General features: G+C 35.2%; 3 protein-coding genes across 6 annotated transcripts; 1 reads left to right on the forward strand and 2 right to left on the reverse strand.

The window, feature by feature from the left end:
- Positions 1 to 3544: 3544 nt before the first annotated feature.
- Positions 3545 to 10874, reverse strand: LOC127845898 (uncharacterized protein K02A2.6-like). Its single transcript, XM_052377074.1, has 4 exons — positions 8711 to 10874; positions 4381 to 4508; positions 3948 to 4064; positions 3545 to 3673 (listed from the first exon to the last, which is right to left on the reverse strand). The coding sequence occupies exons 1-4, from the start codon at positions 10872 to 10874 to the stop codon at positions 3545 to 3547; spliced, it is 2538 nt and encodes an 845-aa protein (XP_052233034.1).
- Positions 10875 to 26738: 15864 nt separating this feature from the next.
- On the forward strand, positions 26739 to 35892 carry LOC127844441 (uncharacterized). 2 transcript variants are annotated; one of them, XM_052374645.1, is made up of 11 exons: positions 26739 to 26789; positions 27072 to 27146; positions 28639 to 28811; positions 29099 to 29249; positions 29871 to 30037; positions 30377 to 30516; positions 31656 to 31945; positions 32336 to 32394; positions 33732 to 33966; positions 34360 to 34467; positions 35106 to 35892. In XM_052374645.1, exons 1-11 carry the CDS (start codon positions 26754 to 26756, stop codon positions 35370 to 35372), a joined length of 1701 nt encoding a protein of 566 aa, XP_052230605.1. In that variant the 5' UTR covers positions 26739 to 26753; the 3' UTR covers positions 35373 to 35892. The 2 variants fall into 2 exon arrangements, with proteins under 2 accessions (XP_052230605.1, XP_052230606.1); XM_052374646.1 differs by having other exon boundaries at positions 26780 to 26924.
- A 1556-nt stretch (positions 35893 to 37448) lies between these two features.
- LOC127844442 (coiled-coil domain-containing protein 18-like) lies at positions 37449 to 60744 on the reverse strand. Of its 3 annotated transcripts, XR_008032738.1 has the most exons (8): positions 60559 to 60744; positions 57083 to 57273; positions 56863 to 56898; positions 53864 to 53998; positions 51063 to 51125; positions 46892 to 46981; positions 44587 to 46247; positions 37449 to 44429 (listed from the first exon to the last, which is right to left on the reverse strand). XR_008032738.1 is itself a non-coding variant. In XM_052374647.1 (7 exons), exons 2-7 carry the CDS (start codon positions 57236 to 57238, stop codon positions 45528 to 45530), a joined length of 1200 nt encoding a protein of 399 aa, XP_052230607.1. In that variant the 5' UTR covers positions 57239 to 57273; positions 60559 to 60744; the 3' UTR covers positions 37449 to 45527. The 3 variants fall into 3 exon arrangements, 2 of the variants coding, with proteins under 2 accessions (XP_052230607.1, XP_052230608.1); XM_052374647.1 differs by having other exon boundaries at positions 37449 to 46247; XM_052374648.1 differs by lacking the exon at positions 56863 to 56898 and having other exon boundaries at positions 37449 to 46247.
- Between the last annotated feature and the right edge of the window lie 204 nt (positions 60745 to 60948).

Raw genomic sequence — 60948 nt, forward strand, 5'->3', positions numbered from 1 at the left:
GATCTCACCATTGTTGCAAACGTGTCATTGACTCAAACATGAAAATGGCGGATATACAGCAACAACAACAACAACATTTATTAGCTTTTAAGCAGTGCAATTGCTTCTTAGCCAAATGCAAAAATACACCAGTTTGGTGATATGGATGATAATAATTATGAAAACTAAGTAATGGTAGTACAAGCTAGTGTTCTGGTAGAAACAGCATGCTCACTATTTTAGTGACCCCACTCGCTAGATGCGGCAAATGGTAATTTAAAAACTCCGAGCGAGATTATATCGGATTGAAATGAGAATGTTATCGAGTAAAAAGAATCCGTACTGTAAACAATATAAAGATTCAAAACGTTAATTTATAAATATGCAAAAGCAAGCATGGAACCATCACAAGCCACCTTCACACCGGGAACCAACTATTGAGGATCCTCACTCATTTCACGCAGCGCTATATCATTACAGCGCCAAATAAATATCGTAAAGGGATATACTAAAACATGATGATATCGACATAAGTTAGAGAAATAAATTCACATCGCTTTTAAACAAAGAATGGTATTGCCTCAAACTACAATAAAAAAAATCTACGATAAAATACTACTCCCCATCGAATCAGCAAAACAAGTGGAAATAATGCTTCACAGATCGCTTAAGGCGTCACGCGCAGTTGAAAATCGAATACATAAGGGTCATTCATCGGTGTTTTCACTTATGAAAATTAAGGAAACCACCTTTATTCGTTGAAAACGGCGGATCTTGTGGAACAGATATCCATTCCCAAATCATTGCACGAAATAGAATTCTAGTCACCACTGACGAACTATGATGTCCTTACACTTGAAATATTTCTTAAAATTACAGCAAAAATGCTTCAAAAACTTCCAACTCGTACAAGAATTGATATTTCATTAAGCCTTATCTGTTCGCTAACACTAATTGCTAAAATCGACATAAGAAAAAAGAGGTTGTTTTTTTATAAAATTGCGGTGTGACCACCAAATATCTCACGGGGCAACTATTTGAGTTCAGACTCGCGTTTTTTTTTAAATATCACAGACAGGGTTTCTATCGAACATATTTGCACTAATTGAAAAGTATAGCATGTGAACTACAGTTTATTGTGAATCCACTGTGATTCCTCTTAATCTGACGTATATACGTGTAGCAAACAATGCGATCCGCCAATATCACACGGACAATGATCAGTACACGTAATATGGGATTCAGACTACCGGTGTATGCGCGACTTAGTGTCGTCAACCCTTACATGAAGGCTACTCGAATCTTGACGCGGCGTGGACACCTCGTTAAACAATGGAATACTCGGCAGCTGTACGTGTCCTAATGTTCACACGGGAACAAACTCTCGAACATTCTTGCAGACACTGTGGTGTCAATGTCCTGGACAGTGTCATTCATGTCGTCCCCTCCTGTCAAGCATACTGAAAGCATACAGCCTTGCGTTACTACAGGAGTGTGACATCCTTCTCGATACTCATCCATATGATATAGTAACATTACTGCCATCAGCGACCAACAGCCTCGATGATAAGGCAACCAGACGTATATTTACTTTCATTCCGGTGTGTATAACGTCAAAGTAATAATATTGTGTTTTAAACCAAACATTTGCTTAATAATCTCATTAAACATAGTATTCGTATGTAAACATGTTCATGCCTTTACGTTCATATGTGTGGAGGTATATTGAACAACATTTGAATTATACTTTATGTTTATTTAATCACTGAAGAGTGGAAATACAGAGTATTTATAACTAAAAGCTTCTAAAGTAATTCATCAATACCAAACAAACTGATATTATGACATTCTTGAAAAAAAGTAACGAATATATTTTATATCATGCTCTGATTCTTACGTGTAATTGTGCTTCGTTTATACGTACTGATCTTATAAATAAATTATATTAGAAATTGCTGGCTTGAAGTTCGGACCGCTCGCGACTTCGAACCACCTTGAGTCGACGGTGGTTATTTTTCTCGTTTTCTTAAATCGTAGTTTATTGATACAAATGTAAAAACACTTTATATGTCTGGGAACGGTTTTAATAATTAATGAATGTCATAAAAGTCATAAAAGTATAACTGACAGTTATGAGTAGATATACATTTACATGTACATGATTTAAAGAAATCCTTTAAAAATGTGTGTTTCGAAAGTTCGCGTACACACATGGTACGGAAAACGTTATTGTCACTCATTATATAAATACATAAAATGTATGCATTTAATGTTTTCGACTATATAAGATTAATTTACAGTCATACTTAATACAAGAATGGTTTTCAAAATGTTCTGACATTTTATAGATTATTCAAATTATACGTATATTCGGGTATATTCGGATACCGAATACGGATTTTGGATACAAGTCCTATTTCTTGTTATAACATAATTTCACGAGTGCAAAGGTTTTTTATTACCATTTCAGTCGTAATACATGTTCTTTTTAATCAATGTCTTTCCATAGGGAAAGGGTTGGGGCCACTGGTTGTTCTGTATTTTTGACCTCTGGACTACAAGGGCGAAAACGCGTAATGATGACACGATGCCGCGACACAAGAACGCAACGTAACGATGCAAGATCGCAAAATTTATATATTGATCACGTGCCTTCCCAATGCTTTCACCTTCTCGTCCTTCAACAACCAACTCAATTTTGATCAAGTCAATGCAAAATGCGATATTTATATAGTAATATCTCGTTATTTTATCGCAATCTTGAATTCTCTAATCGTATTCTCATACGTTAGCGCTTTGAATTACCGTGGGGGAACCGGAAAATTATGCGTGGACACAAGAAGATGCAATATCGTAATCTCGAGTCCACGCGTCATTATCTCGCATTTACAACTTTGCCATCTTTTACCAACGTTTCGCGTTATAGACCTAAAACTATACATGTCCGTTAATGCGAAATTTAAAAATTAATTTCAATAAATTCAGTCAAAACTGGTATAAAAATCCTTTAATTTAAGTTCATTATCAAAACAAACTAAAATCCAAACACGCATGATATGTCTTTTTTAGCCATTCAAAATCTCTTATAACGTTGTTTTATTATCAATTTAAACTCGCCATTTTCTGACCTCGATATTCGTTTTATCTCTGGTGGTCACCTTTAAGGTTTGTACACCATAATTCTCATATGCGAACGATTTCTGACCACAAAACTGCACACTTAACGATTCATTTATGATCAATTCAACTTGCGACAAAATAAAAGTTTTTTAATGGAAACATGTGTGTTTACCTTTTTTCACACTTAAGAAAATCGAAATAATTAAGCTATTCATCTTATTTGTGTTAGGGAAAAGTTGTCGCAAATTCAAATTTTTAATGATAAATTCTTCATGCTGAAATTATTTATGTTTAATAGGTAATGAACAGATACGATAATCTGAGAAAATTCAGCTGGATTCACTCATAGACATTTTTTCTTTGATTGCTGCTGATCTTCCATCTGCGCCAAATTCATGTCGAAGAAGCCATTCGTTAAAATTTCTGAATAATTTGCGCTAAATTGTCAGTTTTTTTGGGGTTTCCCATCAAGGCCGCTTTTTTGTAGCGCCTCGCAAGGGTGGGTCTCATTGAAAAAGAACTTGATCTTGAGGTAACAAGGCATCTTTGGCATCTGATGAAAGCAGTTGGCACCCTGTTTATGTGGCCCCGTTGTGCAGTGGATGACAATTCACCACTATATCGTATATGATCACCCTAAATAAACTCAATTCATATTGAAAATGTCAATGTCAATATGCTTACATGTTTCAATCAATTTCATTCTTAAGTAAGCCATTTCTTTAAAAACAACAACAACGTATTCGTCTAGTGCACATACTTTCTTTAAGTATAGGGCTCATTCTTCATATTACCAGCAGTCATTGTCTTTATTAGTCAAAAATATTGTTATAGTTATCAGTGCCTACGACATCCACATCCATATTTTCATTGCGAGGCTCGTCAAGCCAGGCCCCGGAAGAAGACATGAATGTGGATGAGGATAACCCAGTGAAGAGGGAGTTGATGAGTGAATGTAAGAGGCGCTGTTTGAGTTAGCGTGCATCTGGTTGTTAATAAACATGCTTGCGTAGCTATGTGCATTGTTAGAATGTTGGATAACGTGTGAAAATTTGTAAAATGAATGTTTGGCATGCTGAACATTTGGTGGAACTGCAAATGTTATTGTATCCAAGCTTTGGAAATGGTGCATATTTGTATTAACAGACATCATTACATAATGTTGGGTTAATATAGTGGATATATGGTATTCAATATGTGTATGGGGCAGTTTCTGTTCATTATATTGGAATTGTCTTAGATATGCCTGGTAGAATGTTTGGATTCAGTTAGAATATGAACCTGTGGATTGTAAATGGGTTTTATTGGTGGTGTTGTTTTAATTTTAATCTGGAAGTGGTACATGTCAATTGTGTCTAAGTCAGATGGGTTCTTGTTGTCAGGTCTTGTTGTCTTGTTGTTAATGAAATCTGAAATGGGAGTGTTAAATGGGAATATTGAAACCGATTAGTTTAAACCTATTTATTTTAGCTCGATTGCGTCGAAAGCCTTAGGTTTATATAAACGCTCTCGAGTCCGTTTCCTGGGCCTAGAACCAGTACTTGGTGTCTTTGGGGGAGATCTAAAGAACGCTCCCACGGTGGGGATCGAACCCGTGACCTCCCGGTCGCAAGGCGGACACCATATCCATTACACCACGGCGAACCGATTAATGTGGCATGTAATTTGAAAAACAGTTTGGCTGTATGCTTATGCGCTTCCATCTCCTTAGCGCTCCAGGTAGATGTTTTTTTCTCGTCCTCTTTAATTTCTGAAAAAAGAGAACCCTGGCATATCACCCTGACATAGAGTTCAGTCAATGTCATACTATATTAGATTTTTTTCTATCCTCTTAGTAAAAGCAAAATTTTGAACAAAAAATTAACATTAACGTTTCGGCATAATGCCTTTATCAAAACATTGGAAATTATATGTTAACTACATTTTTACGTCTTTTGACTGCACAATTTAAATAATTATTTAATTATTTAAATGTTATTTAAATTGTGCAGTCAAAAGACGTAAAAATGTAGTTAACATATAATTTCCAATGTTTTGATAAAGGCATTATGCCGAAACGTCAATTAAAGGAGTATAATCAGAGAGTTATAATTTTTTAATATCCCTTCGGATAATTCAACTGAGCTTATAAAAAATTAACAGTTAATATCTTGTTCTTTCATGACTTAACAACTAGGCACTATTTAAGTGTCAAAACAAATTGAAATCATAACAAATAATGAATGATATTAATTATACCTACCTCTCTTCCTTCAAGTTGTTTTTACTCAGTGTTCTGGTAGTTGAGTTTAGTCAGGGTTTTTAAGAGTTAATAAATAACAAACTTTAAATGTAAACATCTTAACTATGCAATTTACGGTAAAGATTATTTCTTAATAAACATTCGATACAAACATTAGGATGTCCAATCCTCATACGTCTTAAAGCTGTTAATACATTTCAAGTGAAGTAACGAGTGTATGTCAGTGTTAGTTACAACATGCGAAGTGTGTAACAAACAGATTTCAAGACATTTTGTTTTTCAAGTATGAACATTCTGGAATAAAAAGAGTTTGAATATTATACACAATAAAATGCTGATGAAAATGATTTATGAAGAAGTCCCCAGTCTAGCCTGGGATTTTAAGCGTTAGGGATTTCCTAAAACTTAACAAAATAAATTGAAATTTATGGAATTGATATAGTTAATAGAAAAATGCAAAGAAACATCAATTAATTTAAACTTAAGTGATCAATTAATTTAAACTTAAGTGACTTATAAAAAAGCTGGATACATGTTATTATCCATAAGTGTGCTGTTTTAACATCCTCTATTGACAATGTTGCGCCGTAGCGCTCTTGGTTCTGGACTGGCAGCAGGTCTTTGTTGCGCTAAACATCCAGTGCACCGTCCTTTGGAAAATCAACTCATTACATAGATGTATGCAATAGTATTGTTATAATATTTAATATATTTTCACCTATTCCCCACATCATATCATTCATTCATCATCAATCGTTAGTAATTCGGTCCGTTCGAGATAAGCATGTTCAAAATGTATTCTCTAATCGTTATATAAAAAACTATTTTAGATGATGACATTATAGGGGTTTTTTTATTAAAAAATAGTATTACCACCTGAATAATATTTTATCAGTTAAGATGTACAACACGTACTTTTTTATAATTGCGAAAAAAAATAAGTCAGTGTCCTTGAATGTATGTACATTTACATAACGTTCAACTGTACGAGTTGATATCAGGAATATATAAACTCCTATTGTAATATAAAATGCATTTTCTTCCGAACATGTTCTTATCAAAATAAGTGAAACAAAATCCACGACATGTTTGTGTTGTGTTTGGGTAAACAAACGAAGTGAAACGCATAATTATTTCAGTGGCTACTTTATTATCATTCAACGATAGAAGCGATCGATGCCTAACAACTAACTAACCAGATCAGAGGTTAACATGCAGTTATGAAGAACATGGGGCGGTGCGTTGCTACGCTTCATTTACAAGTAGGCGTGGCGAAGCGGCATTATCTAAATACACAACAATTCTCCCCTTTTAATTTCATTGATCATACATGTAAATAAAAATGAACATACAAACACATGCGTTTACATGTAAATATCAATGTACACAATTCTAACAATTATAATGAATAATCAATAAAACCTTGAACATTTCAAGTTCATGACCTCTTAAGTAAGCATGACCTTTTATTCATTATAGCATGCAATCAAAGAACATTAGTGAGCGTTCGAATTCGACACAGGTTGTAAAAACAACTGAGGATCTGTCTTTCTCTCCTGCCAACTAAAGTTAATGTCTGTATGCCACTATAAAACGTAATTGGCCTAACATTAAACCATCAGTGTCATTAGTACTGCAGGCGTTCGGGCGGTCTTCTATTGCGTAATGGATAGCGTCTTTCTGGCAATCGTAAATCCGTATCATTACAACGATTATCCCGGGACTCATTTATTTCCATCGAATTCGGTGCCGGCTGAAGTTCACTGACATTTGTGTTCGCGGCATTTAAAGTAGTTTCTAAGGGTGTGAAAACAGGTACATTTATACCAGAATATTTCTGCATTTCCGACGCGCGAAGCTGATCAACATGGCGTTTCCATGTCATATTATTCCCGATATCTACTTTGTATAATAGTGGACCATCTCGAGAAACTATTGACCCAGGGGTCCATTTTTCCCTTGAAGTAGGTCTGAAATCTCGCGCTAAGACACGTTGACCTAATTCGAATTCGCGAACTTTTCTATTGTCAGCCATTGACAATTGCATTTGACCATTAGTGACTCGTGTCTGTGTGTCGGGTATCATCAAATCAAGTTTACTGCGCAAATTCCGACCGAAAAACAGTTTTGCAGGAGTTTCCCCCGTCGTACAATGTGGCGTATTACGATATGCCAACAAGACAGAGTTGATCTTCAAATTGAAATCGGTGTTTTCATGCATTAAAGCGCGCATTGCAGATTTGAAAGAGCCATTGAACCTTTCCACAAGACCATTTGTGGACGGTTTTGCTACCGCAGTTCTTATATGATATATCCCGTTTCTCTTCATAAACAGAGAAAATTCTTCAGATGTAAATTGACAACCATTGTCTGATACTAATTGCTTGGGCAAGCCGTATCTTGCGAATATTGTACGCAATTCTTCAATTGTTCTTTCAGAAGTTATCGATTTCATTTCGATGTCTTCTGGCCATTTCGAATGAGCATCTACGATAACCAAAAACATGCGTCCAAGAAATGGACCTATGAAATCTACATGTATTCGCTCCCAACTTGACGTAGGCCATTCCCACGGGTGTAACTGAACTTTCGCGGGCGATTTCTGTTGCATCTGACACGGTTCGCATCTTTTAACCATGTGTTCGATGTCAGTGTCAATGCCAGGCCACCAGACGTAACTACGCGCTAGTGCCTTCATTTTAACGATACCTGGATGGCTGATGTGCAATAAATCAAGCACACGTTCGCGCATCTTAATGGGAATTATCACCCTAATGCCCCACATTAAGCATCCGTGGTGAATCGTCAATTCATTTCGTCGCGCGTAATAGCCTTTCAAAAGAGGGTCATTATCATTGGTATCCCAACCTTGTTGTACTTGCCTAAATACACGTGACATAACGCGCTCCCGCCTAGTTTCACGGCTGATTTCCGCGCTCGTGACAGGAATTTGTTCTAACTGAGAAGTATAGAACACATCTTCAACTGAAATTTCTTTACCCTTTTCCTTTGACGGCGCGGGTAAACGCGACAATCCGTCCACATTAGTATGCATTTTAGTACTTTTGTACTGTATATCGTAATCGAATCCAGAGAGAAATATAGCATATCTCTGAACGCGTGCGGCAGTCGTTGCCGGAATGCTTTTGCTCGGGCTGAATATTGAAGTGAGGGGTTGGCAATCAGAAACCAATGTGAACTTTCTACCATAGAGATATGGGTAATACTTTTGTACTGCCCAATAAATTGCCAATGCTTCCCTATCGATTTGAGCATATTTCATTTCAGTTTTGGTAAGTGACCTTGATGCGAACGCGATCGGCTTTTCTGAGCCATCTGGCATAACGTGTGACAATATACCGGAAATACCGAACGGTGAGGCATCCGACGCGAGCCTAACCGGAAGTTCCGGGTTGTAGTGTGTAAGAACAGGTTCCGTAATGAGAAGTGTTTTCGACTTTTCGAACGCGCTCTGGCATTCTTTTGACCAGACGAATTTTCGATTTTTCTCGAGCAACGCGTTCATGGGCTTTGTTACGGTCGCGAGATCTGGTAGAAAACGATGGTAATAATTGAGTACCCCGAGATATGCCCTAAGTGATGTAACATCACATGGAGGTGGTGTATTCAATACCGCCTCTACTTTATCCTGACACTTCCATAAACCTTGTTCGTCAATTTCATGACCACAGAATGTAATCCTTGGCACGAAAAACTCACACTTGTCCTTATTTACTTTAATTCCATATTGCTGTAACCTACACAACACCTTTTGTAAGTTATCCAAATGCACATTATCACTTTCACCAGTAATCACCATATCATCCAGCATGCACTGCACCCCAGGGATTCCTTGAAGAATTTGGTCCATTGTGCGTTGCCATATAGCTGGAGCAGAAGAAACCCCATATAGCATCCGGTTGTAACGGTACAATCCTCGGTGGGTGTTGATCGTTAGCAACTCCTTGGTTTCGTCCTCGCATTCTAGTTGTAGGTACGCTTGTCGTATATCAAGCTTGCTGTATTTTCGCCCATTTGACAGATTGGCGAAAATGTCCTCGATTCTTGGGAGAGGATATCTATCAACCTTGATTGATTGATTTACGGTAACCTTAAAATCACCGCATATTCTCACATCGCCGTTTCCTTTTACGACAGGAACGATCGGTGTCGCCCATTCACTGGTGTCCACTTTCGAGATGATTCCTTGACTCTCGAGACTGTCCAGTTCTTTCTCTATTTTTGGCTTAATAGAGTACGGTACCGGCCTAGCCTTTATGAATTTAGGCTGAGCATTTTCATTTAGGGTGAGCCTTGCCTTAATGCCCTTCACCTGTCCTATACCGTCACTAAACACGTCTTTATGTTTGTCAAGTATAGAATTTAGACGTACCTTCAGGCCTTCCGTTGTCACAGAGTTCACATTAAAAAGTGTGTCCCAGTCCAGTTTGATGTGACTCAGCCAGTCCCTTCCGAACAGTGCAGGCCCATCACCTTTTACGACGCAAAGTCGCATTGTTCGCGATTGTCCATTATAACTGACATGCACCATAACTGTCCCTTGTTGCTCTATGACATCGCCTGAATATGTCTTCAGTATGGAAAAAGCAGGATCGAGCTTCATATTTCCGAATCGTTTTCGGAAATCCTTGTTTGATATGAGGGTAACTGCTGATCCTGTATCAAGCTCCATGGGTACCTCGACATCGTTAATCTTCGGCTTAACGATGAATTTCCCGTTGTCTCCTTTGTTCACAGTGTTGATCACTGAAACGTTTTCCTCCATACACTGCACCGACTTAAGCTTCCTACATATAGCCTTTATATGTCCCTTTGCTTTACAGTGATGACAAACTGCATCTTTCAGTCTGCATTTATCGGAGGGGTGGTTAGTTTTCCCACAATGGATGCACTTGGTGCTCTCTTTGGCATGTTTGTGATGCTTCCATTTCTTGGGTTTTGTTGAATGTCCAACTCGATTGACAGGCACATCGGCGGCTGCCGATAACTGTAACTCGGCGGCGTCCTTATGTGCAGCTTCCATGGCAAGCGCTATTTCTATGGCATTTTGCAGTGTCAAATCAGCGATTGACAATAATCTTCGCTGTGTTCCTGCATCTTTAAGTCCACAAACGAACCTGTCCCTTAAAGAATCGTTCAAGTTCGATCCGAATTCACAGAATTCCGCCAACTTCCGAAGTGAAGTTACGTAACAACTCACACTTTCGCCCACTGCTTGTTTTCTCTTGTGAAACCGGAATCGTTCCGCGATTATTAACGGTTTCGGGCACAAATGAGTTTGTAAAAGCTGACAAAGTTCCTCATACGATTTCTCGGACGGCTTTGCTGGTACGGTAAGGTTCCTTAACAACCCGTACGTCTTTTCACCGAGGAGTGTTAAAAGTCTTGCCACTTTTCGTTCATTATCGATGTCATTGACCATAAAGTACTGTTCAAGTCGTTCCTGGTAGGAAGTCCATGTTTCGACATTGCTGTCATATGCGTTAATGTTCCCAATCAGGCCCGTTGCCATTTTGTGTTTATATCCAGAATTTCACGCACAATCTTATTAAACGGATAAAATTCTCGAAATATAATCCACAAAGTTTTATCCTCGTCGCCAGTTTGTTGTGTTTGGGTAAACAAACGAATTGAAACGCATAATTATTTCAGTGGCTACTTTATTATCATTCAACGATAGAAGCGATCGATGCCTAACAACTAACTAACCAGATCAGAGGTTAACATGCAGTTATGAAGAACATGGGGCGGTGCGTTGCTACGCTTCATTTACAAGTAGGCGTGGCGAAGCGGCATTATCTAAATACACAACAGTTTGGTATTACATAATTATATACATGGGTCCCGAAGTTACCCCAATTGTAAATTATAAACATGATTTAATACTGAATAGTAAACAATTGATTAACTATAATTAGATATATAACTTACAAGATTGATAACAGTGGTTACAGAACACTTATGTTCTAGTTATGTTCGTTTTCGTTTTATATTAGACTTTGCGTCTCGAACAATTTTTGGCCTGGGGCGTAGCCCCAAGGCAATAGTAATGATACCAATTTCCAAGCCTATCCGAAATGGCTGGCTGCCAAAAACCAAATTCTCAAAACTCCGATTTACCACTTAATTCATGCGCAATAAAAGTAGTTCTTCGCAGGTCTCAATAACCCGCCTTATAAATACAGAACATCACTACATAACATGACAATGTCATACAAAGTGTAAAAAATATTATTGAAGCAAAATTGCTAAGAATTGGCTTCGACATAGTTTTTATTGTTTACATATTTTTTCTGAGACATTTTTTGAAGACGTTATATTTGGTATTTATAAACATATTTTAAAATATTGTTATTTTATTTTGCGTTAACAAGACATTCCAGAAAAAAGAAAATGAAAAACTATTCACAATCATTTTCGGAAATAGACGAAGTAACCGGATATGGTATTTCACTGCGCAGATCGAGCGCGCAGATAGAGCGCGAAAAGTTCTACCTGAGACAAAGTACACAATCTGTTCATCGTTCTGTATCAGGGTAAGTGGATTTTCTTTGCATACAAATTACAAAGGAGGTTTGAGTGTTTTCCTGATCTGTTAAATATGTAATAAAAAGCTATTTTAGGCTATTAAAAGTGATTTATTTGACGCCAACAATAACAGTTTTTTGCGGCCATGTTGTTGTTGTATATCTTCACCGCCTATGTAGACGAACCTCTACCAGATCTGTAGAGTTGAACAAAAGGTTATCGTTCCCACCACCAGTATCGTGTAGTCCTCCGCCGTCTATGTGCACTGTAGTATATACACAAATATTGTCTTCTCTTACAGTGTCTGAGCTTCTGCACTGAACAGCTAGGGTCAATTCGTATAAATTCCGACAAAGGGGGAAATTCGGACATACTTCTTCCAAAGCACACTAAATCTAGACCCAGGCCTTCAGCGCCTACAGCGCTTTGATTCTTTCATTATAGCGAATACATAACAATAGACATAAATATTCCAAATACGAAGAAATGTCCTACTGTGTTTGAAAGATTCTCGCATAATGATCGATTCCTTGCAAATCATTAATTTTCATTTATTTGTATTGTATACGTTATTTCCGCAATTAGCAAAAATTACTGCATATGTGCCATACAATGTACAAGTCCGTGTTGGGCGGCTGTTAATCTGTTTAATTGCAGTTTTTTTTCCATATATTTACACACGATAATTGGATTAACATAATATCCTCGCTATTGAATGATCTTTTCGACAGGTTTTATAGTACCATCTTTAGCTAAACTGAAATGATATAATTGTTTTATTTCTGTTGTTGAATTTTAAATTATATGCAATAGCTTTAAAATAATGAAGCCAAACCACTATTAAATTTGTAATTAAGTGTTTAAACAGTTTTAGTTTTCGCTCAATGTAAGCTAAAAAAGCATGTTTTTAATGCAAAGTATCAATGTTTTTTAATTTATATTTAATAAACTGAGATACAATTACTTTAAAACTATGCCGCAAAGCAAACGATTTTTTATTACTAAATAGTAATAGGCTGGGGGATGGGATTTACGTTTGAAATACCATACCCTACTTGACTGATAATACTCCAGCAGTTTGTATGGTCGCCGTATGTAAATATTTAATAGGTTTATCGGTTAAACTGCGTTCTTTCGAATTTCAAATCGAAAATAGCAGGTCTATATAGTTAGCAAAAAGGAAGTAAATTGTATAATACTTTTGTTGTACTTTAAGGACAAGCTAACAACCAATTGACACACAAATTAGTTTACCTGTCTATTATTTGGGTCTTTATATTAGTGGTTGTATATTCTTTTGATAAAAAAAACACATAGTTATTTTCAGATTTTCAGAAAATCAGAACGGATTTTCAAGAATATTCGTATATCTGAATACTGGTTAAGTATCATGATAGTTCAAAATGGAATAAACACATTTTTTACACGTTGCATTGCGTACCGTTTTTATTTTCTTTTATTTCGATGTGAAATTGCATACTGCACATCGTTGAAAAAAATATATGGATAAGATAATTGGTTGTTTTAATCATTAGGAGCCGTTCCCTAGGCCGTTCACTATTATCGGTAATTGTAGCACCCACCTTGTAGAGTAGTTTTATTGGTGTTTCTTTCCGATAACTGACATTTTGGCCACATCGACTCAATAAATCGACACACAATTTTGTCCAATCAGATTGAAAGTATTAGCTATTGGGCAATAAACATTTATCAGTAATAATTCACAGAACAAATAATATGTGAATATTTTGAGCATCAGTGATTGGCGTGACAGTTAAAGAGAAGCTCAGCATAGTCGAGTTCAAACTGATACGTGCATGGCTGTTTGATTTGATCATTTTTCAACACTGATCTTAATTATGGGCTTTATTAATTTAAATATTGTCTACTAAATCGAAAATGCAGTTGTAAACCGTAAGAGTCATAGGCAAATACAAAATAAGTAATTCTAGCGATTGAAATACGGGCAATGCAGGTCACTCTGTCACAAGTAGTACCATAAAGTAAAGCGAATCATTAACCTTACCTAAATTACTGTTTCAGTTATTCGATATACTGTACCTAGTGTATATATTACTTCTAATCTGGATTTTGCAATAGCAAGGATGAAAGGCATGCATACGTCATGTTATTAGGACAATGGAATCCAGTATTTAGAACACGTAAAAGAGTGTATGTACCATTAGAAGTTAAAGCGTGTGTTCTAGTTTTTCATTAATAGTTCTGAATATTCGCGTGTTTAATTAAATAAACTAGTTTACGGAATAATGAGCACACGAATACCATTATTATTGACACGCAGGTTGAACGACCGCCAGCCCTGATACAATAGGGTTCTTTCGCAACACTTATATCTCTTAAATATAGCTGCAATACCCTCAAAATGCTCTGGTAATAACAATGTATGTGCAGACGACAAAGCGGTTATGAAGTACATTTTACGAATGCATACCTTAGATCATGTCTGATCAGCAAATACGATCGCTTCATTCAACGCATTTGGCAGTGTGTGTTTTTTTCGTACAAACTCAATATATTGTCAAAATGGCTCTGTTATTCTTCAACAAAAGATCCAACACTTAGTTCTGGTATGTTCAAAATAGTATATACATTACAGAATATTAGGCTTCGTCGAAGTGTTATTCTTAGCTTCATCTGAAATGTTACAAAACGATAGGGCAGAAACCTGTTATTCTCTTTATAATACAGTTCAACCAATGTATGCATTTGGCCAAAATACAACATGCATAATTATTCTTTTATAGGGATAGGTTCACGAATTTCGAGTTTGAATCCACGAATAGTTGTTCTTTCTCTCTTACGAGATCATTTAAGGCGACCACATGTATTAAAGTTTTGGAGGCAAATACATTTAAATACATTTTTCAAGGATACGAAATTATGTGAACTAATTCATGCAATAGCCTTGGTTGATGACTGTTAATATGAAATGTATTGGTTATTGTATATTGGCTAATTAAACACTATCATAGGAACTCACACACGTTAGCAAGTCATACCAAACGACTCAAGAATGTTATTCGCTCGATCACTAACGAATTTCATGGACTAGTTCTCAAAATTTGCTAAGGATCACTTTTTATTTTCACATTATCTTCAATTTTGTATTACGTTCATTTTAAATGTTTATTTTACAGGTTTTGATATTAGAATGTGTGTTTGTGATTTATTTTATATGTATTGATTTATCATTGATGCGTGACGCTTGCTGAATCTAGCTAGGGGTAAACTTCAAATTACACATTCTATAAAAAGTGATCCTTAGCAAATTTTTAATAGTATATGTGATAACGAAGTGTAAAATATTGACATACCATAGTTTTAAACGAAATTAGCCCTTCTCAGTATGTTTACTGATTGGACATCATTCATATTGACGGCGTAATTTTAATAAAATAATTCAACGCCGAAAAAACGTTGTACGGTTTGACAGCTATGATGAAACATTGAAACATCGGACAAAATTGGGATTTATTGTGAAAAACATTGTAATTCTAAAAGTTGTATAATAATGAATGCAATGTCCATAATGGATGTTTGCGAATATTGACAATTTGGCGGTTGTGGTGGCGCTAATCAAGAAGTGCTTAACCACAAGACATTATATGCAACTTGAATTTCAATGAATGTTAACTGGGTTTGCCGATTATACTATTATTGTATCATGCATGTCACGAAGTCAGGATTGTTATTCCACGAGGTCATAAATATTCATATGCCAGAGAACGCTGCTATAATTGGTTTTGTCTCATACATTTTGGAATCCAATATAGAAATGTGTAACATCGACAGAATAATTTCAAGGGCAATAAATGTACATTTTGCTCACAATAAACTTTATTGACAAAGAAATGCAGAATGGTAGTGAACATTATTTTAGTTCTATTTAATAAATTTAGGGACAATGTAAGGGTCGTACCGTACCAAGTGTAATACGCTGTAAATGTATATGTGCTTTAAAACGGTTATTCTTTTATAGGGATAGGTTCACGAATTTCGAGTTTGAATCCACGAATAGTTGTTCTTTCTCTCTTACGAGATCATTTAAGGCGACCACATGTATTAAAGTTTTGGAGGCAAATACATTTAAATACATTTTTCAAGGATACGAAATTATGTGAACTAATTCATGCAATAACCTTGGTTGATGACTGTTAATATGAAATGTATTGGTTTCCATAATATAGGACTTTTAACTATAGAAATTTACTGGTAAACGTTCCAGTGTTATTTCCGCGTTTTCAAACGTTAACATATATTTACGAGCAAATTTTCTTAATAAAAAAATTCCATGAATTACATCCTAGGCAAAGTTTGATATTAAAGAACGTTGTTTTACACTACCACACTTACGGTGGCATAGAGGTGACATTCACTTCTCTTTTTATTTAAATTGCTCTCCTCTTTTTTCTATCTATATAAAAGCGGCGTGCAATTAAAAAAAGAACGGTGCAATAAATAAAGGCAGAGTGCATTAAACAAAAGAGGAGAGAATTTTCGCTATCTCGAGATCCCGAGTTAGTCAGCCAATCAAATTTTGCGTAACATGTGTAAATATTCTGTACGCATATATATAGCTGGTCAAAGCAGGCAAGGCTCTGAAATAACATAACATACTACTATTAGTACTACTATTACTACTACTACTGCTGCTGTTGTTGTTGCTGCTGCTGTTACTACTACTACTACTATTATATTGCAAACACTTTTTCTTTTTAAGAAATAGCACTTTATTTTGTTTTGGAAAATGATTGTTTTGTAATGTTAGTTTATCTTTTTCTTCTCCAATAACTCTAAAAAGGATATGAACTGTAACTTCGTTCGTTAAGTTAAATGCATTAAACATTATGCAAATGTACAAAGCATGTTTCGTTTATTGAAAATAGAAATTCACTAAGAACCATGTGTTACTGATATAACTTCACATTCAGTACTAACGCACGCCATTTTGTAAATAGGCATTTAGGGTCAACTTCCTTGTTTAGAATTTGAAATCGAAATTTATGTGTCATCATATGAACAAACATATTTTCCTCCAGTATACTTTTTGTTGCCAACAATTCACAGAAGAGCTTGTTAGAATAATCACCTATATTAGTAACCAATACTGCATATTTATTTATGTTGAAGAGCAGAAACAACTTCCAGGTTCAATTGAGACATCAAACTATTGTGTGTTTCCCATGTAACTTAATTAAATTTTGTGATAACTTTTATCTGAGGTTGAAAGTTCTAAAGTTAAACGTTAATAGCTTCATTTTGTAATACGCTGACCTCCACAGCCTTTATATTTGTATGTCGGGTTTAAGTACAAATAATGATAACATTTTGCAATACGATTTCCCCAATAAATATCCAGACCAACCTTTATTTTTGGTGACATAATGAACATCCATATTTGACGATGAATAATATAGCGCAGTATGGACATTCCCATACATCCGTGTACGGATTGTGAAATACTTCTACATTTTGAAATAAGAGTACTTGCAGTCCTGTACACATTTAACCTATTAAGACATGACGTGCATGGATTTTAACCCGTGGCTTCCCTTAAAGAAAAATCAAATCAATTCAAAACAATTAACTTGAGACTTTCTTACTTAATGTATTTAAGAAGTAAGGTTAACTTCTATAAAGTCCAACACTTTAACCGGATAAGTCACCTTTGGGTTTTAAAATAGTCAACATAATGACCGGTGTAAACAATTAAAAATAACAGTTAATATTTAACACATAGACCCATGCCTAGGTAAGCTACACATATTTGATTCCAAGAGAAATCGTGACCTTTACATAGATCAGAATATTAGTCATAGTCGCAGGTGTGTTATTTATCTGCTTTATCATAATCTACCTTCAATATGATTGAACTTTGGGAAACTGTTCCATGTGTAATAAAAAGTTATTGACATTTGTATCACACACCCCGTTAGTAAAAATCTGTGCTCGACCGGAAAGATCTCAAAATTCGTTAGATTTACTCGATTATACGCGTATTGGTTTGATTTGTTTTGTACTTAATTTATACAACAATTTATTGTATGAGGATTGGAAGACTTTTGCAATCATATTACCTGGTAAAACTGGTTGACTAAGTGCATGTGCTGGTCTCAGGTAATCTATATACGTCCGACTCTATTGAAACAATGATAGTAACTATGAAGTATAAACAATGTAAATTATAAATATTATGTTCAAACACGTCACGCATCCGGTTTAAAATCTATAAAAGGCTGCATACCTGAAAAACAATGATAGTAACTATGAAGTATCAACAATGTAAATAATAAATATGATGTTTAAACACGTCACGCATCCGGTTTAACATCCATAAAAGGCTGCATAATTGAAAAACAAACAGTTATGAAAATTATTTTATCGTGGCAATACCAACGGTTTCGCGTTTCGCATACAATAATATTTTAATTACTATTAAACATAAGTATTATTTATTAACGATGGCATTATTCGGAAGAACTAACATCGGTTTAACACGTACAAGCATGCCAGCATCGTTGCAAATAATCCGACGGCAAAATTGATGTACTATCTTAATTGCGTGAAGTCGGTACTTCAGCTCGACAACAAAGACGCGCACTTTGACAGATTGACAAGATACGAGTTTTACCGTCTGAGCGAATCGGACACGGACTTGTTAATTCGGTTATGTCTTGCGTTCTCCCCGAACGTTTTGATTAACAAATGTATATTCAACAGCGACGCGTTGTGCGGTGACAGGGGCAATGTTTTCTACGATCTGGAGACTGTGAGGAACAACCTACTCGTCGCCGGCAGTGTTATGGTTGCCGGACGCACGCGACGCGTCACCAAGATCATGACATATAAGCGCTCTTGGATGGTCAACAACTATGTGACTCCGTTGCAAACTTTACTGACGCTTCAGCAGTTGAAGAGAACGACAAGGTCGCTGTATTGGCAATAATGTTGTTACCCCAGTGAATGTATTTTAAGGAATAGTGTAGTGCATATAATATTGTGTTAATAATGATAAATGGAACTATGAATCTACGCATTTAAGTATTGCTACGTAATATTATTCCCATTGCTTCTTTATAAAATAAAATGTATACTAGACATTAAATGACTATTTTGTACAAGATGTAATCATATTTTTTTTTATTTATTGTGAAACTCCTTTACAACATGTTACATTAAACAATAACAATCTCTTTACTAAGATTCTATTTTTTCTTTCATATTATTAAGTAAAAATAGTACAGTTATACTGATATGATTTATATTCAGCACTTAAATGGATTTATATGCTTTATTATAGGAAATGTTTTCCATACAGTGTAGTTTAAATAGTAAATTATACATTACGTAACCAAATATAATCAAACTTCTCTTTTAAGAATATTATGGTATAATACTAAATTATACAATAAAGAAAGCAAATCGGGTTTAACAAAGTTCTTTTCGTTTTATAAAAGCACGTAAAAGTGAATTCGATCCTTTCGACAATTTCAGAAATCGTGCAAAGCTGTTTGGGGTTTTGTATGCTATCGTTGGATTTGACAGTATACGCCGCAAAAATGCTTGTAAGCCATTTGTCTGAACTTTGAAAAGTAATCGTGTTCATTGGCGTCGCACTGAAGTGCGGCGACTAGTATGTAATACGTTTTTTTCGCTTATGGAAGGAGAAGTTATTTTACGGATCAATGTATATATTTTTGTAGTCAGAATATCTTGCTTAGTGGTGATTTTTTTGTGTAAATTAGTGTAAATAAGTACTGCATTTGTGCCTATTACATTTACTACAACATTTATTTTGTGTTAATGCAAATCTAATTCTTTTAATTAATAACTGATCACAGGGACTGGGCAATAATAAAAGATCACAGGGACTTGGCAAATACGCGAACCGGTGAAACTTTCTGGTTTTGTATAAAAACGAAACAGAATCAAAATATATTTATTTTGTGGTTTTTCTAACAATAGCGCAGACTTTTACTGTTCGAGTTTTGGTTTACGCGTATTTTCTTCAATTTTACAAGACGACAGCAATTGACCTTTCGACAGCGAGAGTGAAGCCACGCCCACCGATTTCAAGGGGGGTCACTCCGCCGAAGTCCGTCATAAAAATGGCTACGCGAATCGGCCGCATAAGTGAACCAAAAAGGCCTCATGGTATACCAGAAAGGCCATACAATAGTTTTTATTATCATTGAATAGTGGTGCTGAATATAATTATCATATCTATTAAATAGTCAAAACTTTTTTTTTAGTCTACTTAAAAGCCGTTAAATTTATCATCAAAGTCGGCAAAATTATCGCCAATTATCGCATACAGTATGAATTGTTCGTTAGTCACAATATTTTTCCTTGAGTAATAGATGTTTCAGTTTTTTAATTAAAAGCCGTTAATTTTTGCAACCGATGGCAACATCGCAAATGTGGCACAGGTAAGTGAATTTATTATAATAGAAGACGAAGAACGTTTTTATTGAAATCCGATATAACACATATCTACAATGCGTTTGGTCAAACTGACCCATGAGCATTGTTATAATCGTAAAACATAGTCAAAGTCGTCAAAAAAGTAACATACACAATATATTATTATATATTATTATTTCCTCGTAAACTATCTTCTGCAATATTTAAAATATAAGAAGTTGAAAGAATTTTCATGTACAAAAAAACTCGCTTATCAGACCGGGTTTTCAAAGGGTCATTCACAGTTTGCGGCATCTGTTTTGATAACGGATTAGTAGAAAGCCCACATGTGGTGTAAAATTACACTTATTGGCCCCTATTGATAATTACTTGCGCATTTTAAAATAGTTTCTTAACTTACATTAAATTTGGAAGACTTAAACCGAAAGAAATAAAAAATGTTTTATTCTATGTGATATTATTAAAAATAATAACTGATTGTCTTTATTATTACGCATTTCATTAGCATTAAACAAAATTAGCAAAGTCTATAATGTCTTATTTATTTGCCGACTGCATTAGAATGTCAAATTTATTTAACGTTGGCCACCTTTGAAAAATGGTTAAAAATGTTCCTTTCTAATTTGTCTATATAGAGGATAAACAAGTACAAAGTTATACTCTTTTTTATAACGTGTCCGTTGCAAAACTTACATTTTCTATTTTCGCGTAGTATCTTATTATAACGACTGTGTTTTGCTTTCGGGCGATCGCTTAATATGTTGAGATTAAGCTGTTCGTGTGGACGACCACAAAGACGAATCCAACGTTTGAATTTTTCAAGATTAGTACCTGGTTGAGGGAACGGAAAAAACGTACTTCCATCTTTTAACCGTTCTGGATACCTTGTGTCTGAATAACAAGTGCCATAACAGCACCTTTCAACCATTTTCTTTGTTTAAAACACAGAATTACGTATAAGCTTATGTGTCGGACAACGGCGAGTTTGACGGACAAAATGGCGGATAGTAACGGGCCTAATCTATGCTGTAATCTGATTGGTTAATAAGCCTGTCAATCAATCGGCTGTCGAAAGGTCAATTACACGGTTTATTGCGTTATTGATAACCGTTACACTACAGTCACTTATTAATATCTTAGTTAGAAGATGATTTTTCAACCGGTTCCGTAGTGTAGTGGTTACACGCTCGCTTCACATGTGAGAGGCACAAGGTTCGAGCCCCAGTAGAATCAAATTATTATATTTGTGTTCTATGTTAAATTTTTGTTTTGGTGTAGACATTTTAGTTTAAATAAATATACTGTTTTAGTGTAACCATTTTTTTTTTGTTATGCCCATGAAATATATGTGTGAGAGGGTGGGGGGGTCGTAAACACATTATAGTGCCCATCTTCTTGCCTTTTCTTATCAACACAATATTATAGTCAATAGGGTATACGGACTATATGGACCATGTACCATACGGCCTAGAATATACGGCCCAGATTTGTGACCATACGGCCCATGTTTGCAGACTATACGGCCCAGGTTTGCGGACTATACGGCCCAGATTTGCGGACCATACGGACCATATGTCTTTTCGCAATGTAGATTATATTAATACACAAAATACTACACTGCTTACTATGCTGTGATACGAAACATATGTTAAAACTAAAAAACGGGTAATGAAACGTTTGTGTTCTTGATTATTTCATAAAAAATATTCATATTATCAGATTTATAACTCTGAATTAACTGAATAATCAATTATTCATTTAAACAATAGGCATCACGCAAACATGCAATTTCATGGATAAAATCCATTTTACTTCAATTGAACATTTTTATTAAAATTAATTTATGCCGCGTGGTGACAACGTTAATAGAATTTCTTACATCACTTAAATATCTTATAAAAAATACACAAATAAATGCAAAAAACACATCTATTATCCATGTATTTTTATAAAAACATGTTTTTATACTTATTGAATACATGTATTAAAATTTAGCAGTTAAACGTATCTTTTTATTTACAGTTTTCATTCTCTTTTTTTTCAAACTTTTACAGTGTTTCAAATCAATGAGTACTCAACCCCTATCGTAAATGAGCAACGTAAGAATAAGTTCAGAATCATCTCCCCTTGAAGTTGAGAAAATATGAAATTACGCTTACAAGATGAAGCAGATTTTTTAAAACCCACACAGTTCTGTTCAATTTATTAAAACTGAACACGGATGCCAGTAGAAAAGGAAACCAATGTTAATAAAATGAAGTATGAAATATTTGGGGGTTACAACACAAAATCATAGATAATGGTTATTTGGTGGTTATAACACAACAATAAAGATACTGGTTATTTGGGGGTTATACCACAAAATCATAGATAATGGTTATACCAGTATTTTTTCTATTTTGTTTAAAATGATCGGCCAATATATTAATATTTACAGTAGACAAAAATTGTTCCATGTAACTTCATTGAGTGCCTTTTACACTGAAATTCCCGACGCCCTTTGATGCTTTACATCAATCGTTATCTTGTATTAGAATCATATAAATATAAGAAAACACAGTGATTCATCAACATCCAATTAAACGTGCATGTAGAATTTATACACTGCAATATAGCATGATGATACCAGGCATATGGATTGTTATCACTCTCTTGATTTCTGAACAATATTCCAGATTTTTGTTCAACATTATCTGCATTCGTTCTTTAAGTATTAAAATGACAATATAAACGTCATTTATAATTATTAGGACTTGAATTATTGTACTTGTTTCTATTTTAAAGCAATACATAATAAAGGCGGTATATAATATAAAACAGTCATTCAAACCAGTGTAATAAACTTCTAAATAAAGTCAATAATAAACTAGCAATGGCGCGGCAGAGGCCGACGCGTATCCCCACGGCGCATGTTAGACCGAGGGGCGCCCCAGGGCTGATAATGGGGCCATGCATAGTTGAGATTGACCGTATTGTCATAAGAGATGTTCAGTATCAATTGGAAGTAACTCGGTGTAGAAATGAAGAAGTTTATGTAAAATAACATAAAACAAGAGATGTGTTTGTCAGAAAAACAATGCCCCCTACTGCGCCGCTTTGATTTATAAACAAAAATCATAAGGCAGGTTCATTGATAACCTCCCTTTAAAGCGTATTACTTCCCTTGGATTTCTTTTTTTTTACCTGTGGCCTTGAAGGATGACAATGATCTTTTACCACTCAAAATGTGCAGCTCCATGAGATACACATGCATCTCATCTAATATCACCTAATATCAAGTTGCTATCTTCAATATTGCAAAAAGTTTTGGCCAATGTAAAAGTACATAACATAAAAATACTGAATGAAAATCTCTGACCCGGCCCCATCCCAACCCCCATAACTTTTGACCCAGGGGTAAGATAAAAATTCCAAATAGTGCAGGGTCGCTCATATTCTCATAGCTACCATGTGTGTACGTTTCAAGGTTCTAGTGCTTATTGTGAAGGAGGAGATAGTGGCCAGGACGGACGGACAGACGGCGGAGCTAACCACAATATAGCCACGCTTTTCAAAAAGCGTGGGGATAACAAATGATTTGTATATACTTGGAATTTTTGGTGATTGTATTATTCCACTGATCATTATAAAAAAAAGTTACTTGTCTACAAACATTAAATTCCTCATTGTTGCGATGGAGCATTTTCATAAAGATTAAGCAGTATATTATTTCTTTATGATACACATATATGTATTATAATTCGTATATTTATGGTTTTCAATGTAGTAAATGTTACAATTACTATACATGCCAATGGTCAAATATAGTCACGGTTGATAAATAAAGTCATTGATAGTTTCAATAAAAAACAAGAAATATCTTTAAAAAAGATATACGGCGTTGATAGTTCAATGAATGAGATCAAGGATAGCGAATGTCTTTTTTCTGTGCAGTTCTTAGCTGCATCACACGCAGTACGGGATGTTACGCGGAGTTTTCGCGGCCTATTTTACATTAGTACATATTGCTGGTCATAAACATATAGATACAAAACAGAAAACCAAAAGAAGAATGGAAGTGAAATTAAAACATACGAGTCAACCGGCCACACGAGAAGTATCCGTATTTATAGGCGCGTTCTTCGAACAAACCTGTTTTAGTGGTTTGTCGGGCATTTTGCTATTTGCATTCGATTTTTAACAGTATCGTTAATCATCGCGCTCATGCTTAATACATTGGTCAATATGGTGGAATAATTATTGTTAAATTAATCAAAAATAATATTTATCATTGTATTGTTGAAAACACATTAAGAATCTACATATTTCTGGTCTAAAGAAAATTCCAGGTCACCTAGTTCACGGATAGCGTATTTATTATATAACTATTATTTTACTGGCCGAGAACTCCGGTGATGACCTGTTTATAAACTCTGACATTCATACACTGGCCGCGAATTGACCCGATACCTCGCGGGTTGAAATGCAATGTATTAAAGTGAGGCCTCGCTTCCACTGCTCTTAATACTTTTACATGTTAACATGTTGACAAGAATATGGAAGTAAGTACTAAATATGAGAACATAGCTTTGAAGTATAAACGCGTTGCGCTGGTAATTCTCTGAAAATAAAAGGTGCACGCACAAACTGTATTGATGTCGAGAATTGAGTGCAAAACTGTTCTATCTATTAAGCCTTTATACACAGACTTTGATAACTTTTTTACACATTAATCAATTCCGATTAAGTGCATGATACATATGCGTTGAAATTTACTTAATCAGAGTCTTATGCCGTTGAAAACCTATTTTATAGGGAAATCAAGATAGCATAACCATGTTTTATGTTTTTTTAATTAATATTACCATATACAGTTTGATAAATATGCAAACAAGCGAGACACTTAACACATTTGGTATGATGCTAACAGACGGTACAAAGTGAAATCGTTTTGTTAAATCATTTCGGTCGCGTCATTTTGCTATTTGATTCGATTTTTAACAGTATCGTTAATCATCGCGCCCATGCTTAATACATTGGTCAATATGGTGGAATAATTATTGTTAAATTAATCAAAAATAATATTTATCATTGTATTGTTGAAAACACATTAAGAATCTACATATTTCTGGTCTAAAGAAAATTCCAGGTCACCTAGTTCACGGATAGCGTATTTATTATATAACTATTATTTTACTGGCCGAGAACTCCGGTGATGACCTGTTTATAAACTCTGACATTCATACACTGGCCGCGAATTGACCCGATACCTCGCGGGTTGAAATGCAATGTATTATAGTGAGGCCTCGCTTCCACTGCTCTTAATACTTTTACATGTTAACGTGTTGACAAGAATATGGAAGTAAGTACTAAATATGAGAACATAGCTTTGAAGTATAAACGCGTTGCGCTGGTATTTCTCTGAAAATAAAAGTTGCACGCACAAACTGTATTGATGTCGAGAATTGAGTGTAAAACTGTTCTATCTATTAAGCCTTTTCATTAGAAATAAAATTGTTTCATGCAGTAAAACAGTGTTACAAAGACGCGGATATGTTTCCAATGTTCTGGTGGTATACTCAAATCAGCCAATGGAATAAATGAAGTGTATTTATTCGTACCTAGCCGCGGGAAATTTTATTTGAATTTTATTGGACACTTACAAAGGTCAGGTAAGGTGAAAAGCTGGCTTAATACAGCTTACGCCGAAAAAACTTCGGCGGTATGCGTGTATGTATGTGTGCTGCATACATTATATTCGATTCAAACGGAAATACACTCTATATCACATGCATTGTATTAAATAATAGGATATTACACACTCATAATGCATTTGGTAAATGAAAAAGTTCATATAACAATCTTCATTGTCTTAGGATGAAACAATGTATGGCACAAACAATATGTGAACAAATTTGGGAAAGCGGTTGAAGATATAGCCATATATACACGCTTTATATATATGTAAACACTTTAAAGTGATTATGTTAGATCAGATATATCATTAATTCTAAAGACATAGAATACGGTTTGGTGAATACGGGCCAGATAATTTGTATGGGGTTTCACTACTGATCTATTCCATAAAACTTTGAATACCAGTATTCATTTTTGAATTACGATAACAGAATATCAAACAAAACCTGTAAGCGTTGATAGTAGTCAAAGGGACATACCAATACTAAAGGCCATTTTAGTCTTTATGCTCACATTAACATCGATGCTGTTTAATGTGTTGTTTGTTGTGTCTTTTTCATTTGTTTTATAGCAGAATGTTTTGGTGTTATATTCGCATATTGTAACACTGCGTTGAAATGATGCAATCACTGCATATAATTTTATCATTAAACACATGTACATTTTGGCTGACAAGTCGACCTAATCATTTCTTTACATTCTTACATGCGATTCAACAATCTTAAGTAACTATTATCACGATATGGTGTGTATAAGTCATGTGAATCAAGCCATCCAGGTATACGATACGATAAAGAGACGATTAACGATTATATGAAGTTGACATACACATAAACTTTTAACAACGGTTGCTGGTAATTGGAGGTGGACACTATTCTTTCAGTCAATAGGAAAATAACACTCACCGTTTAATGTAAGTGCAAGTCTCATTTATTTAATATTAAGGCGGTGAACACAGCCAATGGAATAAGTTAGACAGTGGAAATCACGGTAACATATCAGCAGCAGATATTTATTGATAAAATTTACACTGCAAACGGGATATTTTGTGTATTTTCAGATGTCAGTCATTCAGTTGGTGTGGATACCTATTTCACTAACTTTGAGTGTCATTGAAAAGTTTCTATTCGTTTTAGTAAGTATCTTTAAATTGCAAAGTTGTAAAACCTTAAGAAATTAAAACTGTACGAGGGTTGTACGTCATGTTTATACACAGACTTTGATAACTTTTTTACACATTAATCAATTCCGATTAAGTGCATGATACATATGCTTTGAAATTTACTTAATCAGAGTCTTATGCCGTTGAAAACCTATTTTATAGGGAAATCAAGATAGCATAACCATGTTTTATGTTTTTTTAATTAATATTACCATATACAGTTTGATAAATATGCAAACAAGCGAGACACTTAACACATTTGGTATGATGCTAACAGACGGTACAAAGTGAAATCGTTTTTTTAAATCATTTCGGTCGCGTCATTTTGCTATTTGCATTCAACTATATCAAATCGGTGTCTAAACGTAACACAAGACAAGTTTTCGGAGTAGATTTGACGGTTTGTTATTTTGTGGACCCTCAAATAATCAAATATTTATTTATTTAAACATAATCAATTTGGAGTCTGAATATAACTCATGTAGCTTTTAAAAAATAATCATAGGTACACCGATACAGACAAGAATAGGATTTGAAAACGCTGGGTCGAGATCAGACCTGGGTCGGACAACCAATATCGCGATTTGATCAAGGAAAAAATGTTTGAACCACAAACTACGTATACTAATTTGTACATGAAATGAATTGAATTTTTAAAGATTTCTCAAGATAAACATTTAAGTTCATAACCATACCCCATACAGCATATAGAGTATTAGTATATATGTCGATGCATATATGTTTAATGTTATTTTGACGTCAGCAATTTATAACAGCTTAATATCTGTGGACATGTATATGCTCCAAGACCGTAAGTTTTCTTTAAATCCGTGTATATCAATTTGTTTTAATGTTTAAAGTAACATAATTATTTTTCAAGGAAAAAGCATGAAAATAATTACATATTTTTCATACCAAGCTATAAAATGAGATTGTGAACTTACTTTCTGGACAGCCTTCCTATGCAAATTTCATTTAAATAGTCGAGAGCAAAACGTCACGAGATTTGTCGAAAACACACGGACGACTGAATATCGTGAAAGTTGTTGATCATCATACACTTATTACACAGTTTCAGTCCATCAAAAAATGAAATAGACCAGTATACATATTAAAGGCGTTTATACGAGTATTAATATATTACTGTATATGCGAAGAAAATTTTAGTTCTCACTTTAAACACGTATGTCATGTTTTTGAACACGCTTTATTTTGTGATTCATTATTAAATTCACATTAAACGTGTATAAACACGTGCACATGAAAATCTATAATACCGTCCGAACTAATTAAGTCGAAATAAATTGAAACTTAGTTTTGAGAAATTGTTAGCGCTTGATTTCGTAGTATAAATTGTACTGTGTTGAGATTTGTTTTACCAGATCTTTCTAACGATTCAAACATTTATTAAAAGAAGAGGAAACTTTTGTCTTTTCACCGTCAATGTTTACGTATTTATCCGCAGATTAACTGGTATGATGCCTACTGCTACTCTCCACTGCAGACGACATTGTCACCTCTGGTTGCTAGGATACCCCGCGCAATTGAGGTTAAAGGTCACAAGGTCAACGTTTTCACAGCTAACATAGCATCATGGACAAGGACGTTTCTTGTCATCCCAATAGCGTGGTGTCTCAAGTAAGTACATAAATAAACTTCCGATACTTTTTGGTTTACATTTCCTACAAAAGTTCTAATAAAATTTGACGTGTAACATACACCTTGCGTGTCTGAAATTTACTATAATTAAGAGCGAATGTTCACGAGATCCTTTTGATGTCAATATCGTTACAATCTGCAAAATATTGATTGTGTAATTAAAAAAGACTTTCATTTACTATCAGATTGCAAACAAACGGATATACATTTAAATCAGTTGACATAGTAACGAAATTAACTGGACCGCTATTTTGTTCGCTGTCTAGGTACAACCATCCTGTAATCGCGTTCCTATGCGTCCTGTTCCACGATTTCCTCGACCACCTGGACGGCATTGTTGCCAAGGTGCAGAAGTCCGTCTATGGTCAACTAGATGATCCATTGCTAGGGGGGTTCATGGACGCTTTCTGTGATAAGGTTGTCATTTTATGAGTTTGTATGTAACCAATGGAATAAACTTTTTTTCGAGATCGCCTGCGGAAAGCTTGATATAAACGTCACAATAGCCAATTGAATGTACGTCCGTGCGTTTGTCAGTGCGTGCGATAGTCCGTACTAGTTTTTCGGGATTGCAATTTTGTCAATCGTCATACAATGTTTCAATTTTAAGGCAGTCAAGTTAGTTTCGCACATTAAAACTTAGAAAGAGCTCAAGCGTCAAGCATGTACATGGTGAAGCTTATAAAATATTTTGCAAGCACGTTTGATAAGGATCTCGACATGTTTGCCGACATGCATCTACATGACAATGTTTTAGTTAGTGTTGTGTTGTTGTTCGTTTATATTATGAACAAAATATATTTTAATACATCAAAAAACATTGTAAGACATTACATATTTTACTAACAATTTATACCCCTAATTGATGTAAAGAAACTCTTTCCAGTTCTTTTGTAAAGGGGAAATAGTTATAACGAGGTGTAATACTTAGTTGCACTTAGATAATTTTATTTTAATGTGTTTTTAATTTTAATTTTTATGTCTGCTGGCAAAAAAGAGTGCATTGAAATAAATGAGATACTTTTCTTGCAATTACAGATTGTTAACTGCTTGGCCCTTTGGTCAATCCTGTTGGTGACCGATTTCAGTCAAATGACAACTCAACAATGTTGGATGTTTGTAAGCGCATGTACCGTAATAATTGCGTATGAATTCGTGCTAGGTGTTGTACGAGTCCAGGACTACTTTCAAGCATTTTATTCGAGGTAAACTGTAACGCTTTTAATTGAACTATTGCTATCTATTTGGTCAATATCTAAATTGATTATATAGTAATGCTAGTTATTTGAACTTATTGGACACATCGCATTAGATTGTTCATTTTCTTGTGCATTGCAAATATTATAATTTCTTCAAAACTTCATTATATCTGTATATCTCTTCCATACCTAATAAAGCTGAATTATATCAAACACACACTTTAGCAAACATAGGAAATTTTACATCGTAAGTTTTGGGATACTATTAGAAATGACTTTTTTTTAAACCACATGCCTACACTTAATGTACTCCAACGTATGTAATAAGATACATACTTCCTGCAGGAAATACGAGAGTAAGACCACAGAATCGACTCCCAATGTTGCGGCCGTCATGGAAGGCAAACTGAAAGAGAAATTGGAATCCATGGGGATAGCGTTCTTGTGCATGGCTCAAACGAGCACTAATCCTTGCACCTCTACATGTAAGAAGCAATGTATAAGCAGCTTTCCTGTGCAGACCCAGTCAGACGTCCATTATTGTACCTTTTCATATCAGTTTTGCATGGTCATATTATGAATTTCTCAGGTCAGCAACAATAATATAATAGGTTAAAAACACCATTCATTTTTTCATTAAATACTTTGTGATATAATATGAAAAACCAATGGGGAAATAATGCAATATATTGCTGACAGAATCATATTTGCAAGATAAATACGTTCTGTATTACTTATACCCCCAATACACCGACTTCGTTAGAAGTACGTTTTGAAAAATGTGACTAAACGGGCTCGAACTATGTGAGAACGGAGTGATCGTAGTAGCAACGTTTTACGAACTGTCTTCGAACTTTGTGGACGCCCTGGAACGGGGTTGAACGGGAGAGGTGTTTCAGAACTTTGAGCCTACTCAAAATTTTCTTCCGATCATCCCGTTCTACAATTAAACGTAGTTACAACGTACTGGAAACGGAATGGAAGTACTAAGAACGGATAGGTGTTATTAAGGTCGAGTTGGGAACGTGCTAGAACGAAGTGCGATCGGACCGAAACTACCTGTACGATGCCACACAGATCGAGTCCGTTTCTGGTCCGTCCAATCCGTTCTCAGACAGACCGACCTCGTTCGCACTACGTCTCAAGTATGATCTTGTTTCGTGAAAATAAATAGAAACTAAAAGATAAGTTCTTACAACGTTTGAAACACGTTCTATGTTGTATCGTTAAATGTAGAATAGCCATTACAGCCGCCCCTACTCAATGATATTTCGGGAAGTTAAACAATGGAGGTCACTGTGCAGTTGCATCTCAAATCGATTTGCGGTTCTTAAAACTCCGTCTGTTGCCACAGTCTAAAAGCAGTTGTGTTTCATATTATGACTGTATACATGTGTATAATGTATTAGGTGTGTACACTACCAAGACCTATGAACATTTTACCAAAGAATAAATTGTTCATACATTTATTAAGTTTTTTTTAACCTTTAAACAGTAAGAATAGGTCAATACTTGTAGGTATTCATTAAGAAGCGCCTTACCCTAAAGTAATACAGACCTTAAAAATTTCTTTCAGAAAAAAAAACACACGCAACATATCTGACATTTACATATGTTCTTTCAGCTGGAATAACTGGTATCGTGTGCCTACTGTTATCAATACGTCTAGCCCATGCAAGTCTGGAGCACAAACTCAAACCTAGACGCTCCAAGGCTGTGTCGTCAACAGAAACAGAGCGGGCTCTGGTTCAAAGCACTGATGTGCGTCAACTTACAACTTCGGTTAAGAGTAGCAGCCCTAGAGAAGAGCCATTGTTTCCAGATATTAAGAGAAATAGCGGAGAACGTCTTAACGTCATTCCTACGGATTCAATTAAAGTCCCTTCTTTGAGGAAAAGAGTCAGCATTGCATTGGTAAGTACATAAACAGTTCACATACACTAATTTGAGACAATATACAACGATAAAAATTCGCTTTTTCAAATGTATGTTTGACATTATGTTTATATAAGTAATACCGGTGAAATAGATTTACTCTTTGATATGATTTCCACGTGTCGTGAATAAGATATAATTTTACCAAACAAATTCTACATGCGTAAAATTATAAACAAACTTTTAAACCACCTTTTTTATACTTATGTTCGCAAATATAAACACTTAAATACCATATAACGCATAAAGCAATTCCATTAGCTACCCTTTATAAAGTGTTCGTTCTATTCTACAAGTACGGTACTCCAATTTAAAGGTAAATAAATAAAAGAATTGAAGCTGACGAGCTTTATATGCTTATATTTCTAGCTCGACGATAGCACTCAGACCTATGAAGAAGACAATACGAGAAATAAAGAGGATACAAGGTACTACAACTCAAACAACATTAAATTAAATATATATATGAATCTATATGCACTTTATGATAGTTTAATTTGTTGATCATCATAAATTGCATCTTTTACCTAACTTAATTCACAGAAATCCGCTCCAATTTATAGCATTCGTCCCACATTTAAAGTATTTAACCAGTTTTTATTCATAGACTTTATACACTGTTCATGTTAATATTATTTAGTTTTCCTGTGACCACAAAGACCTAAATACATGTATGACAACATGGAAGGTAGATGTTTCCGCATTTACACCACACCGGTCTAACTGTTGTACTAGTGTTCAATACTTGACTCCAGAAACAGTATTAAGAAGAGAAATTCGGATATAATAGTCATAAAGAAATGCCCTATAATTTATATATATGAAAGTGTTTGATACTAACAGGCAGTTACACTGACGTATATACCGTTTTACTTAAAAGGCATCAGCAGTAATAGTATAAATAAAGAAAAAAATACGATAAAAAGTTCTCCAAACGTTATCATATCACCGATGTCATTATTTTCCAAAGATAGTGTAAATGTATGAATGTTGATTAATAATTATTTTTTAAATGTATAACTTACATTCATTGCGTCACAATTGTTGGGCGTATGGAACCAACCCCGTCCATTTCCTGATTATAACACGTCCTTGGGGTCTATGGATAAGTATTGATAACTCTTCGCGACTGACGTCTGATGCTGAGACTTTCATTTGGACTTACTGAACGTATTTACATACGACTTTGAGGTGAAATAGATACTAGACTTAAAATTTCGAAATTACTTTAATCCTATATAGCTTATATGTGTATAATAATATAACTTTTGAATCTCGTTGAGCCTTATGGGAGTCAATATCAACTTTGACTAAGCATGATAAGTTGCCCGACAATAAACCTACATGCAATAATTAGTACACACGGAGCCTCATTAAGCATAAGATAAGGGTTAATATTTGTGTCTTGTTCTGAGAAAACTGGGCTTAATGCATGTGCTTAATGTGTCGTCTCAGATTAGCCTGTGCGGTCCGCACAGGCTAATCAGGGACGACACTTTCCGCCTAAACTTGATTTTCGGTAAGGAGGGACTTCCTTGAAACTAAAAATACCATTAAAACGGAAAGTGTCGTCCCTGATTAGCCTATGCGGACTGCACAGGCTAATCTGGGACGACACTTTACGCACATGAATTAAGCCCAGTTTTTTTTCAGAACAAGACACATTTCACTATTCTCCAAATGAATCCGTCGGTTTAGTTAACAAGGCTCAACATGAATAAGCTCGATAATTATTATGATAATACTGGTACTTTACAACTAATAGAGACGAAAACGGGGAGTCAGATGTGAACGACGCAGACGACGATGATGAAGGCGAGAAATCTGACGTCTCTTCGGAAAAGGAAGCTCCGCGAACTCTGATGCGGTCCCATTCTGTACCAACGTGGAAGATAGGCAGTCTAAAGACGGTGGACAAGGTCTATACGGTGGGCTGTTTTGACTTATTCCATGACGGCCATAGAATCCTGTTGGAACGACTGAGCCAGTTGGGAAAACAGGTATGTAATTGAGAAATGTCAGAAATAAGTACGTTGGTTTCGTTAACGAAAAGTGACATACTCATTTCTAATTTTGTAGGAGTACTCAAATGGAAGATAAGTCAAATGAAAGCGTTATTGAGGTGTTTTTTATGTAGCCTGTTAAAAAATATCTTCTGTTTCGATTTGCTCTAGGTTTGTAGCGAGTGGTTTAGACTAACAGTTGAATATACGCAACTGTGCATCATGCCAATCTAGTCATTATGACAGAACCGTTGATCAAACGTGATCAATATTATAAGCAATTTCTAATATACGTAACATCTGGTGAATGGTTAAATAAACGAATCATAATTAATTATAAACACTTTTTAAATTGCACGATAATTCTTATGCGTCACTTTGGCTACACAGGTGATTGTGGGCGTCCATGACAGCCGTAGCATTTTCAAACTCAAGAAAAAGGTCCCTATCGATAGCACTACCAAGAGGATGTCGAACGTCAAGAAACATGCCTCCATGGTAAATGGCCTACTCATTTCACTAACCCATTCGCACATTGCATGCCAGATAACGAATATTGTTACAAAGCTGAAATATAATTTAGGGGTGTATGACTAGTTTTGCATTTATACCATTTAACCATTAATAAGATATAAAGCAACAACGTAGTAATGTACATACCGTGTATGGAAATTCAGTTTTTTTTTCGGGGGGAGGGCGGCTAGTCTATTGTGTGTTCTTAAATGTAGTGACTTTTGTGTCTAAAATCAGAAAATCGATGGCAGAAAAATTACGTTATTAAGCTCTCATAAGCTTACGCCGATCAGATAAGATTATTTACTGTATATTAATTAAGCGGATCAAAATGAAACCTGTAGCAATACATGAGTGTCTGTGGGCGTAGCGATGTATATGTAATCTGTTGCACTCATAGAAAAGAGATGAGATATGCTGACATTGTTAAATATCCTTACTGATAGGAATTCGGCAAAGTCGTCTGATACAGTATTTTAGCAATACGCATTCGACATGCACTTTATAAATTCTTTTCGGCATTGTGAAGTTCACAGATAATACGAAACAATACATTTATAATGCGATTTCTCTCCTGCAGGCTAACCAGGAGTTTCGCCGTGTTAAAGGTATTACCATTTCAGGTGTTCTGCATCCACGGGACCGATCCGACGCCCTATCTGAAGTGCATGTACGACGCCGACGAGATCTGCGACAGCATGTACGTGCGAGGAGACGACATGCCGAACTTTCCAGCCAGAAAATTCATCGAGTCAGTGATGCCGATCCATTTCTTGCCGTATTCCGAGTTTATTTCCTCAACGAAAATACGAAAAGAATTCTACAACGCGTCCATGTTCGGTCCCCATGTTAATGACGTCGATGCCGATCATGCGTCTATGTTCTATTAAAGCAGGGGTCATATCAAAAAAGCTCCTCAGAGAAAATTGAAGAAAATATCACTTAATGTTTATCGTCATTTTTCAATTTCTTCAATAAAAAATTGAATAAACAAGTAAAATATAATCTTTAAAAATCTTATATTTTTGTATTGAATATATATTTAAACAAAATGTATTTATTAATATAAAGAGATCTTGTCGATGCCCTCCGATGTCGCAAAAGTAAAAAGCCTTGAAAAGCACAATATCGCTTTAAACATTTGGATAATAAGTGCCAACCTGGCGCTTGATTTCTTCTTAGTGTTATCTTGACTGGAATACCTTATTCAAGTTTGTTCAATTGCACGAATGGTATTTCCGGCGGCTTAATAAACTATAGTTTAGATTTAAAAATGTTTGTGCTTCAAATAGGCACACGACCTTTTCAAAGCAAACAGGTACATGCAATTTATACCTCCGTATACAATATGAATTACATGTATTGTGTTTCGTATTTTTTTGTTTTATATTAAAAACCAATTCAAATTTACACATTATGTTTAGCGATATATTGGTTAGTTAACTCATGGAATAGCAAGAAACTTGTTAGTGTTTAGGCATGATGAAATGAAAGTACAAGTTTCAATTAAATCCCATCTTGGCAACAAGATTTCAGATCAAAGATTCATTCACATGTAGAACAAAGTCCAGATCATCGTGATGCATCTCAATTAACATGCTTTTTACTCCATATGATACACATTTGATCAGGTGGAGACATTATAAGTGCAAATATTGTGACCAAATTTGGAGATTTGGTCTACAAGATTGCTCCTTATTGGCCATTATTTCGTAATTATCTTATACAAAGTGGGTAATTTTTTCAAAGGACCAGACCCGTTATTGAACTGAACTAAGATATCGTTGGAGGGAATGTTCTGAGCAGGTTTCATGACGGTAAAGCGAAAACGTTACTTACAGAGTGTACACATTTTTTTCTTAAAGTTTAGCATTTGTTTAGTACTTCTTTCCAAAAGACCGAACAATTTATTGTGATGATCATCTAAAGTTGGGCATGGTCCGTCATTGCCTTTGGTCGTCAATAGTTTAGATCGTACTGACCCTTACATTTGAAGATGTTCACCGCGCGACAAATAATTCCAACGTGCGAAAGAAGGAATGAAGGTCGTATGGCCAAGGGCAGTCTATATGGTCATCTGAACGTGTGGGCATAAAAATAAAACTCATGCAGGACGAATTAATATTATGTATGCATTAGACCTTGACATTTGACTTAGGACTCTAAGTTATCTGGCTTTGGTATGAAACACCCCGAATAATCGTGATTATCAATTATTTTTATCAATTCACCAATGTCGGACCATGTTCTGATACTGACAATTCATGGATCAATTTCAATATTTATATATTGTATGGTATAACACGCTGCAATGGTTATGAACTGATTATCTAAATAAAACGTTTAGCTTCCAATTGTTACCTTGGACACTCAGATCAACAACGCTTTCATAATTAATTATTCCAAGCTTTGTGATGCTCCGGTAGCAGTATTTAGAACGTATAAGGAATCTGATCTTTTGCCTCAGCCTGTGACCTTCGACGTAAGGAACTGGTTTATGAGCGCAGCAATCTGGTCATGCTCATCACCCCCACCCATAAGTCGTTTGAAAATGCATCGAACCTGAACAACAATATGCCCGGACAATTGTATCCTGCAAAGCTAGTGTTTCCCTAACACATGCGTTTTTAAACCGAGTTCACAAAAAAATGAAACTGACACTGCATTGCAACTGTAGACGATATATATCCCTGATCCGATAGTTGTTGCAATAAAAGCATCTGGCAGTCCACCGCCAAGCGCAGATAACTAATCAAACCCAAAGCATCACACAATCTCAAACCTGTTGTTTGTCCTAGCTAAATCGACAATCGAAAATGTCAGTGATTGTGAAAGTTTAAGATGTAACAATTTTGTTGAGTTGTACAAAATATTATGCGTATGGTGTTGTTCACAATATGAATATAATGGATACTGAACATGTGAATTTGTATAAACAGCAGGGTGAATTCAAAATTGACACAAGCTTTGTAGTTATAACAGTTTTATGTAAACAACAAGCTCAAATTATTAATTATTTCATTGTGTTTACTTCCCCTGTCCACAATCCAGTTAGCATCGAACTACTAGAAACAAAAACATTTTAAACAATGATCATATATTGAATGCCAGAAGGGTTTATCCCTCATCATGGCATGCGTGATAATGATGAACCCTTAAGGCTATCAAGAAACAAAACATCCAAAGTTACAACATATTAACAACAAACTAACTAACAAAAACATGACAAATACAGATTTGCACTTCAGCAGAAAAGCACTAGAACATCTACTATTAAATCAAACTAAAGCATACAAGCTAGATCATTAATCTATCACAACTATATTTCAATAAAAAGGAAGTGTCACACATTTTTTTAAACCACACAATGTCATTAATTCTACCAGGTTATATTTTAACAGCTAGTCTAACAAGAGCTGTCAGAGGACAGCGCGCTCGACTATTAGCGTGCTTGACAGTATAACGTAAGCCATGATGGGGAAATTGTTCATATTCAATAATTTATTAGACGATCTTTCAAAAATAAAAAAAGGAAAAAATAAATATTTTTGTGTGTGTGGGGGTAGGGGGAGTTGACAGTGGGGTATAATGTGGGGTGGGGTCATTTATTAGACGATGTTTCAAAAATAAAAAAAAGGAGAAAAAAAATTGGTGGGGGTTAGGGGAGAGGGGGGGTTGAGAGGGGGGAATAATGTAGGGCACAAGAGGGCCAAGATGGCCCTAGTTCGCTCACCTGAGAGGAGTCCGTTTATTCAATCTTTACCAAATGTCAAACTTGACCTAAATATTGTCCAGACAAACATCCTGGTCAAGTTTCATAATTATTTAATCTGCGAGTAATGATCAATGTACCTATGAAGTTTTATGATCCTAGGCGTAAGCATTCTCGAGTTATCATCTGGAAACCATTTTTCTAAGTTGAGTCACAGTGACCTTGACAGCCATTGCGTGAATACGTTTTTTGGCACTGTGACCTTGACCTTTGACCTAGTGACCTTATAATCAATAGTCACCTGCGAGTCATTATCAATATACCTATGAAGTTTCATAAACCTAGGCATAAGCCTTCTTGAATTATCATCCAGAAACCATTTAACTATTTCAGGTCAACGTGACCTTGACCTTTGACCTAGTAACCTGAAAATCAAAAGGGGTCATCTGCGAGTCATGATCATTGTGCCTATGACGTTTCATTATCCTAGGCATAAGCGTACTTGAGTTATCATCAAGAAACCATTTTACTATTTCAGGTCAGCGTGACCTTGACCTTTGACCTAGTGACCTGAAAATCAATAGGGGTCATCTTCGAGTCATGATCAATGTACCTATGAAGTTTCATGATCCTAGGCCTAAGCGTTCTTGAGTTATCATCCGGAAACCATTTTACTATTTCGGGTCAGCGTGACCTTGACCTTTTACCTAGTGACCTGAAAATCAATACGGGTCATCTACGAGTTATGATCAATGTACCTATGAAGTTTCATGATCCTAGGCCTAAGCGTTCTTGAGTTATCATCCGGAAACCATTTTACTATTTCGGGTCATCGTGACCTTAACCTTTGACCTAGTGACCTGAAAATCAAAAGAGGTTTTCTGCGAGTCATGATCAATGTATCTATGAAGTTTCATTATCCTAGGCATAAGCATTCTTGAGTTATCATCCGAAAAACCATTTTACTGCTTTGGGTCACCGTGACCTTGACCTTTAACCTAGTGACCTGAAAATCAATAGGGGTCATCTGCGAGTCATGATCAATTTATCTATGAAGTTTCAAGATCCTAGGCATAAGGGTTCTTGAGTTATCATCCAGAAACCATTTTACTATTTCGGGTCTTCGTCACCTTGACCTTTGACCTAGTGGCCTGAAAATCAATAGGAGTCATCTGCGAGTCATGATCAATGTACCTATGAAGTTTCATGATCCTTGGCATAAGCGCTCTTGAGTTATCATCCGGAAACCATCTGGTGGACGGATGGACCAACATGAGCAAAACAATATACCCCCTCTTCTTCGAAAGGGGGGGGGGGGCCATAATGAGAAAACTGCCCCCCTCCCAGCAGTCATGTTATTAAACTGACCGGAACCATTTTTTAACTCAACTCTCGTATCAAGGAAACAAATGTTCTGAACAAATTTCATGAAAATTGGGCCAAAAATGTGACTACTACTGTGTTCACATGTTTTCACTATAAACATATAGAGAAAAATGCCCCGCCCACTGGCGGCCATGTATTTTCACTGATCCCGACCATTTTCAAACTCGTCCGGGATATCAATCAAACCAATGTCTTGACCAACTTTCATGATGATTTAGCAAAACTTGTGACTTCTAGAGTGATTACAAGGTTTCTCTATAGCCAAATAGGGAAAACTGCCACTATATACAATTAGAGAAAAATGCCCCGCCCACTGGCGGCCATGTTTTTTCACCGATATCGACCATTTTCGAACTCGTCTGAGCATAAATTGAACCAATGTTTTGACCAACTTTCATGATGATTGGGCAAAAGTTGTGACTTCTTGAGTGTTTACAAGGTTTCTCTATAGCCAAATTAAGAAAACTGCCCCGCCCACTGGGGGCCATGTTTTTCAACAGATCGGAACCACTTTTGAACTCAACCAAGATATCATTAAGACAAACATTTTGACAAAGTTACATGAAGATTGGGCATGAAATGTGACTTCTACAGTGTTAACAAGGTTTTTCTTTTTTTTGACCTAGTGACCTAGTTTTTGACCAGGCATTCGAACTCGGCTGAGATTTCATTGGGACAAAGCTTCTGACCAAGTTTCATGAAGATGGGACAAGAAATGTGGCCTCTAGAGTGTTTACGAGCAAATGTTAATGGACGGACGGACTGACGGACAAAGACCGGTCACAAAAGCTCACATGAGCAATCAGGTGAGCTATAAAGGAAAAAAAAATTGGGGGGGGGGTGGGGGGGGGGGGGCAGGGATTCTGGGTTGGGGCGTACGGTATTGTTTGGGTGGAATCCATTGTGGTATTCAGGTAAGTGTTGTTTTGTCAAAGTATTAATTAAATCTGATCATAAATAAAGAAGTTATGGCAATTTAAGCAAAATGTTCAATTATCTAAGTATAAAAGGGTCCATAATTCTGTCAATATGCTTTGTACAGTTGCCTGCTCTTGTTTATAAGTTGGGGTCATGATGGTAAACAAGTATACAAATATGAAAGCAATATGTCAAGGGACATTGAAAATATTTGGGGTAGTACGCAAACTTTAACATTTGCTGCATATTCTAAGTGGAAAAGGGTCCATAATAATGAAAAAATGCTTGATAGAGTTGTCTGCTCTTGTTTATAGGTTGGGGTCATGTTGGTAAACAAGTATGCAAAATATGCAAGCAATATGTCAAGGGACAATGAAAATAATTGGGGAAGTACGAAAACTTTAACATTTGCACGCTAACGCTAGCGGAAACGGAACCGCCGACGCCCGGGTGAGTAGGATAGCTCCACTATATATATTTCATATATAATAATCGAGCTAAAAAACAACAGGCATGTACAAGGCATGTAATTATGCTGTGCAACAATTTCAGGCCTAAAACTATGCAAGACAGTCTAAGAGACATCTGCATCCTCCATCAAGATTTTGATATTGAGCAAGCAAGATTGACCCATTAACTTCTGGACATCTTCTGAATGACATTACAATCTTTCAATATATAAGGAGATTAAACCAATTTGTTAAACATCAAGAAACCATCGGAGACTGGTGATGCTCCCCAAAGTTTTTTTTTGTCACAATATTGCACTATATATTCAGATAAAAGGAAACGTCTTGAGGGCACAGTAGTTGAGGGGGACAAGAATTTTTTTATAGAAAATTTCAAAGGACCATAACTCTGTGAAAAATCATCCGACCAGAACCCGCTGATAATATGCACATCTCCTTGGTAGTGAAGCTTCCAATAAAGTTTCATTGAATTCCGGTCATTAGTTGCTGAGAAATAGCCCGGACAAAAATTGTGCACGGACGGACGGACAGACATACACATGCACGCACGGACAGACGAAGCAGCGATATAATTATGTTGACCCCCAAAATTTATTTTAAAATTTTAGCATAATAAAGGCTTAACTATTGTCCTTAAAGTATGACCTTGACCTTGACTGACTTATGACTTGTACACAAAGTCTCAATGGTCTAAACATTGTCCCCATGTTTTATGAAAACCATTCAAATGACATACTAGTAGGCTATATGGAGTCCAAATGAAAATGGGTGGTCCAAATGACTGACTTATGACTGGTACACAAAGTCTCAATGATCTAAACATTGTCCCCATGTTTTATGAAAACCATTCAAATGACATACTAGTAGGCTATATGGAGTCCAAATGAAAATGGACGGTCCAAATTTTAACCTTGACCCATAACCTTATCCTATGATGAAATAACTGAATGGATGTCTTCAGCACATTGTCTAAATTGCTCAAAGATTTAAGTTTTTTTAATCCTTCAAAGCGTAAAAAAACAAGCAATTTCGTTGAATTGATATCCCCAGCCAATATGCTTCTGGACACAAAAGTGTTATATTTGACACTCAAAATAGCATTTTTTCAAGATACAAAGGGCCATAATTCCGTTATTAACAGATGGTGTACAATGACATTTGGCTTGCATCATCCTCTTATCCATATATATACTCAGACCAAGTTTCAATGAAATCTGCCAAAGCACTTCCAAGATATGGATTCGGACGGACGGACCGGACAATGCCAAAACAATATTCCTCCGCCTATGGCGGGGGATAATAAAGTACGACTTTGGACAAAGTGAAATGAGTCTAAAACATGTGATGCATTATTAAGGTTCTTGTGCCATGCAATTCAGCTCAATGGGATCTATATTACTATGAAGTTGTAAAGACTTGACCCTTTCCCCCATAAAAAGCAAAGTGAAAATGGCTTTTGCAACCAGCATAAGACCAGAACACCCTGCAAGTAACTCGCAGTCTGTTGAGGTTTTATGCTGTTTGCTGCTCATCAGTAACTAAGGGTAGGAAATGACGCCTTTTAAACTTAAATTTAGTAAGAAAGGTATTTAATTAAATGTAACTTTCTAAGGGACTACAAATGCATCTAAATACTTATCTTAGTGGTTAAGGGTTAATACAGTTTACTCCGACCAAGTGATTGGTACACCACCTAAAGTAATACATAGATGTCAACAAAAAGGATTTTAAGTTTCAAGTAAATGTGGATAGTATTGAAAACAAGTATCATTGAAAACGATGGATGCATCTTCTATGTTCATAATAAAGTAAACAGGTATTTATAATAATTAATGACAATAATAGTATACACTCACTATTTCTTTAAAATGGAACTCCAACGCAAACTGTAACCAAAGTTTGACCTTGAGAAAATCTATTATTAGCCTTGGTGACCTTGAACCCAGTGACCTCAAACCTCATAAAAAGTAGAGGTCCATGCAAGTTACCTACATGCCAAATATGTAAGAGATCGGTAAAATATTGAAGGCGCTATGAGAAACTGTAACAAAAGAGTGACGGAAGGAAATATGTTAGTAAGGAAGGAAGTAAGGAAGGACAAACTGGCAACTATATGTTCCACTGAAAATTTTCAGGGAGCATAATAAATTAAATTAACCTTGATGGACAATGTATACCTATAACAAAATATAGAAATTGACTAAGAGACATACTGTGTGATTTTCATATGCCCTTCTTTAGAGGTAAAAAAAACAACACAAAATTTAATTTCAAAAATGGCAGTCACAAAGAGAGGTTGATTTTGTAGTACAGTGTTATGAATTCACCAAAGCTGAAAAGATGAAAAAACTAAACCTATTGCACAAAATAATAACTAGTTTAAATAATAGTCAAGTTTTGAATAAAAGTGTTGTTCATAAAGCAATTTAATACATCATGGAATACATAACACAAAGCTAATAATATTAAATATGTATGTGGGAAAAAATAAAATAAATGACTCTTTTACTTTAACAGCATACAAACTGGTGGTTTACTTCAATTCATAATATCACAGACAAAAATCAAAACAACAAGAGGGCCATGATGGCCCTGAATCACTCACATGACTAACCAAATACATTCTCAACCCATTTATCATCATGATAAACATTCTGACCAAATTTAATAAAGAATGGATGAAATCTGTGACCTCTATTGTCTACACAATGTTTTTTTAATATTTGACCCATTGATCTAGTTTTTGACCCCAGGTGACCCAAATACAATCCCAACCCAGATTTCATCAAGACAAATATTCTGACCAAATTTCATGAAGATTGGATGAAAACTGTGACCTCTATTGTCTACACAAGGTTTTTCTATTATTTGACCTAGTGACCTAGTATTTGACCCAAGATGACCCAAATACAATCCCAACTCAGATTTCATCAAGATAAACATTCTGACCAAATTTCATAAAGATTGGATGAAAACTGCAACCTCTATTGTCTATACAAGGTTTTTCTATTATTTCACCTACTGACCTAGTTTTTGAACTAGTGACCTAGTTTTTGAGCCCAGATGACCCAAATACAATCCCAACCCAGATTTCATCAAGATAAACATTCTTACCAAATTTCATAAAGATTGGATGAAAACTGTGACCTCTACTGTCTACACAAACAAATTGTTGACGGTTTTTCTATTATTTGACCTAGTGACCTAGTTTTTGACCTCAGATGACCCAAATACAATCCCAACCCAGATTTCATCAAGATAAACATTTTGACCAAATTTCATAAAGATTGGATGAAAACTGCAACCTCTATTGTCTACACAAGGTTTTTCTATTTTTTGACCTAGTTTTGACATAGTGACCTAGTTTTTGACCCCAGATGACCCAAATACATTCCCAAGCCAGATTTCATCAAGATAAACATTCTGACCAAATTTCATAAAGATTGGATGAAAACTGTGACCTCTATTGTATACACAAGGTTTTTCTATTTTTTTACATAGTTTTTGACCTAGTGACCTAGTGTTTGACCCCAGATGACCCAAATATATTCCCAAGCCAGATTTCATCAAGATAAACATTCTGACAAAATTTCATAAAGATTGGATGAAAACTGCGACCTCTATTGTCTACATAAGGTTTTTCTATTATTTGACCTAGTTTTTGACCTAGTGACCTGGTTTTTGACCCCAGATGACCCAAATACAATCCCAATCCAGATTTCATAAAGATAAACATTCTGACCAAATTTCATAAACATTGGATGAAAACTGTGACCTCTACTGTCTACACAAACAAATTGTTGATGATTTTTCAATTATTTGACCTAGTGACCTAGTTTTTTACCCCAGATGACCCAAATACAATCCCAACCCAGATTTCATCAAGATAAATATTCTGATCAAATTTCATAAAGATTGGATGAAAACTGTGACCTCTATTGTCTATACAAGGTTTTCTATTATTTGACCTATTATGTCACCTAGTTTTTGACCTAGTGACCAAGTTTTTGACCCCAGATGACCCAAATACAATCCCAACCCAGATTTCATCAAGATAAACTTTCTGACCAAATTTCATAAAGATTGGATGAAAACTGACCTCTACTGTCTACACACACAAATTGTTGACGGATGCACGCACACACGCACACACAATGGACGCCAGACATCACACGGTCACATAAGCTCACCATGTCACTTCGTGACAGGTGAGCTAAAAAACAGAGGAAAGTGGCATGAAAAAGTATAAAACTTGACAATTAGAATCTAAAATCTAAAATCACTCCTTCCAATTGTAAAAGCAAACCTGCTTCTACAGAACAGCAGTCATTGCACAGTCATAAAGCAACTGAGACTTCAATGAAATGAACAACATGACAGCTGTCATAAGTTGCACAATATCCACATGTATAAAGCTTTGAACATCATGTTAGATGCACATACCAATACATACAATGTTTGGTTGTACAACATTTATTTGAACAATACTGCCAATATAGCTGCAACAAAATCCTTCAGAGTTATTCAAGGAATGAAGTTTTACATTCAGAGTCATGCAGTTATTGAGAAGTAACGCTTACAGATTTTTTTGATTTAGTACTAGTTTTACTAGCAGAAGATTTCACAACAGGTACATCGTGTTCAAATCTCAGCATAGGCAAATGAGTATTACTCCCGGTAGTAAAAACTGCTTTGTGGAGTTGCTTAAGCTCAGAATTCTCCTCCTTCAAATTAACAACTTCACGCTTTAGCTTTACAAAGTCTTTGAAATTCTTATTCTGACTGTCTGCGGATTGGTTCTTTTTCATATGCTGCAACTCAGCATTTAGTCTATGGTACTCATCCAATACTCGATCCTTTGTTACCTCTGCACTGTGTAATTTCTCTCTCAGTTTTTCAACCTCATACTTCAAATCACCAATGTTTTTCTGATAGTACTCCTCCTTTTCTGTAGCTATTGATCTTTCTTTATGAAGCTTGGCAAGCTTTGTCTTCAAATTATCAATAAGTTCTGCTTGGTCCTTTGTATTTGAAGCCTCCTTCAAATCCGCCTCCAATTTTGAAACCCTGAATTGCAGCTCCATGTTTTTATGTGCCATCGCTTTCAGGTCTTGCGCAAGAGCTTCATTCTGGGATTTCAATGTCTGTAAACTTTGTATCTGAGAGAACTGAGAAGTCTTTTCGCCCGAAAGCTGCTCATTTTCATCTTTAACAGCATTCAACTCCATTTGCAAGTTTGCAATGACCCTCTTTTGGTCTTCTATTTCTGTCATTAGAACCTGTTAATTATATGATATATATTGAATACTTATGAGCCATGTTGGCTTCTTTAAACAGAAAAGTGCACCACAAATTTTTAAAACTTTATTTTTGCTAGATAGTCTGAAATACTGTGTGCTTAATTTGTCTCACATTTCCCTTTCACAGACACATATAGTTGTTGCTTCCAAATGTTAACCTCATATTCATAACTACAAAAAGGGGCTTTATTCTGTTTAATACATGTTGCAGGTCAGAGTTACTGACCTTGGTCAGAAATCTCTCAATATGAACAATAATAAGTGAATGACGTTTCAATTGAATACAAGTAGGCTCAGTATAGCTCTTACCATTCTATCAATATTAACCCTTACAGTGCTGGAACCGAATTTTGAAGGCCTTTGCAAACAGTTTGGATGCAGATGAGACGACACAAAACGTGGCGTCTCATCTGGATCCAAACTGTTTGCTATTCTGATAGTATTTTTTGAAAAAAATCGAAGAAAATGCTAATTTTAAAAATTCAGCAGACGACATTTTAGCAGATGACAAATTACCCAGCATGCAAAGGGTTAAAGCTTAAGAGACCACTCAGCAATGTCTGGGAAAAGTGCCTGACTCTGTTATCCCTTGTTTTTTCTGTATCAAACTAGTTTAGGCATACCTCCATTTGTTCACTGGAGCCTGTCAATTCTTGTATTCTCTCCATCAATTCCTTGTTTGTCATCTCTAACTGGCCAATCTCAGTCCTCAGCTGCAATCACAAACACTTGTGCAGTCCGTGCAGTCCACATTGATCAAATTAGAACAGGCAATTGAAACTGTACTTGTGCAGTCCGTGCAGTCCACATTGATCAAATTAGAACAGGCCATTGAAACTGTACTTAGGCAGATTGGCAGATTTGAGCCTAGCTCTGTAAAAAAGGGGTCTGAATACATGTGAGTAGCGTCTTCCCAGATTAGCCTGTGCAGTCTGCACAGTCTAATCAGCGATGACATTTAATGCCAAAATTAGATTTACTCTGTAAACAAAAAATACCATAAAAGCGGAAAGTGTCCTCCCTAATTAGCCTGTGCAGACTGCACAGGCTAATCTAGGATGACACTTTAGGCACATTTATTAAACCCCCTTTTCACAGAGCATGGCTCATTTATATTGGCAAGCCTATTTAGATGAATGTGCACACGCTCAAGCAACTCTTACTAAATGTATGTAACATGAAATAGAATGCTGAAACCATATAATAGGTGGTTAGGGGTAACCCCTACCATTTAGTACACCTTATGGTATAATGTAGAAGTAAATCATGATAAAGAAAGAACAATTTACATGTAGACATTACATGGACATGATGACAATAATTATAGAAATAGGTAACTTTAATGGAAAATGCTTTTTTTAACCTTGCACCACCTTAATAAAGTAGTCCATAATTATTCCAATGAGTATGGCAATTCATAAACAATTATTTCTGAGAAATAAGGCAACAATCTTAACACAAGGCTATTGTCAAGCAATATGGTCCCCTACCGGTTCCATCATTGTTTGAAATTCCACCATTTTCAGATTATTATTATTTGGTTACCATACCAACCACATTTTTTAACGTAGGAACAAAATGAAATGACGTGCATAATGTCCATATTGCCATCTAACCATGTTGCAAGTTTCATGAAAAAATATTAAGAACTTTTAAAGTTATCACAGGATCCAGAAAACCACCATTTTCAGCAGTATTTGTAGTCTATTTGTTGCCATAGCAACCACAATTTTTGACATAGGAACAAAATGAAATGACGTGCATAATGTCCATATTACCATCTATCCATGTTTCAAGTTTCATGAAAAAATACTAAGAACTTTTAAAGTTATTGCAGGATCCAGAAAAGTGTGACAGACAGACAGACAGACAGACAGACAGACAGACAGACAGACAGACAGACAGACAGACAGACAGACAGACACACAGAGCGCAAACCATAAGTCCCCTCCGGTGAAACCGGTAGAGGACAATAATAACCCTAAGCTACCACATATAAAGTGCAGTTTTTTTAACTCCAAATTTAAAACAAGAAACCATCGGAGACGGGTGATACTCCCCAAAGGTGTTTTTTTGTCACAATATTGCACTATATATTCAGATAAAATGAAACGGTATGAGGGCACAGTAGTTGGGGGGACAATATTTTTTGTTATATGAAATTTCAAAGGGTCATAACTCTGTTTAAAATCATCCGACCAGAACCTGCTAATAATATGCACATCTCCTCTTGGTAGTGAAGCTGCCTATAAAATTTCATTGAATTCCGGTCATTAGTTGCTAAGAAATCGCCCGGACAAGAATTGCACTATATGTACAGTTAATGGAAAATTTCAAAGGGCCATAACTCTGTGAAAAATCATTCGACCAGAACCCGCTGATAATATGCACATCTCCTCTTGGTAGTGAAGCTTCCCATAAAGTTTCATTTAATTCCGGTCATTAGTTGCTGAGAAATAGCCCGGACAAGAATTGCACTATATTTACAGTTAATGGTACATTTCAAAGGGCCATAACTCTGTGAAAAATCATCCGACCTGAAGCCGCTGATAATATGCACATCTCCTCTTGGTAGGGAAGCTTCACATAATGTTTCATTGAATTCCGGTCATTAATTGCTGAGAAATAGCCTGGACAAAAATTTTGCATGGACGGACACACAGACCGACGGACAGACTAAGCGGCGACTATATTAACAAAAGCTGTCTCCAAAGGATGACAAATGCCTCTGATAAACGCTTTGATACAAATTATGAGCATTTTTCAAAACCTAAACGCATTTTTCGAAACCTAAACGCGGACCCTACGTTCAAGGTCAAGGTTGAAGGGGTCAAAATGTGTGTGCGTATGGAAAGGCCTTGTCTATATACACATGCATACCAAAGGGACATAGAAGTTATGAGCATTTTTTGAAACCTAAACGCAAAGTGTGACGGACAGACAGACAGATGGACAGACAGACAGACAGACAGACAGACAGACAGACAGACAGACAGACAGTGCAATCACTATATGCCCTCCTTCGTTGGTGAAGCTTATACATTGTGCAACTTAAGCTCTTTCTCATATAAACTCTTCCTCATTGGAATGCAAAATTTTATGCTGTGCCACTTGGGTCAAAAGTACAAATACGCCAACAGCTAAAAATAGATATCACCGCAGTGACAAAATTGTTCTATTTGTCACAGCTGTTCTTGGTGGCCATTTTTGGTCCCATTAGCTAGTTTTCTTGGCTTGGAAGTGCTTTTTCTCTCCGTAATTGCAATAAAAACGTTGTACGCGTTATGCATGGTGTTGTGCTATACATGGATTTCATCAGTTGAAAAAAATGTGGGATAGTTTGTGTTTTTTTGGGGGGAGAGATGGATAGTGTGCATCTTTTTACATCAATTTATATCGATCAATTGAAAGTATTAGCAGTGAAGCAGAACTATCTGTAAAAGTATTTCTGATAACTACAGAGTATTTAATTTTGCACAGATACGTTTGAAAGTACAAAAGCAATAAGGAACTCAATCACAAGGTACATAATAAATAATGTGCACTGTTTCATTAAAATTGACAATGCACTTTTGAAAAACTACAGGAATAGAAAACAATAGTGTTTAAGTCATTTAAGCATTAACATAAAATCTAACTAATTTAGAAGCTTTCTTATCATGAGAGTTTGAGTAAGTAGATAAATATAAGGCAGTCACAAACATAGGATAAGAGAACATTGCCTAAACATGTGCATATGTTATCACAGATTCAGTTTGAAGTGTTCAAATCAGTGGATTTATTCTGGCCAAATGAAATATACACTGACTTACTGGCAGACTCTTCTTAAGATTATGCACATACCAATGTATCTGCACAAGTAATCCACTTAAGGTCAAAAGTACTTAAGTACATGTGTAAAGTTTAAATATCACAACATGCAGGAAAATATAAGTATTACTCAAGCTTTCTGATGCACAGTTAATCCAACTTAATCAATTTTGTTGAAAAACCTTTACTAGATATTATGTAGGCAAATAAAAACAATTTATCAGCATCATGCCAGTCGTTCGTATACAAATAGCAAATTTTGATAAAACATTGTTGTTTAAAAGATCTGGTAATCAGAACACTGCCAATTATGTGTTACTATTAAAGCACATCTGTTTCTGCCAATATTACCAGAAATATCCACCAAAACTTAAACGCTTACTATCAAAAGAAATTACTTTCAAGGTTTTGAGAATACATTCTAAGGGTAAAGACGCTTTCAACCTAATCAATTTGTTCTGATTGTAACCATTTCTTTGTTGTCTTTCTACAGCATAACTTGTTGTTTTTTGTTATTCAATTTTTTATTTCATTCGTAATTAATTTATTACATAATATATTTTGCAGAACATATAATATACAAAATACACAATATTTAGTATATTTGTTTCACTTCTGTTTTTGATATAAGAATGGTACATAGCATAACTTTTTTTTGCTTAATCCTTTCAAACTTAGAAGCAAAGAGAAAATGGCTACATGTATGTGCAAACAGCATAAAACCAGAACAACCTGCAAGTAACTCGCAGTCTGTTCAGGTTTTACGCTGTTTGCTGCTCATCAGTACCTAAGGTTCGGAGATGAAGCCTTAACAACTTGAATCTAGTAAGAAAGGCCTTAAATTAAATTAAATTTTCTAAGGTACAACACATGCCTGAAAATACGTATCGGAGTGGTAAAGGGTTAAAATAAGATTATTTACTTGTTACTTTCATCAGCATTAAAATCAATGTTTTGATTAATGGAGTCAGGATGCCTTCATACCTGCACTATTTCTTCGCTGTATTTCTGTTCTTGTTGCAATTTTTCCTGTACAACTCCCATCATCTGAAGAAAACAGAAATCAAGGTACTTTGTTAACTTTTTTCCAGTTAAAAATAAACCCTTTGTCGTCATTCTAGTTCAATATTATTTGAGATTATGTTTTAAATTAACTCCATGAAATTGGTAATTACTATCAGGGGCGTTCCTAGGCATATGGCAGTACACCCCTGCGTATAATTCAGTTTTAAAATTAAAAAATTAAAAACTTTTCAAATTCAAAAAATGCAATACAAAGTAAGGGCTAAGGGGGTTAGGGGTATAATTATGTAAACAAGCAAACAAGACGTCCACTTTCAGAAAATAACAGTGGGTACAAAACACCACACAGTCTTGACCTGAAGGGCAGTGGTTCCATCCCTACTAAAATCTTTCACTTTACTTCTTTTTCTTCTAATATAACCATTTCCTAGTTTATTTGTTTATTTTTAATCTCAGTAGAAAAATATAATTATCTTAACTTTATACCAAAACTAGCTCAAACGCTTAACTTTTAATTAAGGTTTATTTTAATTTACTCCTGCATTGTGGCGCATGATTTCGACTCATTTTAAGTCTGCAATGGGTAGATTTAACATCTTCATAAATTGAAGTGAGCCTTCGCACACCTATGCAACTACGGATCCATTCTCCCTGGCAATAAGGATTTCTGATTTTTAAGCATTGACACTTAAACTTAGCAAATAAATTATGGTCGAAAGTATATTCGCTGTTGACAATGTTTAATGAAATATTTCCTTTTATCGGTCTTTTTCAAGCAAGGAATTAAAGATTCAAATTGCCAAAACGTAGCTGAAAGATAACAACAAAACGCACCATCTGCAATGAATTTTCCAAAATTTTGTTTATGGAGACCACCCAAACACTCCCCCCAGCAGAAGGAGTGGCAGACCCCCTCCTGCACCTACCCCCAACTGCTTGATCGTGCGTTTAGCTGAAATAGCCGCAGGAACGCCCCAGACTATAACTGGAAAATGTTTACAGTTACTGAGAACATTATATAGCAACTTCCAGTTAAAATATTTTCAAAAATATAGTAGTTCAAATGTGAAATGTGCTTATTTTTTTAAATATTGTTCTTATAAATATACTTGACATATATTATGCATGGTATTTTGAAGTCACACTGTCTAATAAGATATTCTCTTATTATGATTCAATTCATATACCATTACACAAATTATGCTTCAACTTGAAAAGTGTCCATAGGACACAGTTGCCCCCACATTCCACTTTTGTCAGAAAACTCCATTTATCTTTAAAAAAAAATACAACCAAATTATAGAGGTGCACAAGTTAAATAACGATTCAACGGGTAATTTTGCTTATGTCCAAAACACTGGTTGTGAAGAAAATATACAAACCAAAATGTAGAGATGCGCAACTTCAACTCAACTGTACTGTCTTCACCCAAATAAACACCCCCTTTTTAACCCCCTTAAAGCTGTTTAGTGTTTGTAAGGTTTAAGCTCTCTAGCAGAAACACTTTTTGAGTTTTGGGGTACACAAGTTCAAAAATGTAAAACAAATTATAAGGGGCAATAACACTGGTTAAGCAGAAAATATTATAACCAGACAGTGGAGGTGCCTTACTTCAACTTGACTAATATAGTGCTTAATATGTTATTAAAATAAAAGTTTCAGCTCTCTAGCAACAATACTTTTTGTTTTAAGTTATGGGCAACACAAGTTTAATTTTCTGTATAAGGGGCAAAAACTAAAGCTTGTTTAGAAAACATTGTAACCCAACTATGGAAGAGCGCATGTTCGCTTGAAAACATTGTAACCCAACTATGGAAGAGCATATTCACATGATGATTTCTATGCTTGTAAAGTTTCCCCTCCAGCAATTATACAGTTTGAGTTATGTGCCACATTAGTGAAAACATGAGATGTGTTTGTCAGAAACACAATGCCCCATATTGCGCCGCTTTGAAGCCATATATTTGACCGTTGACCTTGAAGGATGACCTTAACCTTTCACCACTCAAAATGTGCAGCTCCATGAGATACACATGCATGCCAAATATCAAGTAGCTATCTTTAATATTGCAAAATTTATGACCAAGGTTAAAGTTTTGGGACAGAATTGTGCCGCTTTGAAGCCATATATTTGACTTTTGACATTGAAGGATGACCTTGACCTTTTCACCACTGAAAATGTGCAGCTCCATGAGATACACATGCATTCCAAATATCAAGTAGCTATATTCAATATTGCAAAAGTTATTATAAATTTTCAAAAGTTAAACCAAGGTTGAAGTTTGGAGAATGACAGACAGGCAAAAAAACAATATAACCCCGATCATTCGATCCGGGGGCATAAAAAAGGAGCTATAATTACAGTTGTGCCAAAAACCTGCGAGGTGCCGAAATTCACATGCTGGTAAATTTTTTGTTAACTTCCATACATTGGTTGCATTGTTTTCAACACAAGCCAAGTTTTTGCCCTTTAAACAAAAAATTTCAATTGAAAAGAAAACGTCTGTGTAGATTGAGGGTGTTCTACTTGTTCCAGTAGGCCCAGGGAAAGCCACCCCTGGTCTTGTTGAAACCATGGCCTTGACCAAGCCCTCTTGAAGACTTGTCAGCAGCTGTACGGCTCCACAGACCAATCAGGGATGTACATTTTCCAATTTTCGTTTTTAAGAGACTTTCTTTTAACAAACAAATCTATAAAAGTGACTCGAAAAATTCACTGTTCATTTAAGCAAACCATTAAAGGTACAACTACATGTACTTACCTCAGCACGATGTTTCTCAGCCATCATAGCATTAATCTCGTCAGCTCGCTTCAAGTACTGCTCCTGGAGCACCTTGATCTTCTCTTTACTTTCCTCTGCCATTGCATGCAGTTCCCCACAATGCACCTGACTCTCCTGTATTCAAACAGTTTTTGAAAAATATTTTTTTTTTAAATAATTTTGCTTTGATAGTTCAATTTTTCTGGCCATTAGTTTATGTGTAACAGGCCATTAATAGTTAGAACTGCAATAGTTAGATTTGTGAATATGCTGGATAATTATCTCACACGCTAGCACTAAGTATTAGCACTGACTTATGTTTTAATAAATAGTTTAACATTTAAAGATACAGCAGTAAATTGTTTAAATACTACTATTTTTTTTTGTGTTGGGGTTTTGTGAGTATGTACTTATTCTTTACATAGTGCACCAGTTTTCTCCCAATTCCCCTTTCACCTCAGAAGACCTGTTAGATAGATTACATGTGACAAGGTACTGAAGACTTCTCCTACCAGAGCCCATATTTACATAACTATTCAAAGAAGAAAAATATGAGCCTCGCTTTGTGAAAAGGAAGTTTAATGCATGCGCGTAACGTGTTGTCCCAGATTAGCTTGTGCAGTCTTTCCAAATTATTCAAAGATTCAAGAGATACATGATTTTTTTAAGACTATGTACTAATATTCATGAAATGTTATCACAATTTACAGAATTAACAAGTGATCTAGGTCCCAGTTCGGTACTAGAATAAGATAAGAAAAACACTGCAATTACCGTCTTTATCCTAATAAAAGCTCCTTTCTGTCATGAAACTCAGCTGATAAAAAACCTGTACATTTTCAATTTTACAGGTTTTTTGAAGAACAATTACGGCACTAACACAACACTCTTAAACGTTCAATATTTAAATGCACCAATGAGCGATATTACAAAATCTCAATTGTAAATTAATGTCTCAACACTGCACCTTTGCATCTCAAATAACTCATTGAGTGAAGTCGAAAACAGATATTTTTTCATAATTTATTCACAAATTCTAATTAATTTTCAATATGTTGCTGCTTAATCCAGACCTATTGTAACCCGATAAATGGTATGTCAGCAACAGCACTTTTTAGGCTACAGGAAAATAGGGTGTAGTATTCTGGAAAAAGGTGTCTTTTGAAAATATTTACAAATTGCACAATTACCGTAATTACTCTATGTTTTCGGACACTAAGTTTTCGGACACCCCTTTTTATAGCAAAAAGAATTATTTTTCGTGACTCTTAATATTCGGACACACGAGTTTTCGTATATAAGTAATGTCTCTAAGTTTTCGGACAGTATATTTTACAGCGCTATTATACCAAATTTCTGTTTTCGATATTTAACAACACTTCGAGCATGGGGTTTTACAACCATATTATCACCATAAAACATGTCAGGTGCCTGCATTCCTGAGGGCAACGGACCATTACATTTGCTTTCTTGGGTAAATAACCTTGTAAACCGGTATTAAAAAATGGTTTCGCCCGATAGCATACCGGTAAGCGTTGTGACAATCACCAGGGGTAGTGCCAATTAACAGTTCAATTATCTACCGCAATTGTACTACCCCTTCTCAGTAAAACAACTGTGACAAATACTAAACGCTTCAAAGTGTGATGCACCCTATTGCAAGTTTTAAGAAGAACAATGGAAGGTGTTAAACAACAACTATCAGAAATGAACAAGCAAAGAATTCATAGTTTGCTTTTTGTTATTGCGTTAATTACAGGTTCATACTAGCGAGTATCAGTACATGACATGCTCATCTTGGAACTCGTTGGTCAAAATACAACCTTGTAGTAACTGTCTGTCAAATAAATTAAGCATTTAAAATTATTTAAAACGCAGTGCAAACATATATAACTGTAATGTATACTGCATGGCATGGTATTTTACAAGCGCTTGCTATTACCCGGTAGTCGTTGATACAATTGACGCTATTTTCAGGACACTTTAATTTTCGAATCTAAGTTTTCGGACACCTGTATTTTGTGAATATTTTTCGTATCTAAGTTTTCGGACACGAAAATAAATAATTATTATAAGTGTCCGAAAACATAGAGTTTTTACGGTACATTTTTTGCAAACTAACACCTATTTGTTAGCAGGTATTTTACTATTTAGTGTGTTTGAAATGACCCCCCCACCCTGATACATGTAGGAGTTGCATCAAGTATGAATGCCTTTATTAGTAACTGTTAAAGGGGCCTTTTCACAGATTTTGTCATATATTTAAGTTTGTCATTAAATGCCTTATATTGATAAATTTTAACAATTGACCTAAAAATCCACAGTAAAAAAAAGAATTAATTAAAAAAAAGACGAACAAAAGTAACCCTCAACTGGGCTCAAACCACTAACCCCTGGAGTCCTGGATGTAAAAGTCTTTCACTTAGACCACTCGGCCATCCGTGCTCATGCTATGAGTGAATGTCATTTGTACTTATATAAGCAATCCTCATAGTTTCACAAAATAGAATGACAACAACAGAACTTTCCAAATTATTCAATCGTTTGGCATTGCAACGCTGTACAATTTGCAGGTTTTCAAATCGTCAAAAGATGCATATAATGGATATTTTAGAGCATGGTTAATGTTCAGTATTACTGTTTCCTCACATTTATCATAACTAAAAGGAAATTTGCGAACCTGAAACATTTTTATTTTAATTTTGTGAATTTACCAAAACGTGAAAAGGCCCCTTAAAGTATCAAATTAAATGGTAACAGTAACCCAAATCCCACATCTCTAATATACATATATAGACATGGTTACAACGATAATTTCTGATATCATACACTACATTTTTTACAGAAATACTGACAAAGACTCAAATATCACTTTAAGCTCAAAATCAAAGACAACTACTTTGATTCAAAACCTAAATATACACTATAATAACATAAATGAATAAACAACAAAGAAATAAACCCATCCAGCCCATAAAAGGCAACATTAGTATATTTACCGGCAATCCATCCACATACCACAGTACCAAAACAGTCTACAATTTGAAATATACAATATGTTGTCAAAAGCATACAACAGGTATTTTATTCAAGGTGAAAATTCATGCTATAAATCACACATTATCATTATAAAAGTTCATGAAAATGGAAATGTATGCTTCTCATACTCAAAATAATCATGTAAAATAATACAAATAGAAAAGCTTAGAAGCACCTCACCTCTAATTCTTCCACTTTCTTCTTTAAGATCTTGTTTTCATTTACCACCTCTTGAACGAACTGCAAAGTCTGTATGTGCTTATTGGCCAGCCTTTCATCCAATTCAAACTTTTTCTCTCTGGGGATTCTCTCCCCCGTGTTGTAGCAGTTCTGCATTTTTTGACGTACCAGTACGTTCTTTTTCAAAATGTCTGAAAAAACAGCCAACACCTTTGTACCTCTTGTAATTACATTGATATCACCACCATACAGGCAAAATTCCTATTCAAAGCAATTAGTATTATAAAAGTATGGCTAATGACAAGTAATTGGTAGTTATTGTCAAATTCTTATATGATACATACTGTTCAAGGGTGTGGAAATTGTATGAACCAGACTTACCGTATATGCAAATTTTACAGTTGGAGAAAATATGTTATCTTTTTGACAAATTAAAACATTGTCTGACAGCTTTTAACAGGTACAATAGTTGGTGAATTATAAACAATTTTTTTAAGTCATCAGTCACCAACAGCGCACTGTCAAATGCAAAGTTCTGAAACAATCCGTTAACCATTTAAATGTTTAGGTAAACAATAACCTGAAATCTTTTGTAAACATTTATTTTCCATGGACTATATAGTATAAATGCCTTTTTTAGTGAGCTACATTAATGTCATTTAATGCTATCACCTACTTAAACATCATGCCACATCGATGACAGAATAAATTGCGTGTCAATAATAAAGTAATTAGTTTACAGCTGAGTATTAAAGCAACGAATGAGTACCTTTGTTGTTACAAACAGAGGTTCAGGTTTGATAATCGGTACCTTTCTAACATTTTACATGCCAAAACATAACTTGAGAGTTTTGGTAGGGGGAGGGGGGGGGGGGCAGGGAGGGTTTTTTAGTAGACATAAATGACGTGTATTAAAAACACTTAAAGGCAATCAATTGAGACTATGGTCTGCTTATGTGATGTTTTATTTAGCAACTTAAAATAATGATTGCTTGTTAAAGCAAGTAAACAGAAATATACATTGTATCAACATTATCACTTTTTGTTACAATCATGATCATCTAACATGGTATTTGCACAAGCAGAATTTAGTATTATTACTTTAATAGTCTAAGGTACTCACTGATATTTACGTAATCAACAAAGCCATCACCACTGTTTAAGGATAGTTTTAATTAAGAATGCAAATTATTAATTACATTTAACTGCAAGCCAAAACTCTTTAAGTTATAAAAGCGAAATTATACGATTTTGTCAAATATTAATGCATTTATATAAAATGTGTAAAAAAACTTATAATACATATATTTCAATATAAATTGAAATAAAAGTTAAGAAGAACATGTGTTGAAAAATGCGAAATAAGCCAGATATTTAATTCTGAAATCTAAAATGTCTGTACAGTCAAATTCGCCAGCATGTATTTCATGCATGTATGATGTGAATCTAAATCTAGTTTAACGGTTCATTTTAAATTCATGCAACGATATCTATTCATATGACACATGAACACTAACTCTGATCCTAATAAAAAGACAAATGCTTCGGTTATGGTAGGAAAACATGTACGAAATATCTTCGTCACAATCGGCTCAGGTTTTTTTGTCTTTGCTGCATTTTATGAAATTCGTCTTCAATGTATAATTTTTCTTGCCTATTTTGTGTTATTGTAACATATTTTTATCAATATATTACAATTTAACACATATAAAAATCATATAGTCTCGCTTTAAAATCATTAAATAAAGTATTTATTAAATTATTTTAATAGTAGCGCATTACGGAAAGTTTAAACAAGAATATCAGTGAAACTGATGGATGCTCCCCTATGATGCGCTTTGTCAATCTATGTCTTAATTGTGTAACCACCTAAAAAAAATATGTTATTAGCCTCGGTGACCTTGACCCCAGTGACCTCAAACCTCATCCAAAAGTAGAGGTCCATGCAAGGTACATGTACCTTCATGCCAAATATGTAAGAGATCGGTAAAATATTGAAGGCCCTATGAGAAACTGTAACAAAAGTGTGATGGAAAAAATATTTTATTTGCCTCGGTGACCTTGACCCCAGTGACCTCAAACCTCATCAAAAGGTAGAGGTCCATGAAAGGTACCTACATGCCAAATATGTAAGAGATCAGTTAGTTGCAATAAGAGTTGCAATGCGCTCTCTCTTGTCCATGTGTGCAAAATGTTATCAACAATGCAAGGGTTAAGGAACACTGAAACTGCAAGAACTTATTAAAGTTTACCTGTCTAAACCACAGACTCATCCAAATGGTACCATTAAAGCAATAAATAATTGCTTTTTATTGACTTAAGTTTTTCTTTCGTACGCTCTATCCGCCATATTGGAAAATTGACCCAATATTGGTAAGGTCGCAGTACACCAATATTTTGCACGTCGGGTTATGTGATGGAGCCTATTAAAGTCGACAACGATATCGAATATTCGACACAGAAAAACTGTTTCAAATTTCAACATAAAAATGTCAACGAGAATAGTGTGTATGAAACATTTTCGTATTTATTAGGGTGCATGCAAAGGATTACGTCCATACGTTGCCGTTCAGGTAAATTTACATGTTTATTAAGTTTATTCATTATTTTTATCAATATGTCTCAAACAACGTCTGTTTAGTGAAGTGCATGGATTCTCTGCGCTGAACTGCACCCATGTTTATATAGGGGTGCATATGGACTCCCAGAGCTGCCATAGCAAAAATTATCAAAGGCTCTGGGAGTCCGTTTATATGGACTAGAGATCAGTAAGATATTGAAGGCACTTTGAGAAACTGTAACAAAAGTGTGACGGGAAAAAATCTATTGTTAGCCTCGTTCACCTTGACCCCAGTGACCTCAAACCTCATCAAAATGTGGAGGTCCATGCAAGGTACCTACATGCCAAATATGTAAGACATCAGTAAAATATTGAAGGCGCTATGAGAAACTGTAACATCAGTGTGATGGAAGTAAGGAAGGAAGGCCAAACTGGCAACTATATGCTCCACCGAAAATTTTCGGGGAGCATAAAAAGTTATTAGAAGTATTTGAGATTGCAATATTTTTCACATCACTTTAAATTGATTCTTATACTAGCTATCATTTTTTTTTTTCAAAATTAATTTTATGTTAAATTGCACTTCAATATTTTATAGGTCATTAGATGAAAAGTAAAGAGCTTTGGTAAAGGCTTAAGCGCGCAGCGAGCGGTTTCAGTAACTAAATGGAAGCACAATTATTTTGGTTCTGAGAGTCAGGGACTGGGAGTTGGATTATTGTTGTAGTAGACTGAACTAGGCTGGTCTCAACAAACGTTCCACGAAAATATTTAAACGAAGCCCCTGCTCAAGTCAGACTAAAAGATAAGTAAATAATATATGCATGGGTAATCGTTTATCATGTGCTGATGGAATAAAATAATGCCAAAGAACACTTTAAATCATCGAAATTTCGTCGTAGTAACTGTTACGCACCTGTCACGAATGTCAACAAAATGAACCGAAGAGCACCTCTGTCATTATCAGTTGCAAACAAAATAGTTCCAGTATATATACTATAGAACTAAGTTAACTATGTACGAATGAGTTAGAAACTACAATAATTCATATTCTCAATAGTATTTATGTAAATGATGTTACAAGTAACTATGACAATCACACAAATAGAATTTTGCGCAGTAATATAGAACTTGCGAATTATTTGACCCAAAGAAAGTATCTCAACCAAAGAAAATTTGAATAAAAGATATCAAGGTCACAATATACTACATATTTTCCCTATATTATTCAATGTAAACATACCTTTTCTTAAAGGCCATCCTAAGTTGAATCGATTAAAGCAATACAAAAGATATAGTCATGCAC

The sequence above is a fragment of the Dreissena polymorpha genome, chromosome 9, assembly GCF_020536995.1.
Source record: "Dreissena polymorpha isolate Duluth1 chromosome 9, UMN_Dpol_1.0, whole genome shotgun sequence".
Classification (NCBI taxonomy): domain Eukaryota; kingdom Metazoa; phylum Mollusca; class Bivalvia; order Myida; family Dreissenidae; genus Dreissena; species Dreissena polymorpha.

What these genes read in the sequence shown, in the direction of transcription:
- LOC127845898 (XM_052377074.1), bottom strand. Translation starts at nt 10,874, where the DNA reads ATGGCAACGGGCCTGATTGGGAACATTAACGCATATGACAGCAATGTC. An exon ending in AACCCATTTACAATCCACAG is followed by an intron (nt 4,065 to 4,380) that starts GTTCATATTCTA and finishes TAACTCAAACAG; the next exon opens with CGCCTCTTACATTCACTCAT. An exon ending in AAAATATGGATGTGGATGTC is followed by an intron (nt 3,674 to 3,947) that starts GTAGGCACTGAT and finishes CCACATAAACAG; the next exon opens with GGTGCCAACTGCTTTCATCA.
- LOC127844441 (XM_052374645.1), top strand. Translation starts at nt 26,754, where the DNA reads ATGGTGTGTATAAGTCATGTGAATCAAGCCATCCAG. An exon ending in TAATCCTTGCACCTCTACAT is followed by an intron (nt 30,517 to 31,655) that starts GTAAGAAGCAAT and finishes ATGTTCTTTCAG; the next exon opens with CTGGAATAACTGGTATCGTG. An exon ending in TCAAGAAACATGCCTCCATG is followed by an intron (nt 34,468 to 35,105) that starts GTAAATGGCCTA and finishes TTACCATTTCAG; the next exon opens with GTGTTCTGCATCCACGGGAC.
- LOC127844442 (XM_052374647.1), bottom strand. Translation starts at nt 57,238, where the DNA reads ATGCAGAACTGCTACAACACGGGGGAGAGAATCCCCAGAGAGAAAAAG. An exon ending in CTGAGAAACATCGTGCTGAG is followed by an intron (nt 51,126 to 53,863) that starts GTAAGTACATGT and finishes TGTTTTCTTCAG; the next exon opens with ATGATGGGAGTTGTACAGGA. An exon ending in ACAGCGAAGAAATAGTGCAG is followed by an intron (nt 46,982 to 51,062) that starts GTATGAAGGCAT and finishes TTGTGATTGCAG; the next exon opens with CTGAGGACTGAGATTGGCCA.